At 46.0% G+C, this 72089-nt stretch overlaps 1 protein-coding gene across 1 annotated transcript; it reads right to left on the minus strand.

Annotated features, from left to right (window-relative positions):
• Positions 1–2908: 2908 nt before the first annotated feature.
• On the minus strand, positions 2909–47411 carry NAGK (N-acetylglucosamine kinase). Its single transcript, XM_068274412.1, has 10 exons — positions 47326–47411; positions 43322–43406; positions 42347–42445; positions 39523–39664; positions 29916–30026; positions 21822–21934; positions 20323–20410; positions 17295–17392; positions 14712–14790; positions 2909–9957 (listed from the first exon to the last, which is right to left on the minus strand). The coding sequence occupies exons 1-10, from the start codon at positions 47352–47354 to the stop codon at positions 9752–9754; spliced, it is 1050 nt and encodes a 349-aa protein (XP_068130513.1). The 5' UTR covers positions 47355–47411; the 3' UTR covers positions 2909–9751.
• Between the last annotated feature and the right edge of the window lie 24678 nt (positions 47412–72089).

The raw sequence follows: 72089 nt of genomic DNA on the forward strand, positions 1-72089 counted from the left end.
TACACAACCAATTCATTATATCATAATTTTTTTTTTTTTGCTTCAGTGTCTTGTTAAAGGAATACAGAGATGGGAAGCAGAGGCCTTCCATAGGTATCAGGAAATATTGCAGTGTCCCCCCCCCCCCCTCCCCCCCTGAGAGGCTTGGTTATCTTCTTAATAAATCGCTCTGGTATAGGCTAAGGCTGCAACTGGAGTAAGTCAGCAATTTGTTTTTAGCCATTGGTAAACTAGTTAAAGTAAACCTGAGGTGAAAATAAAATGATATAAACTAGTGTATCTATCCTACTCATAAAAAAAAAAATTACATTTTGCTATACAAAAAATACAGAAAAATAGTGAAGAATTAAAACAGCTGCTTGCTGATGAGTCCAGCGGCTTACAGTCAGTGAAAAGAAAACAAATGTACACCAGTGCTACAGGCAAAGATGGCCCTTCTCTCTTACCCCACCTGAACAAAGTCTCAGCGGGAAGTATTGATGGGTCGTTCGCGAACAAGCTTGCTCTTTGCTGCGAACGACAAGAGCCGGTTCTCGGTTTTGAAAGAGCCGATGCCTCAGCTGCCCCACACAGCTCTGATTTGGTGTGTAATAAAGGGCGCTGAAGCATGCTGGGAGATGTAGTCCTCTTGCAGCTTGTAGGTTTTAATGGGAGCCGATTCTCCGAGAAGAGCTGGAATTCCCATCACTAGCGGGAAGTCTTTGATGAGCAACCAGTGTGGAAATGGATGAGTCATCTCCCACATCTGTTCAGAATGGATGGATGATGACAGCCGTCTTCCGTATCTCTTCAGTGTGCTTATCTCTGCGAACACTTTCCCGCCCCCTTGCTGATGTATGTGGAAGGACTACCCCCCCCCCCTTCCCCAAGTAGTGACTGTTGGTTTGGGTGAGGTAACAGAGAAGGCCTATCTGAACACTTCTTTTCACTAACATTTAGGTTGAGAAACCTTGAAGTAGATTTATCTACTGAATGATAGTCTGAAAGAGGTTTAAAGATGCTCAACCACTATACCAGGACTGTCAAACTCAAGTCCTCATGGGGCTGAGGGCCTTGCACATTTTTGGCACAGCTTAGTGTAGAGGCCTGCATTGGGTTGGGTACCTGGGGGTTACCTGAAATGCAAGTCTGGTTTGGGTACCCATTTTAATTTTAATCAGGTTGGGTGTGGGTAGTGGGTGCAGGTACCAGATTCACCAGAAAGCGGGTCGCGGGTCTGAAAGATTAGAGCCATGCAGGCCTCTAGCTTAGCGTACCCGTGGTGGTGCAAGTGAGACACAGGCATATTTCGTGGTCCATGACTTGCCACTGTGAGCTGCTGAAATTGCCAACATACAGCTTGTTGGCATTTGGAGGGGGAAGGGGCATCCCTAGCAGGAGAGGCACGCCCACAAAAATTCCCACTTGAGGCTGTTCATAACCCCCTCTTCCCAGGCTTTAATAGGGCAGCTCTGCCTCTCCCCTGCCACTCTGCTCTGTGATGAGACCCAGAGCAGAGCTTTCAACATCATGACCTCAGGGATCACTGAAAGTGAAACTAAAAGATATCTGGCCGCAGGAGCAGTGAAGATTGTGACTACCTGATTTGGCCAGCCCCACTGATCCAGTAGTGGTTTTTCTTTTTAATGAAAATTTGCTACCTCAGATTCACTTCAGATTGATAGGACAGATGCAGAAAAAGTGTGGTTTATCAGCTGCAACACATTTTTCAATCCTTCCCAAACATTGGCCTGGCTATGGTCCTGGAGCTCTGTACTGTCATTTTTTTGTCCCAGTCCTGATGTTGATCATTGTGCCCCTCCACACTGTTCTCTGCCAGGCACACATTTTATGGCTGTAGTCCCTTAGCAGTGATGGGTTGCCCTATAGTCCTAGGTCTGAACTGGACAAACTATCACTGTCAAATGTTTAACTCTTTCAGACTGAAAAGGCAGAAAAGGTTCCCTTTAAGCTGTGGATCATTTATGAAGTTTCAAGTCCTCTTCATACTTATGACACACCCTATAACAGAATGACTTACAAGCTATTGGCTTCAGGACCACATTTTCTCCAGGTGCACATAGGCAGCAAGGCTAATCATTAAAATACAAATATTTCTGAGTTCATGCAGGATTATGTACACGTTTGTTATTTTATGCAGCTTGAAAATCAACCAATTAAATCCCACCAAGGTTTAAATTGATTGGTCCATTCTTAGGCCCCATACAGACATCAGACCATAGTCTTTGGAAAATGAAAGATCACAGACCAATCTTACCACCCTTCCTGTAGTATAAGAGCCATACTCTACACAGTCTTTTCTATGGAGCTGAACTCCACATCAGGAAAAAATCTTTGCAAGATGCTGCACACACAAATGCTGTACAGACACAAAAGATCAGTATCTGCAAAAGATCTGTTCCTGCCAAAAATCCATTCCTGCAAATTGCAATGATAGTCTATGAGATCTGCAGATCATCATACACACATGATTTAACTGACATTCATCTGCAGATCAGATCCACCAGGATGGATTTTCAGATCTGCAGATGAATGTCAGTTAAATCATGTGTGTATGATGATCTGCAGATCTCATAGACTATCATTGCAATTTGCAGGAATGGATTTTTGGCAGGAACAGATCTTTTGCAGATACTGATCTTTTGTGTCTGTACAGCATCTGTGTGTGCAGCATCTTGCAAAGATTTTTTCCTGATGTGGAGTTTAGCTCCATAGAAAAGACTGTGTAGAGTATGGCTCTTATACTACAGGAAGGGTGGTAAGATTGGTCTGTGATCTTTCATTTTCCAAAGACTATGGTCTGATGTCTGTATGTGGCCTTAAGCTGCATAGCTCATCCCTAATAGGGAGGAGATTCTCTTTCTCCCCTCTACAGGCTTTGCTTTACATTAATAGACAAAAAACCACCTCTTATTAAAGTTCTTTATTACCTTGCACCAAAAATAGACAGAATACATAAACTTCATTTCACTGTGTGTGTAAAAAGTTCAAAGAACAAAAATGGAATAGAAATGTATGAGAGTTCACCCCAACCCCTAAGCTTGAGCCAGTACCCACTACACAGAATGACCAGCACCACCCGACTGAGGAGCCAATCACAAGGGGAGACTGGACTGACTAACACAAGGCTTGTTTGTGCCTTCTGTAGTTGTTCTTGTTCTCCAGATAGGTGAGGATAGGAGTCAGGCTCAGCACTATCGGACAGCTGCTGGCTACCAGTACAGAGGGCAGTGCAACCTATGCAAGTATCCCAGTAAGCTCTCAGGATAGGTGAGGATGGGAGTCAGGCTCAGCACTATCGGACAGCTGCTGGCTACCAGTACAGAGGGCAGTGCAGCCTATGCAAGTTTCCCAATAAGCTCTCAGGATAGGTGAGGATGGGAGTCAGGCTCAGCACTATCAGATCAGACAGCTGCTGGCTACCAGTACAGAGGGCAGTGCAGCCTATGCAAGTATCCCAATAAGCTCTCAGGATAGGTGAGGATGGGAGGCGGCACTATCAGATCAGACAGCTGCTGGCTACCAGTACAGAGGGCAGTGCAGCCTATGCAAGTATCCCAATAAGCTCTCAGGATAGGTGAGGATGGAAGGCGGCACTATCAGATCAGACAGCTGCTGGCTACCAGTACAGAGGGCAGTGCAGCCTATGCAAGTATCCCAATAAGCTCTCAGGATAGGTGAGGATGGGAGTCGGCACTATCAGATCAGACAGCTGCTGGCTACCAGTACAGAGGGCAGTACAGCCTATGCAAGTATCCCAATAAGCTCTCAGGATAGGTGAGGATGGGAGTCAGGCTCAGCACTATCAGACAGCTGCTGGCTACCAGTACAGAGGGCAGTGCAACCTATGCAAGTATCCCAATAAGCTCTCAGGATAGGTGAGGATGGGAGTCAGCACTATCAGATCAGACAGCTGCTGGCTACCAGTACAGAGGGCAGTGCAGCCTATGCAAGTATCACAATAAGCTCTCAGGATAGGTGAGGATGGGAGTCTGCACTATCAGATCAGACAGCTGCTGGCTACCAGTACAGAGGGCAGTACAGCCTATGCAAGTATCCCAATAAGCTCTCAGGCTAGGTGAGGATGGGAGTCAGGCTCAGCACTATCGGACAGCTGCTGGCTACCAGTACAGAGGGCAGTGCAGCTTATGCAAGTATCCCAATAAGCTCTCAGGATAGGTGAGGATGGGAGTCTGCACTATCAGATCAGACAGCTGCTGGCTACCAGTACAGAGGGCAGTGCAGCCTATGCAAGTATCCCAATAAGCTCTCAGGATAGGTGAGGATGGGAGTCAGGCTCAGCACTATCGGACAGCTGCTGGCTACCAGTACAGAGGGCAGTGCAGCTTATGCAAGTATCCCAATAAGCTCTCAGGATAGGTGAGGATGGGAGTCAGCACTATCAGATCAGACAGCTGCTGGCTACCAGTACAGAGGGCAGTGCAACCTATGCAAGTATCCCAATAAGCTCTCAGGATAGGTGAGGATGGGAGTCAGGCTCAGCACTATCGGACAGCTGCTGGCTACCAGTACAGAGGGCAGTGCAGCTTATGCAAGTATCCCAATAAGCTCTCAGGCTAGGTGAGGATGGGAGTCAGCACTATCAGATCAGACAGCTGCTGGCTACCAGTACAGAGGGCAGTGCAACCTATGCAAGTATCCCAATAAGCTCTCAGGATAGGTGAGGATGGGAGTCAGCACTATCGGACAGCTGCTGGCTACCAGTACAGAGGGCAGTGCAGCCTATGCAAGTATCACAATAAGCTCTCAGGATAGGTGAGGATGGGAGTCAGCACTATCAGATCAGACAGCTGCTGGCTACCAGTACAGAGGGCAGTGCAACCTATGCAAGTATCCCAATAAGCTCTCAGGATAGGTGAGGATGGGAGTCAGCACTATCGGACAGCTGCTGGCTACCAGTACAGAGGGCAGTGCAGCCTATGCAAGTATCACAATAAGCTCTCAGGATAGGTGAGGATGGGAGTCAGGCTCAGCACTATCGGACAGCTGCTGGCTACCAGTACAGAGGGCAGTGCAGCCTATACAAATATACTGTTATGCTTTCAGGATCAGACCTTGAACCGGCCCTGTGGGAAGGTATATTTAATCCACTCTTGGACTTGCTGGAAACCGTCTGGTGTTCTTGCTGAAGAGGTCGTTAGTATGTCGCTATGTATTGTAAACATCACCATTGTTAAAGTAGGCCGGTAAAAGATAACTGAAGTGAGAAATATATGGAGGCTGCCATACTGATTTCCTTTTATACAACAACACCAGTTGCCTGGCAATCTTGTTGGTCTATGTGGCTGCAGCAGTGTCTGAATAACACCAGAAACAAGCATGCAGCTAATCTAGTTAGATCTGACAATGTCAGAAACACCTGATCTGCTGCATGCTTGTTCAGGGGTTATGGCTAAAAATAATAGAGACAGAGGAGCAGCAGGATAGTCAGGCAACGGATATTGCTTAAAAGAAAATAAATATGGCAGCCTCCATATCCCTCTTGCTTCAGTTGCCCACATAACGACCGTCTAACGCCGATAGGCGGTTTTACATGGAAATGGCAGTTTGTTCGAGTGCCCGTTCCATGTCAGTTCACGGAGGGTGTCTCCGTGAACAGCCTGCGAGCCTCCGATCACAGCTCGCAGGCTAATTATAAACACACGGGGAGAAAAATCCCCGCTGTTTACATCAATACAGCGCTGTAAGGAGATCGGCGATCCCCGGCCTCTGTTTGGCCAGGGATCGCCGGCATCGGATAGGCTGAAGTCTATCAGAGGCAGCGCAGGACGCATCGCTGTCCTGTGCCGCCCATGGAGCGAGAGGGATGGAGGAATCGCGCTGCGGAGGGGGGCTTTGAGGAGCCCCCCCGCTCGGCCACACGGAGCGGCGGCGATCGGACCCCCCCCAGCAGGACATCCCCCTAGTGGGGAAAAAGGGGGGGGGGGGGGGGGGGGGGGGAGTCTGATCACCCTGCTTCAATCCTGATCTGTGCTGTGGGCTGGAGAGCCCACGCAGCACAGATCATTCAAAACAGCCCTGGTCCTTAAGTGGTTAAAGAGACTGAAGCGATCAAAAATACCTTTATTTCATAATCCTCTTCAGCAGTATTAGCCAAGATGATTTGGATTTGCCGCATTCCCGCGGCCGTCTGAGGTCTTTATCCCCCCAAATCCCGGGGCAAAATCCTACGACTTTTAAAGTCGCAGATTTTGCTGCCTGGAGGAGGCAGAGCTTTGGGCTGTAGCTCCGCCTCCAGTCTATTCAATCACTGCTGATCGCCCCCTCTCAGTAAAAGAAGACAGAGGGGTGGGGAGAGGCAGTGATTGAATGGACTTGAGGTAAAGCTCTGCCTCCTTCAGGAAGTAACTGAGGATTCTGCCAGGAGGATTTCGGTGGGAGGGGGATAAAGACCTCAGAAGGCCGTGGGGATGTGGCAAATCATCGTGGCTGATACTGCTGAAGAGGATTATGAAATTAAAAAAAAAAGGAATTTTTGATCACTTCAGACTCTTTAAGCATTAGCATGACTTTGCTGTATGACGGGTTCTAGTCTTGCTATAATGTGAACACATGATATCTCTTACATAACTAATTATTTGAAATAAGAGGCCAGGCTTGGTCTGGTTTACATCCAGTGAGCCCAGTAAGCATTGTTTTTGCTTCTTTATAAGGTAGGGGTACTTTCCAATCCCCCTCTCCACAGAGCACCGCATGGAATGTGCATTTGTCAAGTATCATAGTGACTCATTTATCTGCACCACAATGGAGACCTCTGTGCTCCAGGCTTCTCTCCTGACTGCCTGCATCAGCCTGGCCTCAGTCATGTGACATGTCATGTGACACACAAGCACTGTCCAGACATGAATTAAAACAAGATGCAGAAAGACACAATACAGGACATGTATGTGCTGGCTGACACGGGGAGGACTTGGGGCAGGTACTTAAAGGGAACCTGAGGTGAGTTATATGGAGGCTGACATTTTTATTTCCTTTTAAACAATGCAGATTGCCTGACTGTCCTGCTGACCCTCTGCCTCTACTTTAAGCCATAGACCCTAAACAAGCCTGCAGTAGATCTGATGTCTATGACAAGTCTTACAAGATTAGCTGCATGCTTGTGTAAGGTGTGCGATTTAAACCCTACTGACCAGTAAGATTATCAAGACTGCCAAGCAACTGGTGTATAAAGCTAAAGGGAATTGATAACTAAATAAAAAAAAAAGTCAAATACTCACCTAAGGAGAGAGAAGGTTTGGGGTCCTATTGAGCCTCCCCTCTCCTCTCCCAGCACCCTCGGTGCAGCGCTGGCTCCCCCGTTCAATTCCCCCACCCAGGGACTGCGGAAGTCTTCGGGAGCCGAGTCCTCCCAAAGACAGACAGCTCCATACTGCACACGTCCAAGTGCGTCAGAGGGCAGGACGCTCACGCGTGCGCCGTGTAGAGCGGCCCGTCCTCGGGAGCACTCGAACTCCCGAAGCCTCCCTTCGGAGGGGAAACAGCGGTACTTGACCGAAACCAGGAGAGGGAATGCTCTATGGGATCCAGAGCCTTCCTCTCCTTAGGTGAGTATCTGACTTTTTTATTTATATATAGGTTCCCATTCACTTTAAAAATAAATATGGCAGCTTCCATAAGTCTCACACCTTGGGTTCCTTATAAGGGAGAAATGAACAAAAAGTTGAGGCACTATATTTAGGACATTCTCGGGAACAAACTAGCAACCATAAGATTAGGCCGTGGGAGAGGTTGGGATAGGCTGATGACTGCCTCCAGACCATCCCTGTAAACTTGCTAGCAATGTAAGCTTAGGGCAGAGTTAAATGTAACACAATAAGCAGCTAGTATTTGTGTTCAAGTGGGGTAACCTACTTAAGCCTGAACCCCTCATTTCCCATAGCTACCATGAGGATGGACAGAGGTAGCCGGTGAGATGAGGATCATTTTGAGTTGATGCAAATTAATGAAGACTTTAAATTTGACTAATCCAAGTCAGTAGTGGATGATTTTGAAGGATTCACCTCCCTGCTGCATACAAATTAACGTAAGATTTTCTTCAACTCAAAATTGTTAGCATATCTCTGGCCAAAGCCTAGTGTTCACTTTGCAGATTTTAGAAGTCCAGTGCTGTAAACTATCTTTGTGTGTATGGATGCCACCCAATAATTACCATGTGGAAAGAGGGAGGTGTAACAGGGAAGACAGAAGACAAGAGCCTGGTACACACCTTCAATTTTGATTGGCCAATTCTACCACCTCCATGTAATATGACGGTTTATCTACACAATCTGTTCATAGGATTCAATATGTGCTGACTCTCATACTACAGGGAAGAGGTAAAATTGGCCAATCAAAATTGATGGCGTGTACCAGGCTTTACAAGATGCAGAACAGCAGCTCAGCCTCGCCCACAACCCAAGGACCAGGACTAGGGGAACACCGCACACTGCCACTATACACAATCCTCTAGTCACAGCCTCCATCCCATTACTGTCATTACTAAAGTACAGCTGCAGTTTAAATCTAAAAGAAAAATCACAAGTGCTGGGAGTACAGCACTGCCCTTAAAGTGTACCCAAGCCGTTCAGGTATTAAAAAAAAAGTTATACATTTGGGGCTTCCTCCTGCCCCCTCCAGACTGATTCCTTCAGTCAAGGCCAATTGGCAAAGTCTGGCCATGCACGCTCCTGATGCGCATGCGCAGTATGCCTCGGGCCGAAGAACTTTCATGTCTGAATTGTGGGGGATACAGCTGGGGCAGAAGGACACGAGGGAGTCATCGGGCCTGGAAAAAGCCCCATGTATTTTTTTTTTTATCTTCCCTCCTTCCCCCTCAGGTTCCCTCTACCTGCTAGTACAGTCATTTTCCGCAGTGTAGTGATGTAGCCTGCTCCCCTCCGTGGCCCATGTTATTCTGCCTGAATCTAGGACCACTGCCTACATCCTACACCAGTGGTCCTACCTGATTAACATAAGGCAGTGTGCATGCACCAAAGTCCTATGGAAGAAGAGACTGGCAGGTTCTAGGTAGTGATGTCATCTAAGCTCCTAGTACAATGACAAACGACAGGGAGGAGAGCAGCCTGAACACAGCTACACTATGGAAAAATCACTCTTCTGGCAGGGCAGTGTCGTACTCATGGCACTAGCCCTGCGTTTTCTTTTATACAGTATGTGTGGCGCTAGTCTAGTTTAGAGGACCCAGCAGAAAACCTCATAGGGAAATTTCACTAACCAGGGGCGTAGCAATAGGGGGTGCAGAGGTTGCAACCGCATCAGGGCCCTTCCTCAACTGCAGTATTGGCTCTCTATTGGTTCTGTGTGCATAATAATCACTTCTATAGATAATTTGAATAGTAGTGATCATTAACAAACTGTTCCTCATCCCCCTCTTGCACCTCTGACACTGTAGCTGCCATTGGCAGGTTTTGGTGCGCCATAACTATTGTTATGTATAGAGTGCTTAGGGGGCCCCATTGCAGAACTTGCATCAGGGCCCACAGCTCCTTAACTACGCCACTGCCGTGACTGGGTGGATGGCACCCTCTCAGACTGCTAGGTTTCAGATAGGTTGTAGTAAACTTCTTCCACACTATTTGGCCAATCACAAAGCTTTGTGCTGTAGTGAGTGCTGTGATTGGAGAACTGTTCCCTATAAGGTTTCCTGCTAGGTCTCCTAAACTAACACCATATGTACTTTGAAGAGAGCCTGCATCTTCTTCCTATAACTGCCTGGAGGGAGGTTGCTTGGTTACACCTCCTCAGCCAGCGGGAAGGAGTGGGTGTAAAAGACATCAACATTATGCTGGTAGTTGAGTGGCAGATCATATCCGATGTCCTTGGCTCCCAGGTAAGCTCCTCCTACTGCCGATGAGTGCTTCAGTTTCAGGAGACTGAATCGGCACAGGCGGTTGCACTCTTGGGTGGTCCGGGCCTGGTCCAGAACCCCTATAAAGCCTGCACAGGAAGGAAAATGATGAGTGACCCTAGGCTCAGTGTACCTGAATGCTGTGATAGAGGAGTCTCAGATGACATCATCAGAAATTTGCCTTCTTAGAGTGGGATAAAACATGCCATAACATTCAACAAAAATGTGTTTTTCTACTGTTTATTACCCATACAGTTATCTGCTTTTGTGCACAAGTTAAATTGTCTGCCTACAAATTCCCAAAGTATAGTTTACCTGCTCTGAAAGGTGTCATTGCATACCTGCTGTATTTACATATTAAAATCTATCTAGTGATCACTTCTCAGCTCTCACTGTTTCTCAACTCAGTACAGCGCCGCTTCGGCAGTTTGCGAATGTTTACCCATACACTCGTCAGATTGGCAGCGGATAGATAAGAAATGCATCTGATGATCTATCTGATGCGTTTTTAGAACATTTTTTACCAGGATAGAATTCCAATAGATTTCAGTTTGAAATCTATTGAAATTCGATCTGATGGCATTTTTTTGCCATCAGATTTCCATTAAGGCCAATGCAAACTGATAAGCAATCTCATCAGATCGACCTAAATTTTCCACCCTGCCAATTCGATGGAAATCCATCGAAATCGATTGAAATCGGCCATCGATCGGTCAATTGGCCAACCGATTTGCAAACGATCAATCGATCGATCGGGAGGCCAGAAAATCGGCTGAGTGTACATGTAAGCGTGTCTGACAAAGGAATGTAAACAATCGATAAAGTTATCACCTCTTTGGATGGGGCCAGAAGCTGCCCACTGAAGAACAAAGTGCTGTGTTTAACTGTAGCTACAATTTTTTTTTTTGTGGTAGTAGATTTTATAGTGTAAATCTATTAGAGCAAAAACGAGGAAATGCTGAGTTCCATAACATTTTAAAACAGAAGGTATTTGCAATTACTCAGGTTGGAGTAAGCATATGAAGTCTCACACAACGGTCATAATTGTGACTAGGCCCCATGTGTCTAAAGGTGCCCATAAAGTCCCATCAGCATTACCTGCCAGGCCACCACTAGCAGAGTACAGGCAGTGATACTTACCTGTCTTGCCAGCGGGCTCCCTGCCTTCAGATGCCCCACCTCCCTGCCGCCGTGTTTCTCTTCCTGACCCCATGTGGTGGAAATCTTGAGGAAGCTGCACTGTGATGAGGGGGCGGAGCCTGTGGCGGCAATACAGGTAAGACAACTAAAACATGCTGTCCCCTACTTACAAACAGGTTCTGTTCCAGGAGACTGTAAGTAGAGTCCTGTGTTATACATAGGGAAACGTGTATAAATTATTTACTTTGGGACAACTCTGGATTTGGATATATGGGCCTCAATTCACTAATTACAGTTTGGTAAAATACCATATTTGACTTTTTTTCCCCCTAAATTCAGAAGTTTGGCAATTTACCCCAAAAATCATGTTGCAAGGGTATGCGTTATAACCTTCCCCATCTTTGCGGCCTTCATACAATTTGATTAGAGCAAAAAAAGCGTTTGCCGCCAGCAGAAATGTCCCAAGATGTGTTATAGTGCATTGCAGCAGGTTCCTCTGCTGTGCACGGTACAATGAAGGTCTACAGACTTTCACATTGCCATTTAGATATAGGATGCGTCAAACTGACAGCACTGTGTTAAGTTTCTGGGGAGTGTCTGCAACACCTCAACCAAATAACAGTGTGTGCTAGCGCTCAAAACAAGGGCAATTATATGGTAGAGAAAGAAAGCCCTTAAAGGGAAGGTTCAGGGACTATAAAAAAAAAAAAAAAAAAAAAAAAATCGAAATCCACTTACCTGGGGCTTCCTCCAGCCCGTGGCAGGCAGGAGGTGCCCTTGGTGTCGCTCCGCAGGCTCCCGGTGGCTCGGGCTTCTTCTCTGCGTCTCACTTATGCGCGCTGACGTCATCGGACGTACTGCGCAGGCTCAGTAGTTCTGAGCCTGCGCAGTACAGCCCGGAGGACGTCCTATGACGTCAGCGCGCACCAGTGAGACGCAGATTGGAGCACAGAAGAAGCCCGACCTGGCCGCCGGCCTGGCCAGGCGCGCCACAGGAGACCACCGGGAGCCTGCGGAGCGGCGCCGAGGGCACCTCCTGCCTGCCACGGGCTGGAGGAAGCCCCAGGTAAGTGGATGTGGATTTATTTATTTTTTTATATAGTCCCTGAACCTTCCATTTAAAGGATAGCAACTTCCACAGCAAATTTAGGAAAAATATTGTATAACACAAGTCTTTATTCAACATTAGGTATAATAAGTCACAATATCGATGATTTAATGAAAAATAAGGATGCCTCCTTTCTCCTTGATAAAGCGAGGTGACGCCCGTGGGACTTGTCCTCTGAGGGAATTCCTTGTTCCCTGATGTGCTGCTGAGATTGATCTTTATCATTTTTGGGCTAAGTATCTCCTATGGGCTGCTCCTTTGCCTCAATTTTCCATCAGGCATCCTCTCATCACTATTAATACTGTATACAGGTAGTCCCCAGGTTACGAACGACCCGCCGAAACGAAGTCACGCAGCCCGGGGACTACCTCTTGTGCCCCCTTTCCTAAGGCAGAGAATGCGCAGGAGAAGCGACTACAAGTCTCACCTATTCCATGGCGGCTCTGGGCCAATCAGCGGCGTCCTCTCTCCCTTCATTCCTCCTTCCTCCCAGCAGCTTCACTAGTAGCGTCTCGTAATGGCGCAATGAAAAGGAGACCCCGCGGCTCCTTCTGATTGCATCATTACGCGACTGTACTAGTGAAGCCGCTGGTAAGAATGGTGAAGGGAGAGAGGACGCCGCTGATTGGCCCGGAGCCGCCATGGAATAGGTGAGACTTGTAGTCGCTTCTCCTGCGCATACTCTGCCTTAGGAAAGGGGGGGGGGGGAGCAGAGATGACACAGAGGAGGGACACTGGAAGCACAGGGGACAGAGAAGGCACAGCGTTCCGACTTGAGGATGGATTCAGGTTAAGAACGAGCCTACAGTCCCCATCTTGTTCGTTAACTGGGGTCTACCTGTATCTGGATAGCAATTGTGCACTTTATTTTCATATATGTGTGATATTTATTCATGTGGGTTTTTTAAAAAATTTTTATTGCACAGGTGTTTATTGTCCTTGCATCACACTAGGTTGTGTATAATGAACCCGGGTTCTCCCCCTGCTGGGCTCAATATTGAGCCCACTGTGGGGTGTTGTGTCTGACAGCAGCATTGTGTCATTATACAATATATTGCATTTAGGGTGAATATTTCACATGCAGTAGGGATCATGTTGGAACATTTGTTTGTTTTTTAAATGGTTTTATTTTTCATTAAATCATCCATATTGTGACTATTATTATACGTAATGTTGAATAAAGACTTTTGTTATATTTTTCCCAAATTTGTTGTGGAAGGTGCTATTCTTTAAGGGCTTTCTTTCTCTACCATAAAACTGACAGCACTGAACAAGCCCTGAGGTGGTCAGTGGTTTTCCTCATAATGTCACATGATATCCCTGCAGACTCCACCACTGCTCTGAACCTATACAGCCAATCACAGAGCCCTGGCGCGGTCACATGGGTGAGGCTATCAATATGCCAGTGTCAAAACCCAGAGATTTAGCCATTAACATATGAAAATTGGGACTCTGTGAGGATTGCAGTATGAGTCACAACTGGCACTATATAAATATTACAAAGCCTAGACCAGTGATGGCTAACCTTGGCACTCCAGCTGTGGTGAAACTACATGTCCCATGAGGCATTGCAATACTCTGACAGCTCTAAACATAACTCAAGGAGGCAGAGGCATGATGGGATTAGTAGTTTTGTAAGAGCTGGAGTGCCAAGGTTAGCCATCACTGGCCTAGACACTTGTTTATACCACAGTCACTTTAGAGGACACCTGAAGTGAGAGGAATAATGAAGGCTGCCCTATTTAATTCCCCTTAAACAATGCATGTTGCCTGGCTGCATACCTATTACGTAGCTGCCGGAAGTTTTCGGCGCAGGGGAAAGACTATAAACGGCTTACCCTGCTCCTGCACAAGTCCCAATTACTATTCCCCCTCCAGGCCACCATGGATAGTTGGGGAAGGACGTAATTTGGCTTCCAAGCATTTATGGCGGACAAATTAGTGTTCTTGTAGTGATTTGTGCTCCATCTTCTGACCGCACCCAAATCGCTCACTGAGTGCCGCTATAGCTATAACTCCTATTACAGCCTATGGTGACACCGGCTGTGCCCAAATCGCCTGCGCTCCTGCCTGGCTGTCCTGCTGATCTTCTGCCTCTAAGGAAAGCTAAAGCGAAAAAAAAAAAAAAGAAACGGTTCTACTTACCTGGGGCTTCTTGCAGCCTCCTGCAGTCGTCCTGTGCCCACTCCGTCCTTCCAAGTCCCTCCATCGAGCAGTGGTGACCCCCGCAAAGCTACAGTGGCCTCCAAATGACAGGCTAGCTTCGAGGGGGTCGTTGCTGTTCGCTGGGTGGTCTCGGAAGGATGGTGCCACCTCAGGACAACTCCAGGGGGCTGCAAGAAGCCCCATGCTTGTTTCAGGTGTGTGATGCAGGCCAAGGAGATCAGCAGGGCTGCCAAGCAACTGGTATTGGTTAAAAGGAAATAAATATGGCAGCTTCCACATCAGGTGTCCGTTGAGTAATCAGATTTACGGTGATAAGCAAAACGGTGTGACAGTTGGGCTTTGGCTTACATCGCCCAATTTGCATGCCTGAGGTAAGAGAACAGCATTGTATTCATGGGAATGGCATTGTGGCACAGAATGGGATCTCACCATCTTTCAGATGCTCCCAGCTCCTCCACACGGAGCCCTCAGCCAGCACTGGAAGGCCCAGATCCCCCTGGAACAAGACCTGAAGAAGGAGGCATGATCAGCGAAACAGGTTGGATCAATACAAAGACAAACAAAAGTGATCTATTAGGTTATCTGATTGCCATTATTTTATACTTCAGTCAAGGGTTACTACTATTTTAGGACATTTGCTAAAACCATACCAACAGTATGTGACTTGGTGTGAAAGCCACCCAGAGTCCTCCTCTGTGTCAGTGGTTCATAAGTCTGCACAAAGCAGGAAGTAAACAGTGTTTCAACCCAGTACACCTTCACTCCACGGGGGGGGGAGGGGGTTGGGGGATCCTACACATCTCCAGGGATTCTGGATCTGTGTACATGGCATTTGTAACAAGGACTCCCCTCTCAGTACCAGCTGCAAGCAAAGAAAGGCAGCTTCCACTAACAAACATGCAGTGCTAAGGAGCCGTGTGACATGACTGACAGGCGTGTGTGTGGTGTGTTGTGTGTGTGGAATACAGGTTTGAATTATACAAAGATCATTTTATAAGGTTTGATAGAAAAGTTGGAGATTTCAGGGCCGATTCTCGTCATTAACCGCCAGAATCGACTGCACACCACACTGTGATGAATGGACGAGTTCATCGCAATGTGCGTACTGTCGATCGCGCAATCGCCAAGGTTGATTGAATTTTCCGAGATGCTGCATGCAGCTTCTAGCATTGGCAGCGCTTGCAGTTCCGCACCACCCAAGGGGCTCAAAACACGTTCGGTAACAGAAAAGCAGCGGAGCATGCCGAAATGAGCAGTCGGCTGACTGAACCATCCCTTAGGGCCCGTTTCCACTATCGCGAATTCGTATGCGTTTGCTGCATGCAAATTCGCATAGCCAATACAAGTGGATGGGACTGGTTCCACTTGTCAGGATTCCTTTGCGTTTTTCTGTGCAGAAAAAAATCTGCATGTCAGAGCCATCAGAATTTGCATACCGATACATGAATCGCATACAATGTATTGAATAGGGAATTCGCATGCGGTATTGGTATGCAAATTTTCATACGATTTCGCATGGAATCAATGGAAAAGCACACAGGCACTGTCATGGTTAAATTCGCATACATCGTCATCCATGCGAATTTGCATGAAAATTCGCATATAACCGCAATAATTATTATAATTTTTACCGCGGCGATTCCCACCGAACAAGTGGAAACGGGCCCTTAGAGGTTAACCACACTATGCTGCTTTTTTTTTTTCTTTTTTTTTTTACTTATCCCCAGGGGTGTAGCAATAACAGCTCCTATGGGGCCCTGGAGCAGAGGGGGCCCCGGTGGTACTTGATGTATTCACTATTTAACTTTCTCGTATTCCTCCACCCTCTTACTTTGTCTCAGTACTCATGTACTATATGCAGTGTACATTGCATGAAAATGTAAATTGCTCAATTAACTTATCAGTAGGGCAGGGGCAGGTGTCATTTCTCAAGAGTGCCTACATCTGACGGCCCCATGAAAGTTTTGCTACAGGACCCCAATATCTCTAGCTACGCCACTGCTCATCCCCCCCCCCCCCTTCACCAGCTCACACCATATTCCCCCCAACTAAGACTAAAGGTGCATGCACACATCAGACCATAGTCTTTGGAAAATGAAAGATCACAGACCAATCTTACCCCCTTCCATGTAGTATGAGAGCCATACCTTCACAGTCTATTCTATGGAGCCGAACTCCCCATCAGATAGAAATCTTGGCAAGATTCTGCACACACAGATGCTGTACAGACACAAAAGATCAGTATCTGCAAAAGATCTGTTCCTGCCAAAGATCCGTTCCTGCAAATTGCAATGATAGTCTATGAGATCTGCAGATCATCATACACACCTTGTTTAACTGACATTCATCTGCAGATCAGACAATCATCTGCAGATCTGAAAATCCATCCTGGTGGATCTGATCTGCAGATGAATGTCTGTTAAACAAGGTGTGTATGATGATCTGCAGATCTCATAGACTATGAATGCAATTTGCAGGAACGGATCTTTGGCAGGAACAAATCTTTTGCAGATACTGATCTTTTGTGTCTGTACAGCATCTTTGTGTGCAGCATCTTGCAAAGATTTTTCTGATGGGGAGTTCAGCTCCATAGAATAGACTGTAGAGTATGTCTCTCATACTACATGAAGGGTGGTAAGATTGGGCTGTGATCTTTCATTTTCCAAAGACTATAGTCTGATGTGTGTATGTGGCCTAACATATCACTATTACCCCTCCTTTCTGCTACCATCGGAGAGGACATCATAGCTGCTACAGACTGACCTCTTCCTTCATATATGTAGTCACAGGTGACGTGGCTATCTATATAATCCTGGAGTACATTTTGGGGAGGGATCCTGGGGGTGCTGTGAAGTCAGACTAGTGTGGGGCTTTCTGGGATATTGAACAGATTGTGAGAAGGGGCGGAGTCACAGCTGAACTTGCTGCTTTTGGTTTGAGGAATAAAAGCGGATAAAACCAGCCAGCAGTTATTTCAACTTCCGCAAACTCCGGCACACTTTATCTAGTTACCTTGTCAACTTTGGGCAGGACGGCGACCACATGGCGAGCGAGGATCTCGCCGGCACTCTGGAACAGGGAACGGCACAGAGCGTCCCCCTTATCTGCACCTAGAATACAACAAGCGGCGTTATAGAGGGGTAATGGCACTGTGCAGGGGGACACTGGCTGGACTTTATATTAAAAATGTGATCATTTTAGGGTTTTATTCTACAGATAAACAAAATCACATTGGCAGAGCTCATTCATAAATACGACATTTTACGGAATGTTAATAGGCTTATTAGTGCCAGTATTCCTTTGCGAGTAGCAATAACTGTGGACAATCATACCAGGTATCCTAACTATCACAGCCACATGTCCACATCTTCAACCCCTTTGGGACCACATGGCTCTGGCCCCTTGAAGACCAGAGCCCTATTTTTTTTTTACAGGAACCTTAAAGAGTAACTGTCAGGCTGCAAAAGCTAATTTAAACCTCTATTCTCCTGTTTTAAACAGTTTAGAAGGAAGCCAAAAAGGCAATACTGAAATTAAAAATCTCTCTAAAGGTGGCCATACATGGTACAATTTTTCAATTAGATAATTTAGTTCGATTATTCCATTAGATCGAATATAAAGATTTTTCCAGCATGTCCGATCATTTTTCCCCAAAAAAAACGGGATAATCGTTCGAATTTCTTGATCCAAAAAAAAATATTTTCAACTTTCATTCAATTCGATCATTTAGATCGAATAAACGGGAAAATCGAACGTTTTTATTGTACCGTGTATGGCCACCATTACTTTGATGTTTGCTGAACAGCAAGGCTCTGTATTCCCAAGCTCGTAAGGAGGCCGGCAGGACGCATAACAGATACGGCAAAGCATTCTGGGGCTGCTTCTTCTCCCCACTGCACTCCCTTGGTCCTGCCCTTCATTTCCCTATCCCGCCCTAAGTCTGCTTTCACAGTGAGAAGTTACAGGCTCATGTTACAGCAGCTTGTAACAGCAGCCTAACTAACAGCACATGTTCTAACAGTTGCCTGGGAGCCCTGCTGGTCTATTTCTCTGCAGTAGTATCTAAATAACACCAGAAACAAGCATGCAGCTAGTCTTGTCAGATCTGATTTTAAAGTCTGAAACACCTGATCTGCTGCATGCTTGTTCAGGGGCTATGGCTAATAGTATTAGAGGCAGAGGATCAGCAGGGCTGTCAGGCAACTGGCATTGATTAAAAGGAAATAAATATGGCAGCCTCCGTATACCTCTTACTTCAGTTCCCCTTTAAAAGGGACTAACTATGGCAGCCTCCGTATACCTCTTACCTAGGGTTGTTACCTAGTTGCCTGGCAGTCCTGCTGATCTCTCTAGTCAGTAGTGTGAGTCACAACCCTGAAACAAGCATTCAGCTAATTTATTCAGACTTGAGTCAGAAACATCTGAACTGCATGCTTGTTATTGTTATTCATTTTATTTATAAAGCGCTAACATATTACACAGTGCAGGACAATAAATACAGGGTGTATGGCTGAACGTATTAGAGGCAGAGGATCAGCAGGACAGCCAGGCAATGTGCATTGTTTAATAGGAAATAAACATGTCAGCCTCCATATCGCTCTCACCACGGGTTCCCCTTACGCTTTGAAGAACCAGCCACTGACATTCTTTTTGCAGAGAAAAAAATAATATAAAGTTAGATACTTACCCAAGTAGTGGTAAGCCTTTAGCTGCAACCTTTTACTGGGCGTGCACAATTGTAATCCGCACATGCCCAGTAGGGCAAAGCCACACTGCAAGCACAAATACAGTCTGCTTCCAGCATGAAGCTGCTCATGCACAGAGGAAAGCACAAGCGGCCTACTGGGCAGGAGCAGACTGGATTTGCGTATGCGCAGTACAGCCATGTACATATAGAAACAGGAACATGGCAACAAGAGTATATCTTCTTGGATATGCTTCGAGGGTTCCAGCGCTGGACATTGTCGAGGAGGATGGGAGAAGCCTGGACTATGCAGAGGATTTCCTACTGAGGTAGGCATCTAGCTTTGACCTTTTTTTCCCCATTTCAGGTTCTCTTAAAGAGAATCTGTATTAAAAAAAATAAGAGCCCCTAGGGCAGTGATGGCTAACCTTGGCACTCCAGCTGTGACAAAACTACCAATCCCATCATGCCTCTGCCTCCCAGAGTTATGCTTAGAGCTGTCAGAGTACTGCAATGCCTCATGGGACTTGTAGTTCCACCACAGCTGGAGTGCCAAGGTTAGCCATCAATGCCCTAGGGTGTACTTATCTTGCACCTGCGCAGTAGAGCAGACACGATAGGCTCAGCTATTTCCACCTGAGCAGAGAGCCACTACTGCACATCTGCGCACATCAACAGTCAGGCGACAAGGAGATCCTCAGGGAGTCCCAGCGCTGGATCCCCTCTATTGAGGAGGAAGGGGGAAGCCTCTTTAGGATCCAGAGGATTCCCCCTACCACAGTAAGTACTACCCCAAAGGGGCTTTTTTAAAAATGATCTTTAAAGAAAATCTTTAACAAAAAAAAAATCTCCCCTGGGGGGGTACTCACCTCGGGTGGGGGAAGCCTCCGGATCCTATTGAGGCTTCCCCCATCCTCCTCGGTTCCACGGTGGCGGCGAAAATCCTCCCGGAGCGGAGGCGATGTAAATATTTACTTCTGTGGCTCCAGCGCAGGCGCAGTATCTGCTCTTCCCACGGAGATAGGCGGAAATAGCCGCAAGTCTCCTGTGCCTATGCAGTAGAGTGGACCTGACAGAGATTGGTTATTTCCACCTATCTCCGTCAGAAGAGCCGCAACAGCGCCCCCGCTGGAGCCAGGAAAGGTAAATAATGAACAGGCTTGTCGGGTCTGTCGGGCCGCTGTGAGACCCCCAAGGGACAGAGGAGGACAGGGGAAGCCTCATTAGGATCCGGAGGCTTCCCCCTCCCGAGGTGAGTACCCCCCAGAGGACGGTTTTCTTTTTACAGTGTCTCTTTAAGGATAAATAAAGAAAATAAAATAATGTTAAAATATGGAGAAGGGTTGATCATTATACCTTCAGCTAGTTTCATACAGAATCCGGCTATTCTGGACTTCTCAAACGTCCGGTACAGATGCGTGAGGATGCCCATCCGATTGGACACCTGTAACAACAAATATGGCTGGTCAGTTACCCTGTGTCAGCTGCCCCAGTCAGGGAGGTATATTACAGCACATCTATAGCTTGTTTGCTTCCTTATTTAACCCTTTCGGGACCGGCCGCCTAACCCCCCTTCAGGACCAAGCATTTTTGCAGGGGGGGGGGGGGGGGTCAGGCAGCCGGATCCCTGCAGTGTCTGGCTGGGCTGTCTCCCCCCTTGTCAGCAGCAATCACTCACCTTCCAGGCTCGAGCGATGGGCCGCAGCAGATCCCTCCACTTCTGGGCCGGCATCTCAGCTACTACTGCCGCTCAGTTCCGGGTCGCGGCTTGATGAAGTCATCAAGCCGGGACCCGGTGCTGACGTCAGAAGGAGCAGAGATGCCGGCCAGAGCAGAGGGGGGCGCCGATCGTCGCGGGAACGGCAGGGAGGTGAGTGGATCCTCTTCTTTTCCCCCCTGCCGCCGCAGCTGTCAAATTGATCACTATGATCCGACGGCGATTGTAGTGATCACGTGATCAGCAGCCATACACAATGGCTGCTGATCACAGAGGGGAGATGCCAGCTGTCATAGGACAGCTTAATCTCCCCTCTCCGGTGCGCACGATCGCGTCGGGACGGTTCGTTAGCGCGGACGTTGTATCAACGTCCAGTCAGAACGGTAGCACCACCTGCTGGACGTTGATTCAACGTACTTGGTCCCCAAAAGGTTAATGTGGAATCAGTTTCCCTTTCCCAACCAGAGGTAAACAAAACACCCTTGTGGCTGAAGCCCTAGCTCAGGCTTTTTGGCTGCCTGGGTCTGCAATATGAATGTCAAAACAGAAGTCTCTGCTGTCGCCAAACTGTTCCCCATCCAATCATATCCCACAAAGGTAGTCAGGGACGATCCGGGAAGAGGTACCAGCCACAGGAGGTAGCAGAGGGAGGAGGTGGGCGTGGTCAGGCGATGGCTCCGTGCAGAGGAAGCCACTCCCTCTCTGCTGGCTGCACAGATGCACATTTCTACACAGATCTCTGGCTCATGGCACTCTTGCCTCGCAGCGCTGGGTCCCCCGTTCAAATCCCATCCAGGGCACTATCTGCACAAAGTTTGTATGTACTCTCTGTGTCTGCGTAGGTTTCCCCCGGGCACTCCGGCTTCCTCACAAACCCCAAAACATACAGATAAGTTATTTGGCTTCCCCCTAAATTGGCCCAAGACTACGATACATACACTACACGATAGATACATAGACATATGACTATGGTAGGGATTAGATTGTGAGGTCCTCTGAGGAACAGTTAAGTGACAAGACAATATAATCTGTACAGCGCTGCAGAAGATGTTGGTGCTATATAAATACTAAATAATAAAAAAATGCACCAGTCCACATTATTACATGAAAGGCTGGAGATCCCTGAGCCATGAGGTACCTGGAAGTGAGAAAACATGGCTTCCTGCACATAAGTGATGTCATAGGGCGGCACCACCAGGTTGTCAATAGCGTCAAACACGGTTTTCATGGCTCGCTGGGATATCCAGTATGCTGCAGGAAGACAGGATTAGAGCCAGTCCTACATACAGAATACAAAGAGGTTACAATGTAATAACTACAAAGATCAGAAACTCCTTTGGTGCCTTATGGTGGCCACTAATGATTCAATGTTTTTCATCCAATCCCAACCTTTCTATGTAAAATAAGGGGCGGCATAAATTATCCATTCAAAAGATTCACTCAATTTACCCTTACACTGTAGAGCAGGGGTCTCAAACTCAATTTACCTGGGGGGCCGCAGGAGGCAAAGTCAGGATTAGGCTGGGCCGCATAAGGAATTTCACAATCACGGCGCATCGCCGCCTCTGCCCGCCCCTCTCACTCTTCCTTCACAGAGAGGGGCGGGGAGAGGCGGCGATCTGTGCGGCGATTGACGTCAGGAGGGGCAGAGCTGAAGCTGAAAGCTCTGCCCCTTCCAGAAAATGGCGGCGGATTGCCCCCCGGGCGATTTGGGGGCTCTGCAGCCCTCGTTTAGCGGCAGGGATGCGGCGGATTACTTGGGAGCACCGAAGTGAACTATAAGGAAGCTTTTGCCGGTGAGGGCCACAAAATATTGTATCGAGGGCCGCAAATGGCCCGCGAGTTTGAGACCCCTGCTGTAGAGATTCCGTTAAATTGAATGAAAAAGATTGGATCATTAGTGGCCACCTTAAAGCTCCGTGCGCACATACAACCACAGTCCAGTGATGGGCCGAAATTTCGCACATGTGAAATTTCACATCGAAATTCGCATTTTTGCATCGAAATGCGAAATTTCAGGGAAAATTATAATTGATTTTGTATGTAATAGTAGCATTTCATAATTTTGCGTAATTTTGCGAAATTTTGTGCAGACTTTGGCAGTTAATAGCAAATGCCCCCACACATGCCATGCTATTGCTACCAGAATTGCTGCATATGTTAGGGAGAATATTAAGTACAAGTTAAAAAAATAATTTTTCAAAAAGACATTGAAGTTTTTGAGAAAATCGATTTTAAAAATGCAAAGAAAAATGATTTTTTCCAAGTTTAAAAACAATCTTTCTTTGCATTTTTTTTAAATCGATTTTCTCAAAAACTATATGGTCTTTTTGGAAAATTCTTTTTTTCCCCATGCACCCACTATTGCCTTTAACATAGGTAGCAATTTTGGTGTCAGTAGCATGTATGGGGGTTTTACTATTAACCTCCAAGCCTGCACAAAATTATGCGAAAGTTTGCGAAATTACGCGAATTTTTATGCGAAATTACAAATGAATAGGAAATCAATTGTTTGCAAATCGTAATTACGCAAAGGCATAATTGCGAAAATGTGTGAAATCGTAATTTTGCTGATTACGATCATCACTACCACAGTCATCAGAACTAGCGATCCCGACGGTTAGCGATGAGCGAACAACGTCAGCACACATTTAAATTCAGCGACGGAACAACGAGAATCTCCCAATCAAATCGTTACTGGAAGCGTGAAAATAAAGACCTGGAACTGAGAATGAGAATAAAAATCACATATATAAGTAGATAGTTCTACTTACATAACAGATGTATTGTGATATCCACGTAATGATTCCTGTGAATTTTATAAAGGAAAAGCAGAGAATCCTATTGCAGGCAGTGGCCATCTTGCCAACCTAATGCTGACATCATATCCTCCCTGACTCTTGTTTCCCCCCCTCCCTTCTCTTGCTCATTGTGTATTCATTAGCTGCCCTCCTCCCAGAGTCTTCAGACACTCCCACTGAGGTGTATACTAGGAACTGCACTGGTTTTTTTATTTACACATCCAATCACTGAGTCACCTCAGCCTTGCTTGTAAACACAAGTACTCAGAGGGTGTTTCTGATAAGCAGCTAGGTAGGGAAATAAAGGGAAGAGGAGGAATATATTATAGACTAGCTGGTGGCCCGGCATTGTGGATTTTGATTGGCTTTTATAGGCTCCACTCACTTTTCTGAATATTAATCCCAGGCAACCAGTGACCAACTGTGCAACGTTTGAGAACCCTACCATTAACAGTGTAAGGCCACATACACACATCAGACCATAGTCTTTTGAAAATGAAAGATCACAGACCAATTTTACCCCCTTCCATGGCTAACACGGTACAACACTTTACTGCTTCCATGTAGTAGGAGAGCCATACCTACATAGTCTAGTCTATGGAGCTGAACTCCCCATCAGACAGAAATCTTTGCAAGATTCTGCACACACAGATGCTGTAGATATTCAAAAGATCAGTATCTGCAAAAGATCTGTTCCTGCAAAAGATCCGTTCCTGCAAAATGCATTCATAGTCTATGAGATCTGCAGATCATCATACACACCTTGTTTAACAGACATTCATCTGCAGATCAGATCCACCAGGATGGTTTTTCAGATCTGCAGATGAATGTCTGTTAAACAAGGTGTGTATGATGATCTGCAGATCTCATAGACTATATATGCAATTTGCAGGAACGGATCGTTGGCAGGAGCAGATCTTTTGCAGATACTGATCTTTTGTGTCTGTACAGCATCTGTGTGTGCAGCATCTTGCAAAGATTTTTTTCTGATGGGGAGTTCCGCTCCATAGAAAAGACTGTGAAGGTATGGCTCTCATACTACATGGAAGGGGGTAAAATTGGTCTGTGATCTTTCATTTTCAAAAGACTATGGTCTGATGTGTGTATGAGCCTTAAGAATGGCTGCAGTTTACATTTTCCCAATGAAATTTGTATTTTTCTCCACCCACTGATGTCCCGACATTGCTCGGATATGTATTTGGCTGGTGTTGGCTCCGCCAACTTTTTCTAACCCTAACACACAATTACTCAATGATCAAATTTGTGAGCTTTGCAGTCTCTGGCATCAATAATTTGTATTAAAATGAAACAAATCTGATTGGCTGTTTGTGGCTCCACACCTTTTTCTAAATTTGAACCCCAGTCACCCAATGACCAACTGTACCAGGTTTAAGGCTTGTGCCATTAACAGTGCAAGAATGGCAGCAATTACATATTCCCCTCAAAAATCAATAGGTGAATTTTGATTGGCTTTTGTAGGCTCCACCCACTTTTCTGAATATTAATCCCAGACACCCAGTGACCAATTATGCAAAGTTCGACAGCCCTACCATTAACAGTGTAAGAATTGCTGCGGTTTACAGTTTATCAGTGAAATGTGTATTTGTCTCCGCCCACTGATGACCCGGTATTGCCCGATTATGTATTTGGCTGGTGTTGGCTGCGCCCACTTTTCCTAACCCTAACACACAAATTGACATATTCCCCTTAAAAATCAATAGGTGAATATTTTCTGAATATTAATCCCAGTCACCCATTCAACTGTGCAAAGTTTGAGAACCCTACCATTAACAGTGTAAGACTGGCTGCTGTTTACATTTTCCCAGTGAAATTTGTATTTCGTCTCCGCCCACTGATGACCCGGTTGTTGCCCGGTTATGTATCTGGCTGGTGTTGGCTGCGCCCACTTTTCCTAACCCTAACACACAATTAATCAATTACTCAATTACCAAGTGTGTGAGCTTTGCGGTGATTGGCGTCAATAATTTGCATTGCAATGAAACAAATCTGATTGGCTGTTTGTGGCTCCACCCCCTTTTTCTGAATTTGAACCCTAGTCACCCAATGATCATCTGTACCAGGTTTGAGGCTTGTGCCATTAACAGTGCAAGAATGGCAGCAATGTAAATATTCCCCTTGAAAATCAATAGGTGTTTTTTGATTGGCTTTTATAGACTCCACCCACCTTTCTGAATATTAATCCCAGTCACCCAGCGACCAACTGTGCAAAGTTTGGGAACCCTACCATTAACAGTGTAAGAATGATTTTTTTTCCCAGTGAAATTTGTATTTGTCTCTGCCCACTTTTTGGTTATGGGAATAAAAAGTATCCTATACTTTATTCCAGGTAATGCACTTTGTATGTGCCAAATTTCATTCAAATCCGTTCAGCCATTTTTGCGTGATCGAATAACACACATCCAAACATCCGAACTTTACCATTTATAATATTAGTAGGATGAAAAGAACCCCCAGCATGCAACTGTTTGGCACTGACTACTAAAGGGCCAGTGCTCCTTAAAGGGAAGGTTCAGGGAGGGTGGGCAAAAAATAAAAATCAAATTCCACTTACCTGGGGCTTCCTCCAGCCCGTGGCAGGCAGGAGGTGCCCTCGCCGCCGCTCCGCAGGCTCCCGGTGGTCTCCGGTGGCGCGCCCGACCTGGCCAGGCCGGCTGCCAGGTCGGGCTCTTCTGCGCTCCAATGCCCGGAACTTCTGCGTCCCACGCCGGCGCTCTGACGTCATCGGACGTCCTCCGGGCTCTACTGCGCATGCGCAGAACTACTGCGCATGCGCAGTAGAGCACGGAGGACGTCCGATGACGTCAGAGCGCCGGCGTGGGACGCAGAAGTTCCGGGCCTTGGAGCGCAGAAGAGCCCGACCTGGCAGCCGGCCTGGCCAGGTCGGGCGCGCCACCGGAGACCACCGGGAGCCTGCGGAGCGGCGGCGAGGGCACCTCCTGCCTGCCACGGGCTGGAGGAAGCCCCAGGTAAGTGGAATTTGATTTTTATTTTTTACCCACCCTCCCTGAACCTTCCCTTTAAGTATGTGATAAGGCTGCGTCCACACTAGGTCCGGAAACGTATCCGTGGCTGCGTTTTTCAAACCTGATAAAAACGGAGTCCCGGATACTAATGTTTAAAATAGCAGCCAGCCTTACCCAAGTAAAAAACGGATCCGTCTGCGTTTGCGGGGATCCGTTTTCAAAACCTGAACGGAAGGTCTGGACCTGCTGCATTTTCACGCAATGGATCAGGACCACGGATACACGCAGGGGTAGTGAAAGCAATGAGAAAACGCATCTCCAGCTCCACAGGCAAAAAACGGATGTGAAAACGGATAGCCTGAGCTTTATGATTGGCCAAAAAAATCCTCCCACTCCTTCCTAATGATAGAGACGTTTTCTGTCAGGGAAAAACCTCAACGGAAACTGATGCAAAACTCGTGCACTTTCATCAGTTTGCAGTACGGTGGTACTTCCCCTAATCTTCCCCGGATCCGGACTGCAGTGTCCGTCCTGCATCTGTGTCTAGTGTGGACCTAGCCTAACTCCAAACCATACCAGCAGAAAAAGTTTTGCAAGTTTTTAATGCAGGATTAGCATCTTTATCACTTAATACACTCAGACCAGTTGCTTTTGAAATTTGATTTTTATGGTGACAATATCGCTTTAACAATTATTGGCCAACTAGTCGTTTATTTCTGATGACTGTAGTTGCACGTGTGTTCAGAACTTAAAGTGACTCAAAACTGAATAAAAGAAAAAGTTTTATACATACCTGGGGCTTCCTTCAGCTTCATCTGCTCGGATCGCTCCCATACTGCCGTCCTCCGCTGCCCGCAGCTCCGATACTGTGTTCCGTCACTTCAGCCAGACTGACATACAGTAAGAGAAGTGCACTCTTTGCTTATCTCTCCAGCAGCCACTGGAGAGATACGTAGAGTGCACTTCTCTTGCCAATACTATGCAACTGGTTTTGTTTATAAAGATAAATATGGCAGCCTTCCTATCCCTCTCACTTCAGGTTAACTTTAGAAGATTACTATATTTTCAAATTGTGTAAGAATTATATCTGATTCAGCAGTGCCCTCTAGTGATGGATTGCGGATGTGCATGCACTGAACACATGCCGGAAAAAACTGTGGTTTATACAAACATGGTGAGCAGCGAAGGCCAGAAAAATAGCCTTACATGTGCAGGAATATACAGTATATGATCAGTGGATCAGTAAAGCCTTACACAGTGTTAAGACCAGCAAGTGATGCATCTTGCTTGTTGGCACCTACACCTATGATGGCTGTGCACCTTGAGAAAAGGCCTCATGCCTTAAACAGTGGGCTGTCGCTGTCCTTACCCTTGATTTAATCCAGGTTTTTTGTTAAATTTGTTTTTTATTAAACATTTTCAACATATTAAACATAGAGAACATTGGCATTATCAAGTATGTTAGACATGAGCAGTAACATAAGGACTAATATCCACAATATAATAAAACCAATGTCCAATAAGTGACTCAAGAGAAAACAATTTACAAAAAGTAGCGAAATGGAAATGCGGGCCATGAACATGTCGGGCCAAACAATATGAACAATCATCTAATGGTGAAAAGTGTAATAAATTGCCAATTACCAGGATGCTGAGGGGGAAAAAGGGTAGGGAGAGAGGGGGGGGGGGAATAAAAGGTGGGAGGGAGAGAAGAGAAGGGAAGGGAAAGAAGGGAAAAAGGAGGGGGGAGTGGGAGAGAGGGAAGGGTGAGGCAGATGTCACCATTATGTTGCGTCAACAAGAATAAACAAGCATGTTGAGATTGGTAAATAACATGTACTAGATCAGAAAATATGCAGAAGGTAGGAAATATATCAGGTTGTTAATGGAGTTAAACAGGAACAAGGTCAGTATTACCCACGGAAGACCCGTTTAATAGAGATAAGAACTTTTGGGAGTCTCTATAGCCAATCCAACAACACCAGATTGCATTGGGCGTCTATGGAGTCACCATCAGTGGTGGAGAGTTCATCCATTCTCATCAACTCATTCATAGACTCAACCCATCCTATAGAGAAGGGAATGTTGGGAGATGTCCAGTGTCCTGCCACTACGGTGCGTGCTGCAGTAAGGCAGTGACGTAGGATTCCCTTCTTTATTTTAGACAAAGGCCCTGGGATCAAGGAGAGAATCACAATTTCTAGAGAATTAGAGATTTGAGACAGTGTCATGTCTATATAACTCTTAAAGGAGAGGTCCAAGCTAAAAGAAAAATCAAAATCCACTTACCTGGGGCTTCCTCTAGCCCCTGGCAGCCACAGTGTTCTCCCCAGAATTTTTTTCCAGCCGGGTGGCATGAAAAAGTTGCCGGGTGGGGCGAGATGAGAGAATGCAGGGCCGTGGAGCGCACAAGAACCCGACCCGGAAGCTGATCTGGCAAGGTTGGCTTCTGCAGCGAAGGACATCGGGAGCCACCGGAGCTGCGGCGAGGAGTCAGGATGGCAGCCAGGGGTTGGAGGAAGCCCCAGGCAAGTGGATTTTGATTTTTGTTTTAGCCTGAATGTATCCTTTAAAGATTGTTTCCCATAATGGGAGAACTAAGGAGCATTGCCACCAGAAAACCCTCTGGGGAATTCCCCTTTGTAGCTTGGTGAAATCCAGCTCTGGCTCCCCCAAAATTTCCTGGACAAAGCGTGACAAGTTCTGCGCCTATGCAGCAATATTTACCTACCGCGATCCTGCGCAGGTACAGTTGCAGCTCTTCGTTCAGGCTAAGGCGGCAATAGTATCCGCTCTACTGCGCAGGAGGAAGCATCGTTAGGATCCAGAGGCTTCCCCCTCCCAAGGTAAGTATCCCCCAGAGGGTTTTTTTTTTTTTTTATTGTTTTTTTTATTTTTACAGGTTTTCTTTAAGGTGTCCTTTATAGAGAGACTGAAGCAAAATAAAAAAAATGGCTCTGGGTCCTGTACAGCCTTCCCGTTCCTTTCATGGTGCCCTCGTTCCAGCATTGGCTCCAAATCCTGAAGACAGGCGGCTCTGTACTATGCATGCGTGAGTGCGCAAGAGAGAATGTTCGCACAGGCACAGTACAGAGCGCCTGGATTTGAGAGCACTCGTGCTTCTGAAGCCTCCCGCAGTGGGGGATTTTATCAGAGGAGCCTGTGGGGGAATGCAGGGATCAGGAGAGGAACAGAAAGGCTCTATAGGACCTGGAGCCTCCGCCTCCGGTGAGTATCGTTTTTGTTTTGTTTTTTCAATCCACTTCAGACTCACTTTAATGCCAACACTGTTGGTTCAGAGAACCGAAAGACGGAAAGAAAACTACAATGGGGTTTTAACGATTCCATATTCTACTGTACAAAAAACGCAATAACAGTTTTACACAGAGTTCTGCTTTAATATTATACTTACATGCAATGTTACTGGCACTGAACCAGAATGCTCACCTGATCCTTCATCGCCCATGAGGTGACCCCACCCACCGCAGCCAGTCATGGTCCCATCAGGATTCACTAGTTTGCAGTTGGAGCCAGTCCCTGAGATTAAGACCACACCTCCTGGAAGGGATACAGCGGAGTTATCTGCAAGCCTTCAATGAGACATGTGACATATGACCCTAGCCTCACAATCAACTTTATTCGGCCAAATAAGTTTGCACCAAAAATTGCCCTGTCCAGTCCTGTCCATTCAGTTAGCATCAGTTTTGTATCAGTTTTCTGTAAGGCCCGGTTCACAATAGAAAATATAAGCCAAACGGATCAGGTCTCCTCTTCCCCGGATCCGGATGGCTCTGTGCACATTGAAAACAGATTGTGAAAACTGATCTGATCGGTTTCCACTCCATTTACCAGCATACATACCTAATGGCAGCGGCAGAGGCTTCCTTTTCTTGCGCTGTGATTACACAGCGCATCATGTGGTGCGGAAGAAGACTGAAGCCTCTAGTGCCGGCCTTTAGGTATGTATAAGAGGCCCGGTTACCCCCCCCCCCCCCCTCACCACCCCCGCCCGACCGCTGCACCCTCCCGCCACTCATGTTCGCGTCCCCACCTTCCCCCATCCCCAAAGGAACTTCTTCACCACTAGTGTGAAGAAACGTTCCGTTTTCCATTTCCCCATGCAGCAGCATTTTTTGTCTTGTTCTGTTCCGCTGGGCTTAACGGTCTGGAAAATTAGGGCCTAAGAACTGTGAACTAAGACCCCGGCTTTTTTAACTTAGCTGTAGGTATAACAGTGGTACCTGGATGAGTGAATCTGTGAATGCATTTGTTTGAACATTTGCATGCGAGAGTGCGAAGGGTTAATAGATTTTTGCTGTTTTCTGTCCACACCCCCTTCAGCACCGCCCTTTCCTTAATAACTTATTTAATCTCCTAACTAGAGGCGATGTGCCTGGATATATGTATTTTGTTCTTGTTACTGACCCCTGTGGCTAGGGTCTAATTCAGTGCACACCCTCCTCCCCTGTATGTGTTTGTCAGCATGCACACAGCTTATGCTGGTGTATGTGCATGGTGCGCATGGATACATTGCGTTAGCTCCCTTGTGCGATTGGTAAGATGCACTATCTGTCCCAGGAGAGGATGTCAGGATGTGTGCTCCTAATCCATTGATAGGTTTGATGCAATGAATGTGACTGCATGTCTACACGATGCATGTTACAGGGCTAGAGTTAGGACACCTATGTTTACCTGGGTACTTCTGTGCAGTATAGGTGACTAAGCATAAGAATGCATTCTGTGAACTAAAACCCCGACTTTTAATTTAGCTGTAGGGATAACAGTGGTGCCTGGATGAGTGAACCTGTGAATGCATTTGTTTAAACATTTGCATGCGAGTGTGCGAAGGGTTAATTGTTCCGGAATATAAGACGCTCCTAGGTTTAGAGGTCAAAAACCAGGGGGAAAAATATCTAGTAAACCTGGTGCGTCCATAGTTTAGGAGCGTTTTGTAGATGTCCTCCCCCAATTATTGTCCTCCTGTGTCCCCTTCTGTCCCCCACTCACCCCAATCCCCCCCTCCCCCACCTGGGGTCAGCTATAATCATGTCAACAGCAGCAGATGGCACTTAGCAGTGTCAGAGATGAAAGGTCTGCGATAACTGAATGAGCCATGGCACAGGGGGAGGCAGAGACACACAGGGACAATACATGGGAACGCAGTGGTTCTTTATCAGCTGGAGTTGATAAGTCGGGAAACGTGCTTATGCGTACAGCAGATATGGGGGGGAGCGGAGACACGCGGGGGAAAGGGGGGGGCGAAGACACAGGGGGAGACAGACACACAGGGGACAATACAGGAAATCACCAACGTCGCAGTGGTTAGTGTCAGTGGGCGTTCATAAGTCAGGGAGCGCGCTTGCATGCGCAGTACGCAGACGCCTGAGGCAGCAAATTAAACAGGGGTGACGGGGCTGGAACGAGGGGTACAAGAGAGGACAGGGGAGGCTCTATGGGATCCAAACCCTTTTCTCTCCATTAGGTAAATATCGAGGCAATTTCACTGGCCCCAAACACAATATTTGCAACTTATAGATGTGGCCCATGGCACTTTTACAGATCAGCTACCCGCATATAACATAGCAGTGCTGGCATCACCCATCCACATACTGTAGAAGCCAGCGAGCAGTCATTCGCTGTCTTACAATCCAATTCTGCATCAGGTGACACTGCTGTCCAACTGGATGGCAGGTCGTCATCTGGGTATTCTGCACTGTCCGGTGCTCAAAGACGTTCTTCGGGCGCCGCATGACTGAATGGCTGCTGCTGGGAGTTCTCAATATTAAAGTGAACCAGAGACGAAGCACCCTCATGTATTTTACCATATACAGGATCTTCTCAAAAAATTAGCATACTGTGATAAAGTTCATTATTTTCTGTAATGTACTGATAAACAGACTTTCATATATTTTAGATTCATTACACACAACTGAAGTAGTTCAAGCCTTTTATTGTTTTAATATTGATGATTTTGGCATACAGCTCATGAAAACCCAAAATTCCTATCTCAAAAAATTAGCATATTTCATCCGACCAATAAAAGAAAAGTGTTTTTAAAACAAAAAAAAGTCAACCTTTAAATAATTATGTTCAGTTATGCACTCAATACTTGGTCAGGAATCCTTTTGCAGAAATGACTGCTTCAATGCGGCGTGGCATGGAGGCAATCAGCCTGTGGCACTGCTCAGGTGTTATGGAGGCCCAGGATGCTTCGATAGCGGCCTTAAGCTCATCCAGAGTGTTGGGTCTTGCGTCTCTCAACTTTCTCTTCACAATATCCCACAGATTCTCTATGGGGTTCAGGTCAGGAGAGTTGGCAGGCCAATTGAGCACAGTAATACCATGGTCAGTAAACCATTTACCAGTGGTTTTGGCACTGTGAGCAGAAGCCAGGTCGTGCTGAAAGACACATGTTACTTACCGGTAACGTCTTTTCCGGGAGTCGGAAGGACAGCACCCATATGAGATAAATTCCCTCCAGATACTATTGGACAGGAGAAGGTTAAAAATTAGCATACCCTGCAGCAGCATACATATATATATATCCCCAACTCGAACTCACATTCAGTAACAATAAAGATGAACACAAATTAATGCTCAAAAACTCAAATTTTATTTTAATATATATGTACATATACCAATCAGGGTGGGTAGTCCGGGTGCTGTCCTTCCGACTCCCGGAAAAGACGTTACCGGTAAGTAACATGTGTCTTTCCCAGGGTCGTCTCCAGGACAGCACCCATATGAGACTACCAAGATTACACATATGTAACACATATATCCTAGGGTGGGACAGCTGCCTGCAAGACTCTTCTTTCGAAGATTAAATCTCTACTGGAGTCAAAGTTCAGTTTATAATGTTTTACGAATGTATTCTTATTTGACCATGTTGCGGCCCTACAGATCTGTTCTACAGAAACTCCTGCTTTCTCTGCCCAGGAGGTAGACACAGCACGTGTAGAAAGTGCCCTGATTAACTGTGGTACTTCCTTTCCCTGAAGCTGATAGGCCATAGTAATTGACTGCTTTATCCATCTGGCGATGGATGCCCTGGACGCTTGCTTTCCCCTATTAATACCAGAAAATTATACCAGCATTGGTTGTGTCTTTCTCCATGATTTCGTTGTTTCCAGGTACTGAATTACACATCTCCTGACATCAAGACAATGAAAATGTTTCTCCTTCTCATTAGAAGGGTCCTGACAGAAAGAAGGGAGGAAAATTTCCTGCGACCTATGAAAACCTGTACAAACCTTAGGTAAGAAAGCAGAATCTAATTCCAGTGTGATCTTATCTTCTGATATAATACAGTATGGTTCTGCTATAGAAAAAACTTGGATCTCTCCCACTCTCCTAGCTGTTGCAATTGCAAGTAAAAAAGCAGTTTTTAGGGTTAACAACTTTTCAGCAATCTCCTGTATAGGCTCAAAAGGTGGGTTCATGAGAGCCTGAAGTACTAAGTTCAGGTCCCAAGGAGGCACATGTGCTTTAAATACGGGCTTTATTCTAGACATGGCTCTAAAAAATCTAACAAAAAATTCATTTTCTGCCAATCTCCTTTGTAGAAGACACTTAAGGCCGCTGTCTGCACCTTTAATGTACTGATACTGAGTCCTTTTCCCAGTCCTGCCTGTAAAAACTCTAATGGAGTATATTCCTGTTTTGAATCCATCTTGTTTTCATCGCACCAATGAAGATAGGTTCTCCATGCTTTCAAGTAGATCTTTCTAGTGACCATCTTCCTACTTTGTAGTAGAGTATTGGATAATTTCCCGGAAAAACCTTTCCTCCTTAAAAGCTTTAATTCATCCTCCAGGCTGACAGATGCAACATCTCCAGTTGCGGATGCATTATTGGACCCTGATGTAACAAATCCTGACGTAGGGGTAACCTTACTGGTTCCTGTACTGATAACTTCCCTAACAGAGAAAACCAAGCTCTTTTTGGCCAGAAAGGTATTATTAGTATGCCTGATGCTTTCTCCCTGTAAATCTTGTTGAGGATTTTTGGAATCAACCTGAACAGCGGAAAAGCATAAATCAGATGATCCCTCCAGCTCAGGGCAAATGCATCCACTGCGATCGGATTGTCGGTGGGACAGAGGGAACAAAATTTGTGACATTTTGTATTCTTCCTGGTCGTAAATAAGTCTATTGTCGGAGTCCCCCATTTGCGTGTCAGACTCTGGAAGACCTCCTCGTTTAGTATCCAATCGTCTTGACTCAGTTGTGACCGGCTGAGGTAATCTGCAACGACATTTAAGGTTCCCTTTAGGTGTACTGCCATCAATGACGCTAGATTCATCTCTGCCCACTGAAGGATCCTGCTCCCAGGAGCTGGCGTCTGTGGTTATCATCCTTTGGTATGGCAAGTCCCATAGTCAGCCCTCCCTTAGGTGAGATGGCTCCAACCACCAATGAAGTGACCTCTTGACATAGTGCGGTATTAGTACCCTCTTGTCTAATGCATTCTGTTTCCTGTTCCAAGATTGTAAAATCCATAGTTGAAGTTGTCTTGAATGCATCTGGCCCCATAGGACCGCCGGGAATGAGGATGTCATAAGACCGAGCAGAGACATGGTTTTTCTTAGAGTGATGGTAGTTGAATCCTGAAAAGAAACAACATTCATTAATAAAAGTTCTCTCTTTTGTGCAGGGAGATAAACTCTTTGATTAACAGTATCTATCTGAAACCCAGGAAAATCATAATCTGAGATGGAGTAAGGGATGATTTTTTCCCCAATTGATTAACCACCCCACAGATTCAAGAACCATCACTGAGGTCTGAATCTGGGTGGATACTGACATAGCCGAGTCTCCCCATAAAAACAAATCGTCTAGATATGCTATGACTTGAATCTCCTTAAGTCTTAAAAAAAAAAAAGGCAAGAATTTCAGTCATTACTTTCGTAAACAGCCAAGGGGCTGAAGAGAGGCCAAATGGAAGAGCTGTAAATTGATAGTGTCTTACCTCGCCTGCTTGATGTATTGCAAACCTCATGAATGCTTGCGACTCCGGATGTATTGGAACATGAAGATAAGCGTCTTGTAGATCTAGAGACGCCATGTAAGCTCCGTCTTGAAGTAAGCCTAGCACAGACCGAATGTTGTCCATTTAGAATTTTCTGTAACGAATGAATTTGTTCAAAGTCTTTAGATTGAGAATCAGTCTGAAGTTCCCTTGCGGCTTTTTAACCAGGAACACTGGGGAGTAAAAGCCCTGTCCTCTTTGACATCCTGGAACTTCTCTTATTACCTGCTTTTCCCAAAGATCTGACACTGCACTGCAGGGGTTACCAGAAATCTTGTGCTTGGTCTCTCCACAAATTCCAGTCTGTAACCCTCTAGAATAATTGTTCTTATCCAAAAATTGTTGGTCAACGTATACCAGTTCTCTATGAAGTGAGCCAGTCTGCCCCCTACTGGAATCCTGGTGTCATTGTTTTTTTTTTTTTTTTTTGTTTTGTTTTTTTTTTAGGCACATTGGCTGGAGAGAAGGTAAATGAGGATTTTCCTTTCTGATCCTTTTGTGCTCTCCAGTTTATTCTAAGCCCTGGCCTAGTCTCTGACACCTGCTTTCTTGAACCTCGAAAGGAATGTCTAAACCTGAAAGTTTTCTTTTTATTTGGAAAGTTCATCTTAAAGTCTGCTGATCTCTCTAACCAAATAACAAATTACCTTCACATGGAAACCCACACAGTTTTATCTTGGAGGAAACATCACCTTCCCAGGGTCTCACCCATATTCCTCTTCTTGCTGAATTGGATAAAGCAGAAGCTCTTGCAGTTAGTCTCACAGTCTCATCTGCTGCATCTGTAAGATAATCTACTACATGGAACAGATTAGGAAAAGATTTGAGTATAACATCTCTAGGCGAACCCTCTGCGATATGCATCTCTAATTGTTGTAACCATATTTTTAAACGACCTTGAAAAGGCCGTACTAGCCACTGCGGGTTTTGAAAATCAGAGTAGTTGTTTCCCAATTTCTCCTTAATAGATTATCAACCCTTTTATCTAGGGGATCCTTCAGTACCCCAAAGTCCTCTGGTTTAAAGGGGTATTTCCTATTCATAGACTTAGGCCAAAAAGCTCTCTTTCCTGGGTTTTGCCATTCCTTATCAATTAATTCTTTTAAGGTAGAATGAACCGGGATAAAACTTTTTTGATTATCTATCAGACTTTTATACATCCTGTCTAACGTGGAAAGATCCTTTTCCTCTTCCTTAATATCCATAGTAGCAAACATTGCACTTAACAATTGATCCATATTATCCATAGAAAAAGCAAATCTCTATCCCTTCTTGATTCCTGTGGTTTAGCACTCATTTCCTTCAGTGATGAAATTTCACCCTCTGAATGCTCTGAGTCTGAATTCCACTTCCTCTTTTGCCCCTGCTGAGATTCACCAACAGACATTAATGTTTTGGGAGAGGAAGGAATCACATTAGGTAATGATTCAGGTACTGCTGAAGAGGTAGACGGGGCAGACTCCTTATAGGATTGGAAGGTAGCCTTTATCTCTGACTTCATCCATCCCATAACATCTTTAAACATATTTGGGGTTTCCTCTTTAACCACTTTCTGAGTGCAGGAATTGCATAAACTCTTTCCTGATGCAGTTGAAATCTTTGCTGCACACAAAGCACATTTCTTTTCTTTACGCTTTTGCTCAGCTTTTGGCAATTGCGCTGAAGAATGGCTTGATTCAGCTCTTGTTTCCTTTACTTTAACCGGCTTGTCAGCCTTATCCAGTCTGGGCTACAAGCAAGAAAAAGAAAGGACTAACTTACTATCTATAATATCAGAGACCAGAAGCAATAAAGCCCACACTGTGGGATTACATACCAAACCAGCACTGGAGCTCTGCTCAGCAGATCCCTGCGGAGATACGTCTGATCCTTCCATAGTAATTGAGTATAATGGGAAGAACAGACTGAGTTGCTTTAAATGTCTGCCTGGTTCCACCCATAAGGGCTTCCCCCCGCAATCACAACCATGCACATAAGTTCCCTCCTGACCCTTTAGCCTGGACTTACTTAGCCGCCAGCAATGAAAGGGTTAATTTCTGGACGGCGCTCAGCATCCTGCCGCTTACCGCTGCATGCCGCCCCCACGCCAGTCCAGCTTCCGCTCTGCTTCCTAGAGGGGCGTGCCCAGACTTCCTCCCGGTCACCTGACCCGGATGAGCCAATCCGACCTCTGCAACGCCGACCACTGCGCGCGCACTGCACGCACAGAATCCATAAGTCTCAGCGTCTTCCTGAGGTCTGTAATTCCGGAGCCGGCGTCCTCTCCCCACATCAATCCCGACTGGCTGGTGTGTACACGGGGGGAACAGCCGCTCAGAGCCTGCCAACTGACATGGACTCTCCTGATCGATCCTCCTCCTTCCGTGGACAGGAATTAAACTGAATGTGAGTTCGAGTTGGGGATATATATATATGTATGCTGCTGCAGGGTATGCTAATTTTTAACCTTCTCCTGTCCAATAGTATCTGGAGGGAATTTATCTCATATGGGTGCTGTCCTGGAGACGACCCTGGGAAAAATGAAATCTTCATCTCCATAAAGATTTTCAGCAGATGGAAGCATGAACCCACTTTTGAACCAGAAACAGCAGCAGAAGCGCCTGACCTGGGCCACAAAGAAGCAGCACTGGACTGTTGCTCAGTGGTCCAAAGTACTTTTTTCGGATGAAAGCAACTTTTACATGTCATTCGGAAATCAAGGTGCCAGAGTCTGGAGGAAGACTGGGGAGAGGGAAATGCCAAAATGCCTGCAGTCCAGTGTCAAGTACCCACAGTCAGTGATGGTCTGGGGTGCCATGTCAGCTGCTGGTGTTGGTCCACTGTGTTTTATCAAGGGCGGGGTCAATGCAGCTAGCTATCAGGAGATTTTGGAGCATTTCATGCTTCCATCTGCTGAAAAGCTTTATAGAGATGAAGATTTCATTTTTCAGCATGACCTGGCACCTGCTCACAGTGCCAAAACCACTGGTAAATGGTTTACTGATCATGGTATTACTGTGCTCAATTGGCCTGCCAACTCTCCTGACCTGAACCCCATAGATAATCTGTGGGATATTGTGAAGAGGAGGTTGAGAGACGCAAGACCCAACACTCTGGATGAGCTTAAGGCCGCTATCGAAGCATCCTGGGCCTCCATAACACCTGAGCAGTGCCACAGGCTGATTGCCTCCATGCCACGCCGCATTGAAGAAGTCATTTCTGCAAAAGGATTCCTGACCAAGTATTGAGTGCATAACTGAACATAATTATTTGAAGGTTGACTTTTTTTGTTTTAAAAACACTTTTCTTTTATTGGTCGGATGAAATATGCTAATTTTTTTAGATAGGCATTTGGGGTTTTCATGAGCTGTATGCCAAAATCATCAATATTAAAACAATTAAAAGGCTTGAACTACTTCAGTTGTGTGTAATGAATCTAAAATATATGGAAGTCTAATGGTTATCAGTACATTACAGAAAATAATGAACTTTATCACAGTATGCTAATTTTTTGAGAAGATCCTGTATATCAATGGGAACATGACATTAACCACCTACTGTGCTCTCTGTTTTATCCTTCACTGCACAGCCTGCTTGTTATCAGCCCTGATAAAATCCCCCACTGAGCATTCAGTCTGGCTTTGCTCAGGAGTCATTATAGCAGAGCCAGAAGGGGGCAGGCTTAGGCTTGAAAAGACAGACACAGCTATAATGATTCCTGAGCAAAGCAGACTGAATGCACAGTCGAGGATTTTATCAGGGCTGATGAGAAGCAGGCTGAGCAGTGAAGAATGAAACAGAGAGCAGGGGAGGTGTTTTCTCTAATGTTCCCACTGATATATATGGCAAAATACATGAGGGTGCTTCGTCTCTGGTTCACTTTAATACCTAGATTTAATGTAATGTTTTTCAACATCATTTTATGTATGTTCCGGTCCCCCAGCAGTCTGAAGTACGTTGACCCGGCCCTTGACCGAAAATGTGTGGACCCCTGACCTAGATTATATTTAGTCTGTAGAGGTAATGATGTGCATAGTAGACATACCCAGCTTTGTGGCAGTTGCCATGGCTCCGATAGTGTCATTGCACATGTAGTAATGCTCGCTGAGTTGGGGGTAACGCTGGTGCATCTCTTCCATGAGTTTATTAATGGCCTCTTTCTGCTCCCCGCCGCTCATAGCCATACCCTGCAAGGAATCAGGAGACACACAACTTCTTATAAATGTTTATGGTAGAAAAACTATGGACAGTCTGAAGTGTACGGTGCATTTCCTGCCTGCGTGAGCTTTGTTCCTATTGAACTAACGGTTATAGGCAGATACTGCCAGAGGAAGCACGCTGGAGAGGACAAGTGACAAGATGGGCTAGAAAATCTGGACTCATTGCAAATCATTTTCCATGAGGGTTGGTTCTGACATACGCTCTGTCATACATGTTAAACTCCGGCCTGTGGGCCATATCTGGCCCTCAGAGCCATCAAATCTGGCCCTCAAGTGGTTTCCCCACTTTGCATTAGGTTTGGCCCACTCTAGACTTCCAGGGAAGCTATATTGGAGGTGAAGCCCTAAAACACCAGGGAAGCCATATGGGGAGGTTGGGGGCCACAAGACACCAGGGAACTGTATGGGAGGGCCACTAGACACCAGAGAACTGTAGAGGGGTTGAGGGGGGCCATTAGACACCAGGGGATTTTACAAGGTGGCCAACAGACATTGAGATTGGCCCGCGACATGGTCCCAGTGTTCAATTTCGGCCCACTTTGTACTTGAGTTTGACACCCCTGCTCTATGTCGTCCTCAGTTGACAGATCAACAGACACGTAACAGGGACCAATGCTTTCCTATGACATCAGGCCAGAGGTTTCGGCCATCTCCACCAAGACGCACCTTTCAAAAATCTTATCCGAATTTTTAAAAAATTGAAAAAAAAAATGTTAGAAAATACTATAAAATGTGTGTACTTGCTTTCTTCTGGATCTGATCACTCGCTTGAATCGAATCCGAAGTGAAAATTGCATGATGTGTACCCACCATTAGGCCTGAACGATTTTAGGAAAAAGTTGAATTGAGCGATTGCTGTATGAAATTGCGATTTCGATTCACGATTTCCTTCAAATCAAGCTTTGTTCCCCCCCATTTGCCTGCTTGTTCCCCCTTTTGTCCCCCTGTCTCTATGGCCTCGATTCATAAAGCATTCCCGCATTCGGAAATGCTGAAAACTGCTCACTTTACCGACCACACAGCAAAATCTGTATTCATAAAGGCTTTTTCCGCATGAAAAGCCGACATTCGCGAGCTGAGTGATAAATCACCGCCTTGCGCGGTGATTATCATAGCAAAAGTAACAAATGTCAAGTCATAAAGATTAGAGGTAGCGGTATGCGGACGGGTATTACCGCTACCTCTGATGTGGCGAGAAGCGTGCGGAATACAGTGCACTGAATGGGACAGACCTCCCAAGCAGCTGAAGAGAGAACACCGCACGGAGGGATTCCGTCTGCTTCTCCTGTTTCCGCATGTCTCCCGACAGCCTAACGCCTGCCTACAGCGGAATATCTCCGCACGCCTGTCACAACTAGCAAAATTTTTATGAATTACCACCCTGAAGGCGGAAATACCGACAGCGGTGTTTCCCCGCTCGACGTTACCTTCCCGACAGCACTTTTATGAATCGAGGCCTTTGTGCCCACTTTGCCTCTTTATGCCTCCTCTGGGTCTCTCTCTTGCCCCCTTGGTGTCTCTCTGTGCCCGTGCTGTCTCTGTGCCCACTCTATGTCTCTCTGTGCCTCCTCTGTCCCCCAAGCTGCATCAGTTCTGGACATAGCTTCCAGCACAAGTCCAGTGATGCCCGGCTATACACTATGCCTCCTCCAGGCTCTAATGCACGGAATACTTCCTGTATGTCATGTGACATACAGGAACCCTGAGTTTTGCCAAGCACAAGAACCGGCAGACTACGATAGAGGACGGACAGCATTTTAACTCATGCGTAAGGTATGTCCAACGCTGCGGGCCGCACGCACCGGGACTTTGGGGAAGTTTGAAGCCACTTCAAACTTCTCCCATGTGGAAATTATGTGATTGCGATAATTGCCACTTTGACGATTCTGAAATTGTGATCTTGGTGAGCGCGATTTCGGTTTAAATTAGATTTATCTTTCAGGCCTACCCACCATTAAAAGAAGACTGATGAGATTTTAAAGTTAAAAACTAACTAAGGATACTCACCTAAGAAGAGGGAAGGCTCTTGGTTCTATAGAGCATCCCGTTCTCCTCTCGGTCTTCACATTCCCCCACAGGCTAACCTATTAGCAGTCCACGCCTGCTCTCTTCCGCGTTGGGTAGGCTGCAGCAGTCTTCGGGTTGGCAGCTCTGTACTGCGCATGCGCGAGTGCTCGAGAAAGGCTCCGTACTGCACACATGCAAGCAGCCTCTCTCGAGAACTTGCACATGCGCAGTAGAGAGCTGCCAGTCTTCCGAAGCCTGAGTGCTTCCAAAGACTGTCAAAGTCTCCTGCGGCGGGATATTCAAACGGAGGAGCCTGAGGAGGAACGAGGACAGCAGGAGGAGACTGGAAAGGCTCTATAGGACCCAGAGCCTTCTCTCTCCTTTGTGAATATGTTTTTTATTTTTAAAATCACTCCAGACTTCCTTTAAGAAACCAAATATGGCGCTTTGAGTTCGCCAGGAGAAAAGTACAATATATATGTTCTGTGTCTTCTGTGTCAAATGTATGCAGACCAGGGTATTGCAGCACATTCCTATGGAAGGCTGAAGTTCTTCCCAGTTCCTGCACTGCTGCTTTGCTTAGCAGTTGTGTAACATACCAGCACAAGCTCCCTCTTGTGGTCAGAAAGTTGAATATCTTACCAGGCATCGGATGGGTACATTTGTGTCCAGTCCAGCCTTCTCTTTGGCTTCTGTTACCATGGAATTGATCACCTCCAAAAACTTGTCTGTGCCAACCAGCTGCCAAACACAGAAAACAAATAAATTAGACACAGCGATGTTTAGCAACTCTCTCCTAGGCACATGACTTCCCACATCTGTGAGGGAAGTGTGTGTGTGTGTGCGCGCGTGCGTGTGCGTGTGGTGTGCGTGTGCGTGTGCGTGTGCGTGTGTGTGTGTGCGTGTGTGTAGAAGCTCCTTCACTTGCAGATATAAAAAAAATTGTGAGCTCCTGTGAGGACAGCCAGTGCTATATAAATACATAATAATAATAATAATAATAATATGGCAGGACATTAGACTATGACTATGGTAGGGATTAGATTGTGAGCCCCTCTGAGGACAGTCAGTGACATGACTATGTACTCTGTAATGTGCTTCAGAGGATGTCAGTGCTATATAAATATACAGTATAATAATAATATGGTAGGACATTAGACTATAACTACAGTAGGATTAGAGTGTGAGCCCCTCTGAGGACAGTCAGTGACGTGACTATGTACTCTGTAATGTGCAGCAGAAGATGTCAGTGCTATATAAATATACAGTATAATAATAATATGGTAGGACATTAGACTATAACTACAGTAGGATTAGAGTGTGAGCCCCTCTGAGGACAGTCAGTGACGTGACTATGTACTCTGTAATGTGCAGCAGAAGATGTCAGTGCTATATAAATATACAGTATAATAATAATATGGTAGGACATTAGACTATGACTACAGTAGGATTAGAGTGTGAGCTCCTCTGAGGACAGTCCGTGACATGACTATGTACTCTGTAAATTGATACAGAAGATGTCAGTACTATATAAGAAGGAACTATCCTGTCACAATATGGGCAGCTAGGAGTGATGTGTGCAATGGTTGCAGTGATGTAATAGCACAGAATAGTCACCCAGTGATTGGAGCATGGCCCTTCTGCCTCGGACAGGATCCGCCCATCTTCTGAGATCAGGACTGCTTTGGAGTGCGTCCCCCCTCTACACAGAGAAAAGGCAAGTTCATCAATCAGGTTTCACAGTTTGGAACAAAGCGTAGCCAAACACTATTCAACCGAAACGACGTGTGGCACTGATCAACTAAATCTGCCTGAGATTTTCAGCTTCACCCAAAATTGATCGATGACATCTGAACAACATGGAGGGTCTGATGAATTAAAAATGTAACTAAGCAGATTGGAAGATTTTGTTTGAATGTGCCCAATATGTATAATTTAGTGCTGCATGTAGCAGAGAAACAGCACAAAGGTTAGCAAATGAAATTGGATCAGTATATAGAAATCTAATGATTTATCACATATCTGTGAAATGATATCAAACGGCAATTTGACCATGTATTGAGCGCTGAAACACCGATTGGCTGCACCGATTACAGTCTGAACTGGGCTTGGTGAAGTCCTCTGCTTGAATGGCTTAAAGTGGACCCAAATTAAAAATACAAGATTTCAGCAATAAAATCTATTTTCTAAATTATAATAATAAATAGCAGCCTTTTTTTCAGCTGCATGATGACACATATAAAATATTTTACATTTATTGGAGAAACCCCTCCCTTCCTTTCATATTACCGGGACAGAATCCGGCAGACTGGTGGAGGAGATAAACAAAACACAGGCTGCTACTGATGATGTCACAGGGGAGGTGATCTCAGCTTGTGTGAGATTTCACATAGACGACGCCCCTGTGAGGGAGGGTAGCTGATGACAAACACACCCATGATCTAAAACCTCCTACTAAGCTCAGAAGTAATGGCTGCCACCTGTATAACCCTAGTTATGAAAAGAAAAGGGTGAAAAGCGTACGCTGAAATGCTCATAGGCTTAAAGAGACTCTGTAACAACAAAAACCTCCCCTGGGGGGTACTCACCTCGGGTGGGGGAAGCCTCCGGATCCTAATGAGGCTTCCCACGCCGTCCTCTGTCCCACCGGGGTCTCGCTGCAGCCCTCCGAACAGCCGGCGACAGAGCCGACTGTAGCTTCAATATTTACCTTTGCTGGCTCCAGCGGGGGAGCTGTGGCGGCTTTCGGCACGGAAATAGACGGAAATACCCGATCTCCGTCGGGTCCGCTCTACTGCGCAGGCGCCGGAAACTTGCGCCTGTGCAGTAGAGCAGACCCGACGGCGATCGGGTATTTCCGCCTACTTCGGAGCCGACAGCCGTCAGAGCGCCTGCGCAGGAGCCAGGAAGGTAAATATTACGTCACCGCTGCACGGAGGGCTGCAGCGAGACCCCTGACGGATGGAGGACGGCGTGGGAAGCCTCATTAGGATCCGGAGGCTTCCCCCACCCGAGGTGAGTACCCCCCAGGGGACGTTTTGTCGTTACAGTTCCTCTTTAAAGGAGTGTTTATTTATCTTTGTATGTGGTGCTGGTGCAACTAAATCTTTTGAATCAAAAAAAGTTTGGTTTGGGTCCGCTTTAAACAGAATCTGAAGCAAGCTTTAAAAAAAAAAAAAAAAAAAAAAAAAAAAAGAGAGGGGAGGCTCTGAGTCCTATAGAGCCTCCTGGTTCCTCCTACGGTGCCCAAGTTTCAGCACTGGATCCCACGTTAGCAGTTTACCACCCATGGGTCGGAGACTGCTCACTTCCACTGCTGCTGGAGGCTTCGACAATCTTCAATACGCATTCTCGCACATTCGCAGTGTTCTCCCCAGGCTCTTTTAGCCGGGTGCTCCATCTGGCTAGTTTTGGTTACCACCCGGCTGTTATCTGCTCACATCCTCCTATGCTGTAAGCAGAGTTGCTCACAGAAGCACTGGCCCTGCATTCTCTCATCTCGCCCCACCCGGCCACTATTTCATGCCACCCGGCTACTATTTCATGCCACCCGGCTACTATTTCATGCCACCCGGCTGGAAAAAAATTCTGGGGAGAACACTGCATTTGCTTATACGCAATACGGAGCTGCCGTCTTCAGGCGCACTCTGGCTCCCAAGGACTACCGGAGCCTCCAGCAATCTTGAAGTGAGCGGTCTCCAACCCATTGGTCGGACACTGCTAATGGGGGATCCAACGTTGGAACGCGGGCACCGTAGCAGGAACGGGAAGGATTCAGAGCCTTCCCTCTCCTAAGTTGAGTATCTGTTAGGGCTGGGTCACACTTGGGCGATTCTTCAGTGCTTTGCTGATTGCCAGCGATCAGCAAAGCGCTGCTACAATGTATCCCTATGGATACATTCACACTGCAGTGGTTGCCATTTCAATTAATCGCAAATGTGCTGCATGCAGCATTTTGGTGGCAATTGCTCTGTGATTCCTGTTCTATCGAACGGGAATAACAAGCGCAAATCGCACTGAATTGCAAGTAGGGATGTACTCACAAGTAATTACGAGTATTTAGGAGGAAATGCACGGCAGTGAGTCGTGGAACGCGTCCCACTGGATGCGTGCGAGACTGTGATACGCATAGAAGCGGCGGACATCTGGGTAATTACCCCCCTGTCTCCCATGCACATACACCAGAGGCAATTAAGCCTCATTAGAATCATGAATTCGAGTAGCTACCTACTCATAATTACTCGTGAGCACAACCCTAATCATGAGATTTAGCCCGCAAATCGCGATCGCATAGCGGAACGCCGGCATAGCGCCGAATATGAACCAGCCCTTTTTTGTTTTTTTAAAACTTACTTCAGCTTCTCTTTAAAGGCAAAGAGCACACTTATTACTATCCCATGCATTTTCTGCTCTGGACAAAACACAGTTATGTTATGTAAGGGTAGGTTCACAGAGGGCGCAACGCATCCCCTGAAGTAGCAACACAACAAAATGAAGTCAACACCACACGTTTTCCATTTGTCGCGCTGCTTGCAGTGAAGTACACAATCAATGAAAAGTATGCTTCACTGTAATGGGTAACACACCTGTTTCACAGTAACGCACTGAGGCGCCGGATGCACACACACGTCAGAAACGCTTGTGGAGTGGGACATGCTGCGTTTTATGCAGCAATGTTAGTCTATGGGACGCAGGAGGACCAGCGTTGCACTTGCGATTTACAGTAAGCGTTCTGCAGACGCTGGTAGTGTTGCATAATCTGCAGGCTGGCTGCCAAAGCACACATAATGAAAGTCTATGGTAACGCCTATGCATTGTGTTTTCAATGCGTTTTTTTTGTGCGTCTTTAATTAAAACAAAGATCTCTGATGTGTTTCCACTTCCTGTTGTCTTCCTAATGATTTGTATAAATAAAAAATTTAAAAAAAAAAAAATGCATAGAAACCGCATATGCATTTTACATTACCCAAGCTTAAAATGCACACAAATCCCATGAAAAAATGGGTACTTATCCGTTAGCCGGGCGCAACCGGCAGGTGACGACAAAACTCCACCAGAGTTACATCTTTCCCTACTATCCATGTCGGCCTGGAGGGGGAATAGTAATTAGCGCCACCTGCCGGATGCGCCCAGCTAACGGATAAGTACCAAAAAATGCATCTGCGTAAAAAAAATTCAAACGCACAAAAAAAACACAGAAAAAACGCATTAACCTAGAGCAAACGCACCTGCGGAAAACGCCAGATTTTCACGCTGTCATATGTGAACCTAGTCCTAGCTAGCCTGAATGTCACATGCACTGGTGAATCCTGTCTAGTACATTAGATACATCTGTTGCATGTAAGAGACATTTGGCTGCACTTCTATATTATTTTTGCAGCCCTAAAAAAAATTCTCCTGCAACAAACTAGAATGGAGGCGTTTTTTCCCGCAATGGCAATTATGGCATTATGTTTCCTTGTATAGCAACAGCATGTGTGTGTGTCAGTATTCCTTCCCCAGCAGAGAGTGACGTGTACAGCGATATCCCCGCCGCCACACAGAGTGATAGGGCACAGAGTATCCCCCTCCCAGGTGGCTGTGTACAGATAATCCTCCCAGACAGACAGACAGGCTCTCACCCCTCCACGCCTCCATACACTGCAGGCATTGTGCTGCTCCTCGCGCCAGCCCAGGCAGGTCATGTGACAGGCAGGTCAGCTGATCAGGAGCTGGGTGCAGCCTGTGTGCAGGAAGTGCTGACTGTATTATTATATTACTACACTGATGTGCAGCAGAGAGGGTTACTTGTGCTGCTTGTGCTGAGTGTGTATTATTATTACTACACTGATGAACAGCAGCATAGCTCCCAACTGTCCCTCTTTCCTCCTCATTTGTCACTCTTTCAGGGCTTTGTCCCTCTTTGTATGTAACTATATGTATTCCTCTACTAAAAATGTGTTTGATTGACTCTAAACTTTATTCCCATCCTTTCAATTGATATATTACTATTTTTAAAACGTTAATATGAAGGAAAATGAACCAGGATAGAGAGGACCAGTGTGGTTTGAATTATAAAACAAAATATTTTTCTTATGAAATCTTTATGGTATGCATGACTAGGGGTTGTGTCCGGGCGTGATTAGGGGTGTGGCTTAAGTGTCCCTCTTTCTCATCTCAAAAAGTTGGGAGGTATGCATTAGAGAGGGATACTTGTGCTGGCTGTGTATCATTTTCCATATGTCTCCATGGCAGTCACGATAGGGTTAAGTCCCGCCCACTTCACCCCATAGGACACAGTGTATAAATTAATTCCCTCTCGACCCCCCCCCCCCCCCCCCCCCCTCAGTCTTTTTGTCCTCGATATCACCTCACCTCGGGACCAGTGCAAGTAGAAGTTTTCTTTTGCTTAAAAACTGCTTCCTACCATACCAGCAGGTTCAGCCTCTCCTGTTGAAGTCCCCTGCCTGCAATTAAATGACGCTGGCTGGAGGAACGACCATTGCTGGCCATGGTTGAGGTTTGGTGTGATTGCAATGCTCTCGTTCACCTCATATATGTATATATCATACCTCCCAACTTTTTGAGATGAGAAAAAGGGACACTTAAGCCATGCCCCTGCCACACCCCTGGCCACGCCCTCACCACGCCTCTAGTCACGCATACCATAAAGATTTCATAAGAAAAATATGTTGTTTTATAATTCAAACCACACTGGTCCTTTCTATCCTGGCTCATTTTCCTTCATATTAACATTTTAAAATTAGTATTCTATCAATTTAAAGGAAAAAAAAAAAGGGACAGTTGGGAGCTATGGTATATTATTATTATTATTATTATTATTGATTTATAAAGCGCCAACATATTCCGTGGCGCTGTACAAAGTCCCCGGCCATCATGAAATGCAGAGATCCTGCGCAGCGGCCAGCGGGTGTTTAGTTTACATACCGTTCCAGCGGCCGGCTTCCTAGTACTTCCTGTTTCGCGAAAACAGGAAGTAGGAAGCCGGTCACCGAACAGCATGTAAACTAAACACCCGCTGGCCGCTGCGCAGGATCTCTGCATTTCATGATGGCCGGGGACTCACGAGGGGGGCATGATGGAGGGAAAGTGAGGGAGGGAGGAAGGAGTGATGTCCGCTCTGCTCACCGCCGCATTAGTACACTGTTTTGCGGCTGGTGCCTCGATCTTTTCTTTCTCTCCTCACGCCTCACCTCTGCCTGCCGGGACACAAGGGGGGGTATCCCGGGACAGCGGGACTCCTCCCACAACCCGTGACCGTCCCGACGAATCCGGGACGGTTGGGGACCCTGTATATATGTATATGTTTTAATGTCGGGTTCGCATTGTAAGGCTTTGCGTTCTGTCCGGAGTGTTACCTGTATTGGGGCCAGCATACTCGGCTTCCGCCCTCGGCTTGGCGTGCGTTCCACTGCCCAGGGTACTTCCGGTATCGGGTAGGACGTCACTTCCGCTCAGTACGGAACTCCGGATTGGAAGGCGGAAGGTCAGGTGACTCGTTCCGCCCTTCCTGCCTACCATTGGAGGATTAGATTGGGGAGGGATATTTAACTGCGCGTTGGGTCTCGCTCACTTTGTCAGTAGGAGCGTGGACTGTCAGCGTGCAGGACCTCACCTCACCACTCACCAGCTGACACTAAGAGGAAGGCAGATGGAATACGCAAGGTACATTTTCTTAAGTTACACCATTACAGCAAGCCTGCTACTACTGGGTAACTTTGGATACACCATCTTACTGTGATATTTCAATGTCTTACAGCAGTATTGACAGCAGGGATGCTGTTAGGATGGAGGCACTACCTGACACTGACCAGACTAAAGGCCTAAGGTAGGAAGCAGTATGTAAGTGGCCTATAGTAGCTATAGAAAAGAGAGCTTTCTAAGCTGAATCTTATTGTCTTTTCAGACTGATCCAGGAACAAGTGCTCGGATTGGATCAAGTAGAAATCTACGAGGGTCCATCCTACATATACCCGACAGAGAGGAGATCACCTTCAAAAAGAAGGACTCATTCTCGCTCTCGCTCCAGAGGGCGCTCTTCTAGAGACAGAAGCAGGTCCCCTAGACGTAGGAGCTCACATTCAAGCTCAAGGAAAAGATGCTGGGCCTGCGACAGAGATGTCATGCCCGGGAAGTTAGTTTGCAGAAGATGCTTTGATTCCATGGCCAGGGAACCTGAGGAACCAAAGGATATATCGCTAATGATCAAACAGGCGGTTCAGGAGTCTATACAACAATATATTGCATCATTACCAATTGGACCAAGCTCTCGGGAGGTGACGGAATCTCGTGAAGATTGTATGTCGAATCCTGAGGGGGATCTAGAACAACCTTCTGTAGGATTCGATTTCGCACTTGTTCAACCATATATAAACTCAGTAAGAGAGGCCATGGAGTGGCAGGATGAGGAGATCCCGAGCACCTCTTCTCAACAAAAGGAATATTACGCCCACCTTAATAAAAAAAGTTAAAACTTTTCCTTTTATCGAAAAAATTCGGGAGATTATATTAGAGGAATGGAAGAAGGTAGAGAAAAAACCATCGCTTGCTAATAAATTGAACAAGTTATACCCTCTAGAGGAAGGAAAGATCGATATACTGGATGAAGCCCCTAAGGTAGATGCATCCGTCATGAACCTGGCAAAACACGTGACGTTGCCAAGAGAAAATGCGGTCTCGTTTGCAGATCCGTTGGACCGAAAAATAGATGCAGAATTAAGGAAGTCATATACGTACGCAGGAAGCGCCTGTAAGCCGGCAATAACTCTCACGGCAGTGGCCGAAGCGTTAAGGAGCTGGACTAACAACATAGAGGATGTGATTAGGTCGGATGCAGAAAAAGAGGTTGTGATAGCAGCTCTAGATGACTTCAAACTCACTGCTGACTTTATTGGCGAAGCTTCTGTGGATATCCTGCGATGTTCATCAAGATCCATGCTCAGTTCGGTAGTATCTAAAAGAGCATTATGGCTCAAGCATTGGTCGGCTGACCAGGGATCCAAGCAGAACTGGTGCAAGATCCCTTATGATGGAAAGAATTTATTTGGGCGAGAAATGGACACCGCTATAACCAGAGTTACTGGAGGCAAGTCAGGAATGATCCCTCAGGATCGCAGAAGCAAGAGGCCAAACACTACGCAAAGGCCGTCTTATCAGCAAAATAGATACAGATCAACTACAGGATTCAGAGCATCTGGAACTTTCAGGCGCAACTGGCATAGCTCACAATCGACTTTACAAAGAATGAATACCCAGAAAAAAGCTAACCAGGGGCCAGGGCAACAGAAGAGTTTTTGATGGTCAGAACGTCCAGACACTACCAGTAGGAGGGAGGCTTTGCGCTTTTTCAAGTGTCTGGACGGCGAACGTCAGGGATTCCTGGGTGGTACAGACAATAAAAAAGGGTCATCGTTGGAGATTTATCTCAAAACCACCGAGAATCTTCGCAACAACAAAGGTGCCAACATCTCAGGAGAAGAGACAGGTACTTATGGATTACATACAGGACTTACTTGGGAAGAACGCAATCATAGAAGTGCCTCAAAGACAGAGAGGCAAGGGAGTATATTCCCCATTGTTCTTCGTCAAGAAGAAAACGGGAGATCTTCGACCGGTAATGGATCTGAGAAAATTAAACAAGTACATCAAGTTGAAGAAGTTCAAAATGGAGACGTTACAGACTATGACAAAGGTCTTCCTCAAGGACGATTGGGCGCTATCAATCGACTTGGAGGACGATTATCTCCATATTGTGATTCACACTCGTTATCAGAGATTCCTGAGATTTGCCATAGACGATCATCACTACCAGTTTCGGTGCCTACCATTCGGTATCTGCGTGGCTCCAAGAACCTTTACGAAAATTCTATTGTCATTTGTGGAGACGCTAAGACTGAAGGGTATCCGGTTATTCCATTACCTAGACGATCTACTTCTACTACGTCAGAACAGAGAGCAGATCTTGTTACACAGGCAAGTGCTACTAGAACAATTGGAGAAATACGGATGGAGAGTCAATCTGAAAAAAAGCCAACTGACACCATCCAGAGAAATTATCTACCTAGGAGCCAAGTTTTAGACACAACTGAACACAATAAGTCTTCCAGAGGAGAAACAGGACAGATTAATAGAAAGAATACGCAATGCGATTTGTACAACATCAATTACAGCAACACAGACTCTGAGTCTACTCGGGTTCATGACCTCAACAATTCCTATGGTGCAGTGGGCCCAGTGGCATGCCAGGGAGTGGCAAATGGGTTTTCTGACACAATGGCACAGCAGGCAAATGTCGCAACAGATACTGATCTCACAGCCCATGAGGGACAGTTTATACTGGTGGATCGAGCAAGAAAACCTGTCAAGAGCTTTACAAATCTACCCATCCTCTCCGACCATAATTACTACAGACTCGAGTCAAAAAGGATGGGGAGGTTACCTAGGAAGACAGGTAACACAGGGCACATGGAGTCCTCAAGAAGCATATCTCCCAGCAAATATCCTGGAAATCAGGGCAGCACATCTTGTCCTAAGGAATTTCAAGCACCTGGTACAAGGGAAAAATGTCTTACTCAGGATGGACAACAGGACAGCTGTAGCCTACGTCAACAGGCAGCATGGGACAAGATCCAGGAACCTTCTTCAGGAAGTTACCCCGATATTCAAGATAGCGGAAGCACATCTTTTGAATCTATCAGCAGCATACATTCCAGGGATAGAAAATGCCTAAGCAGACTATCTGAGCAGACATCACCTCGACAACAACGAGTGGTCATTGAACAACGACATATTCCTACAGATATGCAACAACTTGGGGACGCCAGAGATCGACTTAATGGCTACGGCCAAAAAACACGAAGTGCAAAAAGTACATGTCCAGGTGGAAATCCAAGAATGCCATAGCAACCGATGCACTGCTGGCGGATTGGAAGTTCAGACTGGGATATGTGTTCCCCCCAGTACCTTTGATCCACCGATTATTACTGAGGTTGCTCAGGGAACAGGTAACCCTGATAGCGATCATCCCTTTCTGGCCCAGACGTCCGTGGTTTCCACTGCTATGGCACCTCAGTGTGTCCCAACCCTTGAGACTACCTCGTCACTCCAATCTTCTACATCAAGGACCAATACTTCATTCCAATCCTCATCGGTTAGAACTAACTGTATAGACATTGAGAGGGAAAAACTTGAGAGGCTAGGTTTTTCAGACGCAGTAGTAAACACCATACTCAAGGCTCGGAAATCATCTACGAAAATGGCATATGAAAAAATATGGAACCACTTTATAACTTTCGCAAATAATGTGGATGGTGATCCACTTAAACCGCAAATTAAAGAGATCCTCCAGTTCTTACAGACTGGTTTTGACAAGGGCCTTGGATATCACTCATTAAAGGTACAAGTTTCTGCTTTGTCGGCACTTACTGATACAAGATGGGCACTGTGCCCTCTAGTAATGCAATTTCTTAAAGGGGTGATGAAACAGAGACCCCCGAGAAGGACTTTTTTCCCTAAATGGGATTTGCCACTTGTATTAGAGGTCCTATCAGAGCCGCCTTTTTCACCTATTTCAGATTGCAACATGGTTCACCTGACGTATAAGACAGCATTCCTGGTAGCCATCTCGTCCGCTAGACGGGTCTCAGAACTACAGGCCTTGAGCTCTGAAGAACCATACCTGACCGTCTTCCCGGACAGGGTTGTCCTAAGACCGATTCAACAGTTTGTTCCAAAGAGAGCGACGGTATATCATTTCAACCAGGAATGGACTTTACCCACTTTGTGGAAAGAAGATATGGAAGAAACACACCCCTTGGATGTAGGAGCCGCTTTGAAGGAGTATATTGCTAGAACCAGAGACATAAGGAAATCGGAAAGACTTTTTATTATAGCTGCAGGCTATAGGAAAGGATTAGTAGCCTCTTCTAGAACAATAGCTAATTGGCTAGTTAAAACCATTCAGGACGCCTATAAGAAACGTGGTTTAATTCCCCCTGAACAGGTCTCTGCCCACTCAACCAGAGGCATGGCCGCCTCCTGGGCAGCGCTCACAAAAGTATCACCTGAAAAAATCTGCCAGGCGGCAAATTGGACTTCACTTAATACATTTATGAAGCATTACAGGGTAGACCCTGCTGCTAACAGTTCTGTCCAGTTTGGAACAAATGTATTATCTGTAAATTCTTTGTGTGATGCATAAAAAAAAAAAAAAAGAGAGAGATCAAGATATAAATTTGTGCATTAGATCAATAAAAAACTTCTAAATTGCACCTCATCCCTCCCTAATTTATTGCTAGTTATCTCCCTATCGTGACTGCCATGGAGACATATGGAATAAGGAAAATTGGAATACTTACCTGCTTGTAATTTTCCTTTCCAGATGTATCCATGGCAGCACGAGGCTCCCTCCCTATGATTCAGTGATTCCGAGTTATAAGACTGAGGGGGGGGGGGGGGGGGTCGAGAGGGAATTAATTTATACACTGTGCCCTATGGGGTGAAGTGGGCGGGACTTAACCCTATCGTGACTGCCATGGATACATCTGGAAAGGAAAATTAACGGCAGGTAAGTATTCCAATTTTCCTTAATTACTACACTGATGTGCAGCAGAGATGGTTACTTGTGCTCCTTATTACACTGATGTGCAGCAGAGATGGTTACTTGTGCTCCTTATTACACTGATGTGCAGCAGAGATGGTTACTTGTGCTCCTTATTACACTGATGTGCAGCAGAGATGGTTACTTGTGCTCCTTATTACACTGATGTGCAGCAGAGATGGTTACTTGTGCTCCTTATTACACTGATGTGCAGCAGAGATGGTTACTTGTGCTCCTTATTACACTGATGTGCAGCAGAGATGGTTACTTGTGCTCCTTATTACACTGATGTACAGCACAGAGGGTTGGTCTGCATTATCCAGCCTGGATAATGCAGACCAGCCCCGTTACAGCCAGACTTCCGCGGCAGCGCAGCTGTGGTGGACTGCATGTAACTCAATGGGAGATGCAGAAAATTGAAATAAGTTGTCAGTGTGGCGAGCAATGCGAGGACGTCACTTGGCGAGGGGGTGGCACTATGTACGTGACCCTGTCAGCCTCTGCCGCATAGTCATGTGAATGTAGTTTTAGGCGATGGGGGCGGAGCATTGCACCACAACGCTATGGCCCGGTGTAAAACCGATTGCGAGTCTGAATGCGTTGCAGGTGGTGTTTGCATTTTTCTACGTTTTTCATCTAGAGGAAAAAATTTTGGCACTAGTCTAGTGTAGTGGACCCAGCAGGAAATCATCATAGGCAGTGGTGTAGCAAAATGGATGCAGAGAGTGCAGAGTGACTGCACCAGGGCCCCATGGACCAGAGAAGCACTCCTTCAACCGCTTTATTAGCACTAAGATGGTAATGATCACTTCTATACATGCTTTGATTAGTTGTGACCAACTAACTTGGTCTTAACTTAAAGGGGAACTTCAGCCTAAACAAACATACTGTCATCAAGTTACAGTAGTTATGTTAATTAGAACACATAGGTAATATAATCTCTTATCCACCCAGTTTTAAAAGAACAGGCAAATGTTTGTGATTCATGGGGGCTGCCATCTTTGTCATGGGGGCAGCCATCTTTTTGGTTGAAAGGAGTGACAAGGAGCAGAAGACACAGTTCCAACTGTCCTGTGTCCTGATCACCCCTCCAAGCTGCACACGCCAGGCTTCAAATGTCAAATTCAAAATGTAGAAAAAAAAAATGCACCAGAACAGCAGAACGAGAACAACTAAATCAGAAATCCCATCATGCTTTGCACAGCATCAGGGGAAAAAAGCCCGGGCAGTTTTCTTCTGTGCAGCTAAAAATGAGGCTTATATGAAAGAAACGAAGTTCTGATGCTGGGAAACTGTTAGGCTAGAAACCCACTAGGAGAGCTTTTCTGAGCGCTTTGTGATTTGAAAAGCTCTAGCTAATGTAATGCTATGGGTGTGATCCCACTTGAGTTATGTGATTTTATAAAAATCCCCCATAGCATTGCATTACCAAGAGCTTTTTCAAATCACTCACGCTTAAAAAGCGCTCCCTGTGGGTTTCTGGCCTTAAAGAAACACCAAGCCTTTTCAGTGCTGCTGAGTCGATTTTTAGACCGGAGGTTCACTTTAACTTGCACTGGGGCTCAGAGCTAGTAAGCTATACTACTGCTCATAGGGAACATTTCTACAATCACAGAACCCTCTACAGTGTGGCTGAAAAGTGTGGGCGTAGATATCTTTAACCAAGCAGTTTGAGAAGGTGCTGTTCACCCAATCACATTAGCGGATTTTCTCTATGAGAATTATTAATAAATATTATAGCCCCGACATCTTCCACAGTGCTGTACAGAATATATTATCACTTAATATAACTGTCCCTCAGAGGGGCTCACAATCTAGTCCCTACTATAGTCATTATAGTCATATGTCTATGTATGTATCGTGTAGTGTATGTATCAAGGGCCAATTTAGGGGGAAGCCAATTAACTTATACAGTGGGATGCGAAAGTTTGGGCAACCTTGTTAATCGTCATGATTTTCCTGTATAAATCGTTGGTTGTTACGATAAAAAATGTCAGTTAAATATATCATATAGGAGACACACACAGTGATATTTGAGATGTGAAATGAAGTTTATTGGATTTACAGAAAGTGCACAATAATTGTTTAAATAAAATTAGGCAGGTGCATAAATTTGGGCACTGTCGTCCTTTTATTAATTCCAAAACCTTTAGAACTAATTATTGGAACTAAAATTGGCTTGGTAAGCTCAGTGACCCCTGCCCTACATACACAGGTGAGTCCAATTATAAGAAAGAGCATTTAGGGGGGGGTCAATCAATTGTAAGTTTCCCTCCTCTTTTAATGTTCTCTGTAGAGTAGCAACATGGGGGTCTCAAAACAACTCTCAAATGACCTGAAGAGAAAGAATGTTCACGATCATGGTTTAGGCTGGTTTCACAGTGGGACGTTACAGGCGCACGTTAGTTCAGCCTGTAACGCACCCCACCGCACAGCAATGAAAAATCAATGGACTGTTCACAGTGCCCACGTTGCGTTACTCAGTAACGCTGCGCCATAACCGAACGTACTGCATGCAGTACTTTATAAGCGTCAGAACCGCGTTAGACTGCTTGCACATCCGCTGTAATGTTGGTGAGGAGCGGAGAGCGGCCAGGCACATGGCTAATTAATATTCACTGCACTCAGTGATGTGCAGTGTTTACTTCCTGGAGCGGTCGCTCTGTGCGGCGATTGGCCGGGCGGGACCACGTGATGCCGCATGCGTCCAAGAGTGCGCATCACGGCATCACGGACGCCAGAGTGAGCTGCACAACGCGGCTCACTCTGACGTCCACCTTAGAGAGCACCAGGCGTTGCGTTAGGGGCACGTTATGCGACCATAACGTCTCCTAAAACGCAACATCCTGGTGTGAAACTAGCCTTAGGGGAAGGATACAGAAAGCTGTCTTATGCTGGGTACACACTATGACATTTTCTGGTCGATTTACTGGCAGATCGATTATTTCCAACATGTTCAAACTGCTTTCTGATCGATTTCCGAGCATTTTCCGATCGATTTCTGTTCACTTTAATAGGAAATCGATCGTTCAAGTTAAGGTTTGAAGTGGCAGACCAAGAAAAATCTCGGATAGACAGAAGCAACGAATGGTGAGAACAGTCAGAGCCAACCTACAGACCAGCACCAAAGACCTACAACATCATCTTGCTGCAGATGGAGTCATTGTGCATCGTTTAACCATTCCGCGCACTTTACACAAGGAGAAAAGGAGATGCTGTATGCGAGAGTGATGCAGAGGAAGCCTTTTCTCCAACCACAGCACAAACAGAGCTGCTTGAGGTATGCTACAGCACATTTGGTCAAGCCAGCTTCATTTTGGAATAGTGTGCTGTGGACTGATGAAACTAAAATTGAGTTATTTGGGCATAACAAGGGGCGTTATGCATGGAGAAAAAACAACACAGCATTCCAAGAAAAACACCTGCTACCTACAGTAAAATATGGTGGTGGTTCCATCATGCTGTGGGGCTGTGTGGCCAGTGCAGGGACTGGGAATCTTCCCAAAGTTGAGGGACGCATGGATTCCACTCAGTATCAGCAGATTCTGGAGACCAATGTCCTGGTATTAGTGACAAAGCGGAAGCAGTGCCAGATCTTTCAACACTGCTCAAAATCCACTAAGGCATTCATGCACAGGAACAAGTACAACATTCTGCAATGGCCATCTCAGTCCCCAGACCTGAATATAATTGAAAATCTGTGGTGTGAGTTAGGCCACATACACACATCAGACCATAGTCTTTTGAAAATGAAAGATCACAGACCAATCTTACCACCCTTCATGTAGTATGAGAGCCATACCTTCACAGTCTTTTCTATGGAGCTGAACTCCCCATCAGAAAAAAATCTTTGCAAGATGCTGCACACACAGATGCTGTACAGACACAAAAGATCAGTATCTGCAAAAGATCTGTTCCTGCCAAAGATCCGTTCCTGCAAATTGCATTCATAGTCTATGAGATCTGCAGATCATCATACACACCTTGTTTAACCTCCTTGCCGGTTATCCTGAGCTGAGCTCGGGGTAACCAGCCGCGGAGGATTGCTCTGGCCCTGCTGGGCCGATTTACATAATTTTTTTTTAAAATCACGCAGCAAGCACTTTGCTTGCTGCGTGTTACCTGCTATCGCCACCGATTCGCCGCTACCCGCCGCGTTAGAGGGCCCCCACCGCCAAGACCCCGTGCACAGCCTGGCCAAACAGTGCCAGGCAGCGCTGAGGGGTGGATCGGGACTCACGCTGACGTCACAACGTCGGTGACGTCATCGCGATCGTCGCCATAGCGACGGGGAAGCCCTAAAGGAAATCCCGTTCAGAACGCTATTTCCTTATGGGCGAGTGCGCCGGCGGCGATCGGAGGGGTGGGAGGGATGCCGCAAAAAGACCTTCGGACGCGGGAAATAGAACGGCAAGGAGGTTAACTGACATTCATCTGCAGATCAGATCCACCAGGATGGATTTTCAGATCTGCAGATGATTGTCTGATCTGCAAATGAATGTCAGTTAAACAAGGTGTGTATGATGATCTGCAGATATCATAGACTATGAATGCATTTTGCAGGAACGGATCTTTGGCAGGAACAGATCTTTTGCAGATACTGATCTTTTGTGTCTGTGCAGCATCTGTGTGTGCAGCATCTTGCAAAGATTTTTTTCTTATGGGGAGTTCAGCTCCATAGAATAGACTGTGTAGAGTACGGCTCTCATACTACATAGAAGGGTGGTAAGATTGGTCTGTGATCTTTCATTTTCCAAAGACTATAGTCTGATGTGTGTATGAGCCTTTAGAGAGCTGTCCATGCTCGGAAGCTATCAAACCTGAATGAACTGGAGATGTTTTGTAAAGAGGAATGGTCCAAAATACTTTCAACCAGAATCCAGATTCTCTTTGGAACCTACAGGAAGCGGTTAGACACTGTAATTTCTGCAACAGGAGGATCTACTAAATATTGATTTCATTTATTTTTTGTGGTGCCCAAATGTATGCACCTGCCTAATTTTGTTTAAACAATAATTGCACACTTTCTCTAAATCCAATTAACTTAATTTCACTTCTCAAATATCACTGCGTGTGTTTCCTATATTATATTCTAGCTGATGGCCCGGCGTTGCCCGGGTAAGCATTTGGCTGGTTTTGGCTCCACCCTCTTTTTCTAACCTTAATGCTGGGGATACACAGTACGTTTCTTTACCGTGTATCGACCAGCTGATCCGGCCAGCTGAATATTCAGCTGGTCCGATCATGCCGCTCGACCCGTGCCCGCTCAATCGCCGGCGGGGACGAGCGGTAATCGATCCGCACGCACGCGCGGATGAGCGGGGACGCGGCTGGGGTCGATCCAGCGGCTAATCGAGCCGCCGGTCGACCCGTGTATTCCAGGCATAACACACAATTACTCAATTACTCAATGACCTAGCTTGTGAACTTTGCGGTCTTTGGCATCAATAATTTCCACTGAAATGAAACAAATCTAATTGGCTGTTTGTGGCTTCACCCCCTTTTCTGTATTTGAACCCCAGTCACCCAATGACCAACTGTACCAGGTTTGAGGCTTGTGCCATTAACAGTACAAGAATTCCAGCAATTAAATATTCCCTTTGAAAATCAATAGGTGAATTTTGATTGGCTTTTGTAGGTTCCACCCACTTTTCTGAATATTAATCCCAGTCACCCAGCGACCAACTTTGCAAAGTTTGAGAACCCTACCATTAACAGTGTAAGAATGGCTGCAGTTTACATTTTCCGAGTGAAAATTGTATTTGTCTCCACCCACTGATGACCCGGAGTTGCCCGCTTATGTATTTGTCTGGTGTTTGCTGTGCCCCTTTTCGTAACCCTAACACACAATAAATCAATTACTCAATCACCATGATTGTGAGCTTTGTGGTGTTTGGCATCAATAATTTGCATTGGAGTGAGACAAATCTGATTGGTTGTTTGTGACTCCACCCCACTTTCTAAATTTGAACCCCAGTCACCCAATGACCAACTGTACCAGGTTTGAGGCTTGTGCCATTAACAGTGCAAGAATGGCAGCAATTACATCTCCCCTTGAAAATCAATAGGTGAATTTTGCTTGGCTTTTCTAGGCTCCACCCACTTTTCTGAATATTAATCCCAGTCATCCAATGACCAACTGTGCAAAGTTTGAGAACCCTACAATAAACAGTGTAAGAATTGCTGCTGTTCACATTTTCCCAGTGAAATTTGTATTTTTTTTCTCCGCCAACTGGTGTATCTGGCTGGTTTTGGCTGCGCCCACTTTTTCTAACCCTAACACACAATTACTCAATTACTTAATGACCAAGTTTGTGAGATTTGTGGTGTTTGGCATTAATAATTTGCATTGAAATGAAACAAATCTGATTGGCAGTTTGTGGCTCCACCCCTTTTCTGCATTTGAACCCCAGTCACTCAATGACCAACTATACCAGGTTTGAGGCTTGTGCCATTAACAGTGCAAGAATGGCAGCAATGTAAATATTACCCTTGAAAATCAATAGGTGAATTTTGATTGGCTTTTATAAGCTCCACCCACCGTTCTGAATATTAATCCCAGTCACCCAGTAACCAACTGTGCAAAGTTTGAGAACCCTACCATTAACAGTGTAAGAATGGCTGCAGTTTACATTTTCCCAGTGAAATTTGTATTTGTCTCCACCCCCTTTTTGGTTATGGGAATAAAAAGTATCCTATATGTTATTCCAGGTAATGTACTATGTGTGCGCCAAATTTCATTCAAATCCGTTCAGCCATTTTTGCGTGATCGAGTAACAAACATCCAAACATACAAACTTTCCCATTTATAATATTAGCAGGATTTATCATAACAACCAACGATTTATACAGGAAAATCATGACGATTAACAAGGTTGCCTAAACATTCGCATCCCACTGTATGTATGTTTTTTGGGATGTGGGAGGAAAACATAGTGCATGGAGGAAACCCACACAGACACAGGTAGGACATACCAACTCCTGCAGATAGTGATAGTGCTGGGATTCAAACCGTGGACACAGTGCTGCAAGGCAAGAGCGCTAACCACTACGCCACCATCCTGCTGGGTCCCCTAAACTAGACTAGTGCTAAAAATACAGTATCGTATGTTTTCTCAAAAGCACATGCAGAATACATGCATTTTTCAGCCCTAAAGGAAAGCATTGTATACAAATTGTATGCAGTTTGCAGAAGATGTGTTTTTAAAGCAATTTTGACTTTAGACTCTATTTCCAACAGAAAATGATTGGATCGGACAAAAAAATATACAACCTTCTGAGGGCTGGTGCACATCTAAAAGCACTAGCGTAATTGCAAGCGCTCAGCGTTTTTAGAAGTGATTTTTCTAAGCGATTCCAGGCATGTGCCTAGCGATTTTCTACTTATGCCTAGCGATTTTTGGAGCGTTTTGGTGTATCATTTTTTTATTTTTTGTACAGTAGTGCTGAAAGTGTACAGCTTTTGTAAAAAAGACGCTTTTTAGAGCGATTTTCCACTTTCCTATACTTAAAGGGGAACTGAAGTAAGAGGTATACGGAGGCTGACATATTTATTTCCTTTTAATCAATACCAGTTGCCTGGCAGCCCTGCTGGTCTATTTCTCTGCAGTAGTATCTGAATAACACCAGAAACAAGCATGCAGCTAGTCTTGTCAGATCTGACTTTAATGTCAGAAACACCTGATCTGCTGCATGCTTGTTCAGGGGCTATGGTTAATAGTATTAGAGTATTAGAGGCAGAGGATCAGCAGGAGGGCCTGGCAACTGGCATTGCTTAGATGGAAATAAATATGGCAGCCTCCATATCCCTCTCACTTCAGTTGTCCTTTAACATTGAGGCTGAATCGCATCAGAAATGCTGCAGGACCCACGTTTGCATTTCTCTAAAAATCACATCGCTCTGGTGTGATCCATCCCATAGAAAAGCATTAGCCAAGCGCTTTTGAAAGCGCTAGCATTTTTAAAAGGGCTCAGAAGCGCTCTCGTTGTGCTCCAGCCCTGACTGCCAGTGACTGATCACAGCTGAAGATCAATCCTTTTCTCGATATGAAACAGATCAGACATGCTAAGAAATATTGATTGAAATACTAGCTGCGGTCAGGGGCGTAGCAATAGAGGTCGCAGCGGTCGCATGCGCGACTGGGCCCGGCTTCTGAAGAGGCGGGGGAGGGGCCCGGGGGGGCCCATGTCTTTTTGTAGTGCGGCCAGGACTGAGTGCGGCCCGTGCGCCGTGCACGCTATTGGGAAGGGGGGAGCCGCAGCTGCGGGGAGAGCAGCCCGACCTCTCCCTCCCTTCCTCTCCCCGGGCCCCCCCCTTCAAATGCAGAGTGCGCGGCGCACGAAAGCGCTGTAGGCTGAAACTCACCTCCGTCCCTGCGTTCCAAGCGCCGCTGATCTCCTCTCGCTGTATAGATGTTGTTACACACTGCTTCCGGCTAAACAGGAAGCAGTGTGTAACAACATCTATACAGAGCGGGAGGAGATCAGCGGCGCAGGGACGGAGGTGAGTTCTGCCTACAGCGCTTCCGTGCGCCGCGCACTCTGCATTTGAAGGGGGGGGGCCCGGGGAGAGGAAGGGAGGGAGAGGTCGGGCTGCTTTCCCCGCAGCTGCGGCTCCCCCCTTCATTATGGGGGGGGCCTACCTACCTACCTACCTAATCCTGGGGGGCAGCTACCTACCTATCCTGGGGGGGCAGCTACCTAATCTAACCTATCCTGGGGGGCAGCTACCTAATCTATCCTGGGGGGCAGCTACCTACCTAACCTATCCTGGGGGGGCAGCTACCTACCTAACCTGTCCTGGGGGGCAGCTACCTACCTAACCTATCCTGGGGGGGCAGCTACCTACCTAACCTATCCTGGGGGGGCAGCTACCTACCTAACCTATCCTGGGGGGCAGCTACCCACCTAACCTATCTGGGGGGGGGGGCAGCTACCTAATCTAACCTATCCTGGGGCGCAGCTACCTAATCTAACCTATCCTGGGGGGCAGCTACCTAATCTATAATGGGGGGCAGCTACCTACTCTAACCTATCCTGGGGGGCAGCTACCTACTCTAACCTATCCTGGGGGCAGCTACCTAATCTAACCTATCCTGGGGGCAGCTACCTAATCTAACCTATCCTGGGGGAAAGCTACCTAATCTATCCTGGGGGGCAGCTACCTAACCTATACTGGGGGGCACCTACCTCATTAACCTATACTGGGGGGCAGCTACCTAATCTAACCTATACTGGGGGGCACCTACCTATCTAACCTGGGGGCACTTACTTGTCTAACCTGTATTCGGGGCAGCTAGCTAGCCTATACAGGTGGCAACTATACTGGCTACCTATATTGGAGGCACCTACCTAACTAACCTATACTGGGGGCACCTACCTATCTAACCTATGCTGGGGACAACTATTCTGGCTACCTATATTAGAGGCACCCACCTAGCTAACCTGTACTGGGGGCACCTATCTATCTAACCTAGACCGGCGGCGCCTGCCTATCTAACCTATACTGGGGGCAACTATACTGGCTACTTATGCTGGAGGCACCTACCTGGCTAACCTATACCGGGGGCAACTATACTGGCTTACCTATGCCTGGCTACCTATACTGGGGGGACCTATAGCTGGCTATAGGGATTTGGATATGTGTGTGCGTCGGGTGTTGCCGGGGGAGGGGGGCTGTTGTTGCCGTGGGGGGGCACATCCAGATTCCGCATCGGGGCCCAGAGGTTTGTAGCTACGCCACTGGCTGCGGTGTTGCGGGTTTGTCCTCCCAATTCATTTACGACTGACATCCGTTCAGGAAATATGACTGGAATATATCTGATTTGATGTCAGACCTGAGTATCGATCTGATCACTCAATCTAACGAGACATAGGGTTAGGCTTCAATGATGTGCGATTTTTCTTGCGTTTTCTGAACGCATGCGCTGTAGGGAGCCGCAAATTTAAACAGCGGTGACGGCACTGGAACAGGAGAGCACCATGGTCCTGACCTCACACTGTGGGGGGGGGGTTCACCATAATATCAGCCATACAGAGCCCCCTGATGATCCGTTAGTGAAAAGGAAAAGATTTCTCATGGGAAAGGGGGTATCAACTACTGACTGGGATGAAGTTCAAATTTTGGTTGCAGTTTCTCATAGCGTGTCTTCAAAGTAACGGCTACAGACACTGGCCTAGAGCTGTTTCGGGCAGAGAGCCCATCTTCAAGCCAAAATATGTGTTGCCACAAATAATAGTTAAACTCTCTCAGCAGTGAGAGAATGTGGGCGGGATCAGGTGATCTGCTTTACTCTGGGGAAGGAACTGGAATTTCCCCTCCATTGGATGCAGCCAATCAGGAACTTTCAATATATTTATTGCAAAAAGATCTGCCACACAGGAAACTTTTTGCATTGCTAATTGATGCAAATTTGCTATTGTATGCACTAAGAGATGGGAGGCTGAAGTAGGGCGTTAATGATTCCGTGGTGTCAGGTCACAGGGCCACCGGGCATAATCCATGGATTATGGAGTAAGGCAGCCGGAATAAGCGAAATCCTACGCACCGGCGTTCTCCGCGGGATTGGCTGTGACGCTCAATCCCTTTTATCAGCCAGGCTGGGTGAGATTGTGGAACACGGGTGATAACTGACCGCCGTACTAACTGCTAAAACAGCCGCTGGGAAAATCAATACCCCTCTTCTCACTCTTATTGTACTGGGGCTCTTGTGTTCAGTGACTCACGCCTCTCCCCCCGCCGGAGGATGCTTCCTGTCACAATCAGCATGCAATAGAAGCAATGACATTACTGCTACAAAGTAAAGCACATCTAAAGTGAGATGGATACAGAGGCTGATCATTTATTTCTTTTTAAACGATACCACTTGCCTGGCTGTGCTGCTGATCCTCTACTTGTAAGGCCCCGTTCACATCACAAATGCGGATGGCCATGCGTGCGGAACGCAACGCATGCGAACGCACGCCATCCGCGTTTGTGTGCGTTACGTGGCTGATCCCATCACTGCAAAAAAGTGCACACCCCACTCATGTGATTCAAATACACAATGAGCATACACATGACCTGTCTACCACTTGGAGGATGTTAGTTTCACTAACAATTTGCAATTTGTTAGGTACTTGTCCCTCCCACTGTCGAAGAAGTCTTTCCTCCATGGGAGGGGACCTAACACTAACTAAATTCTACCTATGCATATGCATAGCCTGGGCGCGCTACCAGTAAAATTGAGAATTGCGCAAAAAAAAGTGGGATCAGCGCATCACCAGGCCGCCTCTGAATGGCCTCAGCTCAGAGATCCGCTGAGCCCCCCCAGAAACTGCAAACGCACCTTGAACCCAAACAGAGGCTCTGCATATACACCAAAGGAAAACTATTAAGTGGGAGCAGCTGACCAGAAATAAATCAATCAAACATAGCAAAGAAATGAACAGCGCTACTTAAAAACAGATGAGTGCTTACCTGCAAAAAAGTGCACACCCCACTCATGGGATTCAAATACACAATGAGCATACACATGACCTGTCTACCACTTGGAGGATGTTAGTTTCACTAACAATTTGCAATTTGTTAGGTACTTGTCCCTCCCACTGTCGAAGAAGTCTTTCCTCCATGGGAGGGGACCTAACACTAACTAAATTCTACCTATGCATATGCATAGCCTGGGCGCGCTACCAGTGGGAGGGACAAGTACCTAACAAATTGCAAATTGTTAGTGAAACTAACATCCTCCAAGTGGTAGACAGGTCATGTGTATGCTCATTGTGTATTTGAATCCCATGAGTGGGGTGTGCACTTTTTTGCAGGTAAGCACTCATCTGTTTTTAAGTAGCGCTGTTCATTTCTTTGCTATGTTTGATTGATTGATTTCTGGTCAGCTGCTCCCACTTAATAGTTTTCCTTTGGTGTATATGCAGAGCCTCTGTTTGGGTTCAAGGTGCGTTTGCAGTTTCTGGGGGGGCTCAGCGCATCTCTGAGCAGAGGCCATTCAGAGGCGGCCTGGTGATGCGCTGATCCCACTTTTTTTTGCGCAATTCTCAATTTCACTGGTAGCGCGCCCAGGCTATGCATATGCATAGGTAGAATTTAGTTAGTGTTAGGTCCCCTCCCATGGAGGAAAGACTTCTTCGACAGTGGGAGGGACAAGTACCTAACAAATTGCAAATTGTTAGTGAAACTAACATCCTCCAAGTGGTAGACAGGTCATGTGTAGGCTCATTGTGTATTTGAATCCCATGAGTGGGGTCTGCACTTTTTTGCAGGTAAGCACTCATCTGTTTTTAAGTAGCGCTGTTCATTTCTTTGCTATGTTTGATTGATTTATTTCTGGTCAGCTGCTCCCACTTAATAGTTTTCCTTTGGTGTATATGCAGAGCCTCTGTTTGGGTTCAAGGTGCGTTTGCAGTTTCTGGGGGGGCTCAGCGCATCTCTGAGCTGAGGCCATTCAGAGGCGGCCTGGTGATGCGCTGATCCCACTTTTTTTTGCGTGATCCCATCACTGAAAAGTGAATGGGACAGCCACACGTTTTTACAAAAAATGCGTGCAGTATGCGTTCCCGGACCGCACAGGTCCGGAACGCATGCAGTGTGAACATCAGACAGTGCATTCTATATACTGTCTGATGTCGTGCGTGTCGGCCACCTGCACGCGTTTCCAAAACGCGGCTGGAAACGCGTGCAGTGTGAACGGGGCCTAATACTTTCAGATATAGACCCTGAACAAGCATGCAGATCAGGTGCTCTGACTGAAGTCTGACTGGATTAGCTGCATGCTTGTTTCAGGTGTGTGATTCAGACACCACTGATGCACGAAAGATCAGCAGGACTGCCAGGGAACTGGTGTTGTTTAAAGGAAATAAATATGGCAGCCACCATATTCCTCTCACTTAAAGTGTCCTTTAAAGAGAACACAAGGTGGGTATTTAAAATGTTAAGAGCACACAGAGGCATATCCTGTGCGCTATGACATGCCTCTGTATCTCTGTATTGCCACCTCAAAGTCCCCCCCGGGGTCTGCTGTGCCCCCCTGTAAAAAGCGCTAGGCTTGCGGCAATCTACTTGACGCTAGCTGTGTATTTACCTGCAGCCTGTCATTCTAGCTGGGCTCCCCCGCCTCTGTCCCCGCAGCTGCCCGCCTCCATGTGCTTCCTCCAATCGGAAGCTAAGGCACGACCTGGGAGGTACTCTCTGGGACGGGGGACTTTGAAGCGGTAATACAGAGACACAGAGGCAGGTCATAGCGCACAGAATATGCATCTGTGTTCTCGTAACATTTTGAATACCCACCTTGTGTTCTCTTTAAATTTTGATAAGGCAGGATGTTCTCGGTGCCTCGTGTATGCTGTTGTCCATAAACCCCCAGGGAGGTGTATGTCTTTATTATTATGTACTCCATGTTTGCTTCTTACCACAGAATATGTTTTATAAATCAATAATAATGATAATGTTTATAAGAAGCAGCCGTTAATTCAAGTGCTGAGGTATACCGATAATTAGAATATCGATAATGTGCTGTTAACACAGGGAATTAAGTTCAGTTATAGATAAACCCCTTTATCTTATCTTTTGTGACTCTCTTGCAACTGGCAGAGTCCCAGTGGATTGGCGTACAGCCCACGTTTTCCCATTATTTAAGAAGGGCAAAAAATCAGATCCAGGAAATTATAGACCTGTAAGCTTAACATCAGTTGTATGCAAACTATTTGAGGGGTTACTAAGAGATACTATACATGACTTCATAGTAGAAAATAATCTTATTTCTCAGCATCAACATGGGTTTACTAAAGACAGGTCCTGTTTGACTAACATGCTCAGCTTTTATGAGGTAGTGAATGCTAATATGGATATTGGGAATGCTGTAGATGTGATATACTTGGACTTTGCAAAGGCCTTCGACACTGTTCCCCACAAAAGTCTGGTGCAAAAGTTGAGGATGCAAGGACTGGGGAAGAGTCTGTGTTCATGGATAGGGAACTGGCTAATGGACAGAAAACAAAGAGTTGTGGTCAATGGATCGTACTCAAAATGGGAGACTGTTAGCATTGGGGTCCCACAGGGGTCTGTTCTGGGTCCAGTGCTCTTCAATTTATTTATTAATGACCTAGTAGATGCAGTAGTGAGCAATGTTGCTATTTTTGCAGATGATACAAAATTGTGCAGAATCATCAACTCTCAGGAAGATAGTGTCATATTGCAACAGGATCTGGATAGGATGGCTATATGGGCACATACATGGCAGATGAAATTCAATGTTGACAAATGTAAGGTCATGCATTTTGGACGTACTAATGGTCTAGCACCATACAAAATAAATGGGATACAGTTGGGGACATCAAACTTGGAGAAGGACTTAGGAGTACTCATTGACAACAAGTTAAATAATGGTACTCAATGCCAAGCAGCTGCAGCTAAAGCTATCAAAATTTTGGGATGCATTAAAAGGGAAATAAAAACTCGAGATGCTAGCATAATATTGCCCCTGTTTAACTCTCTAGTAAGGCCACATCTGGAATATGGAATTCAGTTCTGGGCACCACATTACAAAAAGATATTGCAGTTTTAGAGCAGGTGCAGAGACGAGCAACAAAATTGATGCGTGGGATGGAAGGTCTCACTTATCGAGAAAGGTTAGATAAATTGGGTTTATTTAGTCTAGAGAAAAGACGCCTTAGAGGGGATCTAATTAACATGTATAAATACATCAGAGGGCAATATAATACCTTGGCGGATGAGCTTTTTGTCCCTAGGCCTTCTCAAAGGACTAGAGGACATGATCTGCGCATGGAGGAAAAACGTTTTAACCATTTATTTAGGAAAGGGTTCTTTACAGTAAGAGTGATTAAGATGTGGAATGCATTGCCACAGGAAGTCGTTATGGCAAACTCTATACCTGCATTTAAAGGGGGCTTAGATGCTTTCCTTGCATTGAAAGACATCCATGGCTACAATTACTAGGTAATGCCTTATGCTGGGAATACACGATGCGTTTTTGCGTTCGTTTTTGCCGTCGTTTTTCGCTTTCGATCGATTCTACTCTCGATTCACTGCTCGATTCTCCTCTCGATTCCTTATCTTTTCTTATCAATTACATTCACTTGAATGAGGAGAATCGAAACGAAAGTAGAATCGACCAGATCCAACAGGTTGGAATTTATCTATCGAACCCATCTATCTAAAGTAAAAACTTAACGTGTATTCCCAGCATAATGATGTTAATCCAGGGATTTTATCTGATTGCCATCTGGAGTCGGGAAGGAATTTTTCCCTTTTGTGGCTAATTGGACCATGCCTTGTAAGGGTTTTTTTGCCTTCCTCTGGGTCAACAGGGATATGTGAGGGAGCAGGCTGGTGTTGTACTTTATACTGGTTGAACTCGATGGACGTATGTCTTTTTTCAACCGAAATAACTATGTAACTATGTAATATTCTATTGGTAGTTTTTGGTGCTGTAGATTGCCTATCCGTGAAGAGAGCACTACTGATTTCTATTCCATGAGCTTAATCCCCCCACCAAAGTAACTCCCCTCCCCTAATGTTAATTCCTACCTGACACCTAACCTCTCCACCCCAATGCTAATTGCTTGTTAAAAGGGGTTGTTACACCCCCCCCCCCCCCACACACACACACACACACACAAAATGGCAATAAATAGCCTTTTTTTTTTTTTTTTTTTTTTGAATGGCCCCTACTTTTTTTTTTTTTTTATTTCTTCTTGCCTGGTCTGGATTATGTTTGTGCATTGCCGCAGCAGGATTGCAGCAGGATTGTGGGATAAGATAAGGACACTATGGGGCATATTCTATTCCAGGTGATAAGTAGCTTGCACGTGTGAGCTCCTTATCACTTTGCCATCGCACGAAGATTACCGGCAAATCCTATTGCCGGTTTCCTTTGCATGATGGACGATCGCTAGGGAGCATCGCTCAGGCAAAAGCATAAGCAATGCTCCCATGTCCTGGGCGATGGGGAGCAACATCCGCCATCTGGACCAATGAAAATCCTGATTAGCCGAGACAGCGAACCAATGGATCCCTGGCGGGTGTTTTGATGCTTTGCCAGGGCTCAGAGACTACAGTATTGCATTCAGGCTTGATTCAGTGACGGGAGTTATGGCGAGAGGCGGAAGATGTTTGTCGGTGGACGGAACATCGATGGTTCAGCAGTGAAAAGCTGTATTGTATTTGAAGTGAAAGCAGTGGTTTAAGTACAGTATCTGACAAAAGTGAGTATGTCCTTCACATTTTCTTACATGTTTTATTATAGGTTTTCATGGGACAACACTGAAGATATGACAAGATACAAAACCAGTGTGTTACAGCACTCACGGGAAATTCAATCAATTTACGATTAAACCATCAATCAATTAAAAGATGTCCACTTGAAACTTGTAATCAGGAGATACAGCAGCCAAACTATAGGTGGGGGGTAAGGGTTAGGCACCCTGGGGGGTGGGGGGGGGTTAATAGGGTTAGGCATTAGGTGTGAGGGGTAAGGGTTAAGCACCTACAGGGGGGAGGGGGAAGGGTTAGACATTTAAGGGCCAGGCACCTACAGGGGGGGGGGGGGGGATAGGGTTAGGCATTAGGTGTGAGGGGCAAGGGTTAAGCACCTACAGGGGGGGGGGGGAATAGGGTCAGGCATTGGGTGGGGTACTAAGGGGTAGTCACCTACGGGGGGAATAGGGTCAGGCAATAGGTGCGGGGGGGTAAGGGTCAGGCACCTATGGGGGAGTATAGGGTTAGGCATCAGGTAGGGGGGGTAAGGGCTAGGCACCAACGGGTGGTAAATAAGGTTAGGCCACAGGTGGGGGGTAAGGGCATTTATAATAGAGGGTTCAAGTAAGAATGGGTACTGGGTACTGAATTGTAAAATATTGTTAATTGAAATTACTAATATTAGCGCCACCACCCGGCACTAGACTCCTAGGGTGGTACAGCAACGCATACTCAACCATCCCTCACTGCTCTGCATTTGCATCAGGGCAGTGTGTCCTTGCAGTAGTGCTATAGGATAGAATTTGACAATATATTTCAATTGTACTTCTTGTCCCATAACCTCTCTGGCCCATATGCAATTCACTTTTTCACCTGAGTTTTCTCCTAGGTGATATTTTAAAACTTGTCAATACAATCCCCTTTAAACCACCAGCAAGCAAGAAAATACTCAAAATAATTTTGCAAGTATCTTTTCATCTACTTTTTAGTACTTTTTCATTTGTAAAATGCTGAAAAGTTATTTTAAAAAGAGGTTGAAAAATGATCTCCTAGGAGAAAACTTAGGTGAAAAAGCGAATTGCATATGGACCTCTGTCTCTTCAGTTATGTAGTCAAGTCCAAGAGTCAGCCAGGCTTGTCCGTCCTGTTTCCATGTGCCGGGCATATTCTCAGACTCTTACTTCTCTAGTAAAGCATTCGACAAGACACAGAACATTTATATCACACTTTCCTCCTGGTGGACTCAAAGCGGCAGCCCGTAGCCACTAGGGCGCGCTCTATAGGCAGTAGCAGTGTTAGGGAGTCTTGCCGAAGGTCTCCTACTGAATAGGTGCTGGCTTACTTAACAGGAAGGGCCAATTCAAACCCTGGTCACCTGTGTCAGAGGCAGAGCCCTTATCCATTACATTATCCAGCTGCTAAATTATACCTGCAAAAGCATCATTCTCTGCTACCGTAGCTTCAGCAGCAAAGCATTATCGGGTCACGGTGCTCCTCTGCAACTTCCTTCCGTCCACTGCTCATCGCATCCCGGCTATTCCTCCTGCCGAGGAACATCTGAAGGCAGAGCCGGATCA

This window comes from Hyperolius riggenbachi, chromosome 1 (assembly GCF_040937935.1).
Source record: "Hyperolius riggenbachi isolate aHypRig1 chromosome 1, aHypRig1.pri, whole genome shotgun sequence".
In the NCBI taxonomy this organism is placed as follows: domain Eukaryota; kingdom Metazoa; phylum Chordata; class Amphibia; order Anura; family Hyperoliidae; genus Hyperolius; species Hyperolius riggenbachi.

What these genes read in the sequence shown, in the direction of transcription:
- NAGK (XM_068274412.1), bottom strand. Translation starts at nt 47,354, where the DNA reads ATGCCTGCAGTGTATGGAGGCGTGGAGGG. An exon ending in GGCCATGCTCCAATCACTGG is followed by an intron (nt 42,446 to 43,321) that starts GTGACTATTCTG and finishes TGTGTTTGGCAG; the next exon opens with CTGGTTGGCACAGACAAGTT. An exon ending in CATGGGCGATGAAGGATCAG is followed by an intron (nt 21,935 to 29,915) that starts GTGAGCATTCTG and finishes GTCTTCCTGCAG; the next exon opens with CATACTGGATATCCCAGCGA.